Source organism: Canis lupus, chromosome 2, assembly GCF_048164855.1.
Source record: "Canis lupus baileyi chromosome 2, mCanLup2.hap1, whole genome shotgun sequence".
Taxonomy (NCBI): domain Eukaryota; kingdom Metazoa; phylum Chordata; class Mammalia; order Carnivora; family Canidae; genus Canis; species Canis lupus.
The window spans coordinates 75,034,964-75,092,699 of record NC_132839.1 but is presented as its reverse complement, the minus strand read 5'-3'; the positions used below and the strand labels follow the sequence as shown (position 1 = coordinate 75,092,699).

Below are 57,736 nucleotides of genomic sequence, written 5' to 3'. Positions count from 1 at the left end.
TCCTGTAATGTTTGTCCTTGAGTGACTGGCTTCTTTCATTTAGCGCATGTTTTCAAGGTTCTCCCATGTCATGTACATCACAATTTCCTTCCTTTTTTTCCCCCTCTCTTATAATAATGGAGCCACCTCAAAACTCACTGGTAAAGCTAAAAGCTAGAAGATGCTATGCTCATCTTCTCAGACCTCCCACCTCAAACGTGGCCACAGTTGTCTAATTACCTGGTGTAACTGTCACAGTCTTTAAAAGGTGATTCCCCAATTAAACTTATTTTTGACTCCTTTCTAACCTTTTAAGAGGGGACTTCTCAGGTCCCTGGGTAGCTCAGCAGATGGGTAGCTCAGCAGATTAAGCATCCAACTCTTGGTTTTGGCTCAGGTCATGATCTCAGAGTGTGAGATTGAGCCCTGTGTGAGGCTCCACACTCAACAAGGAAGTCTGCTTGAAATTCTCTCTCTCTTCCTCTGCCCCTCCCATTTGTGCTCTCTTTCTCTCTCTAAAGTAAATAAATAAATCTTTAAAAAAAAAAAAAAAGAGAAAGAAAGAAAAAAAAGGTGCTTCTCTAGAGCTTCCTGGGACATCATTCCCTTGTTGGGGTGGCAGGGCATAGATTATTCCAGTCTGATCTCTGAAATCTTACCTCCCTCCATGAGAGTTCTTTGGGGCCCAGTCACACTTTCTGGTCTAGTAATAACCAAAACAAATAAAAAAGGTTCTAATACCTTCCTTGAGAGCAGTTAGGTCCATGCATATCTCATTTCACCTTTCATATTGGACTAGTCTGGCCTCCATGGTGGAAATCTGTCTCTTGGGTTGCCTTGGTAGCTTAGTTGGGTAAGCATCCGACTCTTGATTTCAGGTCAGTTTATGATCTCAGGGTCATGAGATTTGAGCCCCATGTCACACTCTGCACTGGGCATTGACCCTGCTTAGAAAACAAAACAGAACAGAACCTGTTTCTCAAGGAAATCCTTCTCTCTACCAGTGGTGGTAAGGCCCAGTGCCATACCCTCCATTATTCTGGTTCCTTTATCTATCTTTCCATCTCTAACTGCTCCCATTCTAACTTCAAGGTCAAAGTTTTGTTAGAGAAAAAATTATTTATAACTCTTGTTAAAGAATGATAAGGCAGGGATCCCTGGGTGGCGCAGCGGTTTGGCGCCTGCCTTTGGCCCAGGGCGCGATCCTGGAGACCTGGGATCGAATCCCACATCGGGCTCCCGGTGCATGGAGCCTGCTTCTCCCTCTGCCTGTGTCTCTGCCTCTCTCTCTCTCTCTCTCTGTGTGACTATCATAAATAAATTTAAAAAAATTAAAGAATGATAAGGCAGGGACACTTGGATGGCTCAGTCAATTAAGCACCTAACTCTCAGGGTTGTGAAAAGAGCCCTGAATTAGGCTCTGCTTTCAGTACAGAGTCTGCCTCTCCCTCCCCCTCTTCCCCTCCTCCTTTACCGTTTCTCACAAATGCACATGCTCTGTCTCAAATAAATAAATAAAAATAAAATCTTTTTTTTTAAAAAAAGAATGGTAAAGCAGGACTTTATTCTTCCATGTTGTAGTGTGTATTAGAATTTCCTTCTTTTTTAAACCTCAATAATAATTTATTTTGTGTATATGCCGTATTTTGTTTATCCATTCATCCATCAATAGGTATTTGGGTTGTTTTCACCTTTTGGCTACTGTGAATATTGTTGCTATAAACCATGGTGTACAAATACCTTTTCAAGTCCCTGCTTTCCATTCTTTTGGGTTTATACCTCAAAGTGGAATTGCTGGATCATATGGCAATTTTATGTTTAATTTTTTGTAGAACTGCAATATTGTTTCCCAAAACATTTTAGAGCACTTCGTTGGTGCCTTCCTTCAAGGTTCAGATGAGTTATCCCACCCATCAAATTGGTGAGGTGGCTAAGTGGTGATAAGAAGGAACAGGAATGGTGACTCCATAATTTCAGCAATCTGACTAGAAAATAGTGGGAAGGGGGCTAGAGGCCTTGTTTTGTAGTAATGTGATAAAACAAGCATGGTACTATTTATATAGATTGCAGAGTGCACATCAATTTTTTCAAAGGAACAGTTTTGTTTTTGTTTGTTTTTTTTTAAGGAACAGTTTTTGAGATTTTATTTATACTCAAAATTCAAGTGACACTGCTGGACATCACTAGTGAAGATAATAACTTCCGAATGGATTGTCCACAGAAGGGAAGACCAATAAAAAAATGAATGCTTATAATAGGTTTACGTAAATGTGAAAATGGGAAGGGGGTACATTCTTAAAACAAGAAATTTTTTAACAATAATATTGGGGTTTTTAATAAAGATGTAATGCATGTATTTCTACACATAATTTAGGGGGGAATCATACAATAAAAACAGTATAAAGAAAAACAACAGAAAATGAACAGTCTACTGCACACCTAAGCATATGCAAACATGTCTATATATCCATACATGTAAAAATAGGCGCTAGATGCACACCCATCAGAAGTGTGGAGGAAGATACTCCTAGCTTGTTGGATGAACTAGGCTCTAAAATCTCTTTCATCTCAGAAATTCTCAGACTACTATGATCAGCACATTCACAATCTCCATTGTCTTCTCAAGAAAAAAAAATCACTTGGCTTTTTGGGTGTCCAAAAACGTATTATTCCTTTTCCCAGAGCCCAAAATGTTTGAACACTTCACCCTGTCAGTGAATGGAGAAGTTTTGTTTACTTACTTTTTAATTTACTTACGAAAAACAAGTCAAGCCCAGGTAAAGAGTAGTATTCTATGTCACCATCATCATCATCATCAATCATCATCACAACAGCTTATATTTACTTCCCAAATACAGGAAGTATTATAGGAAGTATAATATACAAGATAATGGCTAATCCTCACCAGAAACTCCACCAAAGTCATATATAATTCCCATGTGACACATGATGAAACTAGTTCAGAGAGAATAAGAAACGTGCCCAATGTCATCATCTAGTAAGAGTTGGAGTCAGGATTCAAAACTGAGCCTGTCTGGCTCCAAAGTCCACAGCATTTTCACTGTTCCAGGTGCCCAAAAGTTCATGTACTACTACTCTCTCTGCCTTCACCTGGAATTTCTACATATTTAAATCCTTATTTGCAATTAGCAATAGGAATAGAAAGCTTAGAACCATATGTGCTGATACTTTCAGGATGTAATTTTTTTTTATTCGCTTCAAAATCTTTCTCCTTTTTCTGTCCCTTTTTCTCCTCTCCCCTTACTGTGAGCTTCAGAGATATCTGCCATGGTAACTACTTACACATACACACAAACACACACCCACTCTCACATACTTTCCCCCTCTTATAACTTTCCTGATTTCAGAATTCTGCTTGTCGTATTTCTTCCTTAATATATAAATTGCAATGAACAAAGAACCTGTGTAACAGGTGAATGGAGGTTTATTTTAAAGATACTCGAGGAAGGAAGGAAGCACAGCCACACACTGTCAGACACCACAAAGAACTAGCCAAACGGCTCCCACAGTGGCCCTGATAGTGGGGCCATCTTACTGTACTCTCCAAAGTGGGCAAAGGCTGTTTTTTACTCTGGTAATGAGTCAGCTTCTCTTTGACTCTTCCTCTTTCTTAATCTCCTTCTCTTCCTACTGCCAGCTTCTCTTTATTACTGCCTTTGCTTCTGTGTCTTCTGAGATCCTTTTTTCAATGTCATAGCTTATGGGCAGGAAAGAGACTCATGCTGAGGGTACTTTCTGAAGAGAAGAAATCTGATTGGATCCTTGTATCCAGGGAGCTCCAAAATGGAGCATCTCTATTGAGCAGAGGACACAGGGACACATAGGTCTACTGGCCTATTTTACATCTTGCCTTTGAAGGGGCCTAGGCCCCTGATCTGGGCCAGGAGGAAAATCACACAACTCAAGTCTTTCCAGCGGTGGTAGGAAGGGGCTGGGCTGCTTTCCCTTGAAGCCATTGCGGGCTAGCTCATAGTCTAGTATGAAGCATGTGTTAATTGAGTAAAGCTCCTCTAGTTTACTTATAAATATCTGTAGGAGAAAAGAGTGACACAGTTTCTTTTTTCTGAATTATATTTCTGAAAGATAAAAGGTAACAAGATTCTCACATGGTTAGGAAATTCTGATAATTTATGCACTTACTAAACTTGAGAGCTTGCTTTGACAGCACAGATACTAAAATTTACTATACTTGACAAATATAAGGAGGGGAGAACATTTTAGTTTGAACAAATAAGCTGAATGATCCTAAATGTGTATTGGAAACCTAAAGAAAGACTTTGCAGAGATTTGGTAAATACTTCATTATCAAGGACTAGAGCAGCACTATCCAATAGTATATAAAAATAATGCAAGCCACACAAGTAACTTTAAGTTATCTAGTAACTATATTTAAAGATATAAAAAGAAACAGGTTAAATTAGTTTTAGTAATATATTAGTCACTATATCAAAATATAGGGATATACATATAAGAACATATATAAAATATTATATATGATCAGATTTCTTATCTTCAGAAAGTACCCCCACATGAGTCTCTGTCCAGCCCATAAACTATGACACTGAGAAAAGGCTGTCAGAAGACATAGAAACAAAGGCAGCGATCAAGAAAAGCTGGCAGTACAAAGAGAAGAAGATTAAGAAAGAGGAAGATAGTCATAAATTAGAGGTGGAATGGGGGAGAGAAGGGTGAAGATAAACAAATACTAAAGAAAGATTAAAGAAGAGAACAGAGAAAATGGAGGGTTTGAAAAAAGCAGAAGGCATAGCAGATCTAAAGGAGGAAGCAAAAAGATAGGGGAAAGAAGGGACAACAAAATGAGGAACATCAGGATGAAAAAGAAGAGATGGGATAGGAATGGAGACCCCCAAAAAAGGGGACAAAATTAAATTTATAGGCTAAACGGGAGAATGACAAAGGGAAAAGAGTAGGGAAGGAAAGGAGGAACGTCTGGATTTCTCATCCAGGTGCCAGTTATTATTATAGTTTTATTAATAAGTTGTTTCATGTTTGTTTTAGACCAAGTAATAGAAAAATGCAATCATGTAGCAAACATCTTGTAAGACACATCAGCATGAGGAATCTCCCTAGATTTCCTTGTATGCAACCAAATATGTGCAATGTTTTGACTGAATATGAAAAAATTATACACTGAATCATGCTAAGATATCTTCCAACATATCCAGTGGTGTGCTAGGACTGGGTTATACCCACTTATGAGGGCTAATTTTTAATTTTCAAGAATTTTGTGAGCCAGTTGTTAAAAACAACTATTATTTTTTTTTTCAATTTTTATTTTTATTTATGATAGTCACAGAGAGAGAGAGAGAGAGAGGCAGAGACACAGGCAGAGGGAGAAGCAGGCTCCATGCGGGGAGCCTGACGTGGGATTCGATTCCGGGTCTCCAGGATCGCGCCCTGGGCCAAAGGCAGGCGCCAAACCGCTGCGCCACCCAGGGATCCCAAAAACAACTATTATTAAAAATTAAACTGTATATGCTTGCAATTAAATAAAACTATATTAAAAACAAGAGTAATAGGTGCTCAATACTCATCTCTTCCTAATTATTTTACTAGATATTTATTGTTATGCTCTTACCCAAGTTACCCATGTGTTTTGTATCTATATGGCGGAAACACTATAAAGAATGCATAGCATTGTCTTTCCTGGTTTTTACCTCTCTAGGGGGACACATCCTCCAGTAATTTCCTAAGAACGTGTTTTTGAGGGTTAATTTAGAGCAGGAACTTAAATGTCCTGCTTCGTATTTGGTTGATTGCTTAGCTGTATCTAAATCCCTAAGTTCCAAATAATTTTCCCCACACAAGTTTCGTTTCTAGCTCCTGGTACTGAGAAGTGCAATGCCCTCTTGATATCTGATTGTACATGCTTTTCTCTTTCTCTCTGGAAACTTTTAGGATCCTTATCTAACATTATTCTAAAATCATTCAAACATTTCAAGAGGAGGTGCTTTGTACCATTTATTTTGCTGCACAGAGTAAAGAGATTCATGTCTTGCAGTGGAATTTCTTTGCTTTATTACTTTGACAATGTCTTCCCTTCCATTTTCTGTTGGGAACACTTATTAAATGCAGGTGGACCTCCCAGATTTAGGCTTTTGCTTCTTATTTTTTCCCCTTACATTGGCAATTAATCTTGCTGTTCTAAGTCCTTAAAACCCCCCTTAACAGGCAGCCCAGGTGGTTCAGCAGTTTAGTGCCACCTTCAGCCCAGGGTGTGATCCTGGAGATCTGGGATCGAGTCCCACATCGGGCTTCTTGCATGGAGCCTGCTTCTCCCTCTGCCTGTGTCTCTGTGCCTCTCTCTCTCTCTCTCTCTCTCTCTGTGTGTGTTTCTCATGAACAAATAAATAAAATCTTAAAAAAAAAACTTCCCTTAGCATATTTTCCAGTGCTTCAATTTTTTTGGGAGAGGGGCTATTTATTTGAATTCCAAGAAGTATCTTCAAGTTGTCTTGGAAGACAGGTTAACATCCTCATAGACCACATCATCAACGGGCAGCACTCCTTCCCCTGACTCTCAGAGACATAGTGCCCAGGACCTAGTTAGTTAACTTTGATAATGGATTTTTATTAAGGGTGGGCATCCACTTGTGTGGGTATTTATTTGTGGAATTCAAGAGTTGGCTGTGTCCTAGAAAGAGGATGAAGTCCATCAGAGTTCTGGAAAAATGAAGGAAGGCAGGGATGTGTTGGCTCCCCAACATTTCGGACCAGATATAGTCCAGAAAGAGAGAACATGAAAGGTAGCCAGAAATTCAGCATGCCTCTGAAATCCTCAGGAGGGACTGCTTTCCTACAACCATGCAGGTTGGGGATTTGAGTGGTTTTACTTGAAAATAAAAGGAAAAACTAGAAACTTCGGTGATATTTGGGTTGCATGAGTGAGGTTGAAGTTTCCATGTGTTTGTTTTCTGACTGAAACCTGTTTCGAGCTCTCTACCTCGTTGCCAATATACCAATTGGGATTTAGCGCTTTTCTATTTTATTCTGCTAGTTCTTTATATTAAAAAAGTCAGTTTTATCTGTGATATTTACTACTGGTTTACTTCCCAATTTATCATTTTTCTATTGGCTGTGTTTAGCTGTTTGTGTTTGTTTGCTGATTCATTTGCTTGTTTGTCTAACAGGCAGTTGTTTCTAGTTTTTATGTAGTCAAATTCTGTATCTTTTCTGATTTTATTTAATCTTAGAGACAGCCTAGGACTGTCTGGACTGCACACGATTAGCAGCTCAGCTCCAGTTCCACGTAGTGGCATGAGATAACAAAGATACCAATAATAATAATCACAGCATCATTATAAGAGTGAACATTTACAGAGCTTCTGCTCTGCACCAGGTGCTATTTTATGCATATTACATGTTTTAACTCATTTAAGGCGCCTTACAATAGTATGAGACAAGTATGATTATTCTCATTTACATTCATGGTAATAAAGCGGAGAGGAAATGCATAACTACTCAGGTCACTAGAAGAAGGTGGGAGGGGCAGCAGAATTCAGGCACGGGTGGTCTGTCTCTGGAGTGTCTTCTGGCTAACTTCATCCTGCCAGCTTTAGAGCGAATAGCCACACCCTGGTTTTCCATACATTATACCACCAATTTCTTATAACAGTCATATGGGGGAAGGACCATTCTTATGCTAATTTTATAGATGTGAAACAGGGGGTTGGAAGAGGTTAAAGAATTCATCCAAGGGCACAGAGCTACAGAGAAAATGAGCCAGGACTTAATTCCAGAATGTTTGTGTATAGAAGCCAGCTTTATAACCTCTATTTTCTACTACTCCTAGCTTTTTTGTTTTTAATTTTACTACTCCTAGCTTTGATGAAAACTTAGTTGTTTTGTGGGGTTTTTAAAAGTTTATGTTTACTTTTTTTTTTTTTTGCAGCCCCAGAATAAATCCCACCTGTTCATGGTGAATAATTCTTTTAATATTTTAATAATTCTTTAAAAGTACTGTTGGATACTACTGGCTAGTATTTTGGTAAGAATTTTGGCATCTGTGTTCATCAGGGATATTGGTCTGTAATTCTCCTTTGTCTGGTTTGGAGATCAAGGTAATGCTGACCTCATAGAAAGAGCTTGTAGATTTTCCTTCCATTTCTATTTTTTGAAACAGCTTCAGAAGAATAGGTATTAATTCTTCTTTAAATGATTGGTAGGATTCCCCTAGGAAGCCATCTGGCCCTGGACTCTATTTGTTGGGAGATTTTTTATTACTGCTTCAACTTCTTTGCTGGTTGTGGGTCTGTTCAGATTTTTTTATTTCTTCTGGTTTCAGTTTTGGTAGTTAATATGTCTCTGGGAATACATCTATTTCTTCCAGATTGCCTAAATTGTTGGCATATAGTTGCTCATAACATGTTCTTATAATTGTTTGTATTTCTTTGGTGTTGGTTGTGATCGCTTCTCTTAATAAATAAATCATAATAAATAATAAATAATAAAATAAAATAATTTTATTTGGGTTCTTCCTCATTTCTTTTCTTTTTTGAAAGATTTATTTATTTATTCATGAGAGACACAGAGAGAGGGAGGCAGAGACATAGGCAGAGGGAGATGCAGGCTCCTCACAGGAGCCCAATGTAAGACTTGATCCTGGATCCCAGATCCCGGATCCTGAGATCAAGCCCTGAGGTGAAGGCAGATGCTCAACTGCTGAGCCACCCAGGCGTCCCTTCTTCCTCTTTTCTTTTTGATAAGTCTGGCCAGGGGTTTATCAATCTTGTTAATTCTTTCTAAGAACCAGCTCTTAGTTTCATTGATCTGTACTACTATTCTTTTGGTTTCTATTTCATTGATTTCTGCTCTAATCTTTATTATTTCTTTTCTCCTGCTGGGTTTAGGCCTTATTTGCTATTCTTTCTCCAGCTCCTTTAGGTGTAAAGTTAGGCTGTGTATTTGAAATCTTTCTTATTTTTTGAGAAAGTTTTGTATTGCTATGTACTTCCTTCTTAGGACCACCTTTGCTACATCCCAAAGGTTTTTGAACAGTTGTGCTTTCATTTCCATTTGTTTCCATAAATTTTTTAATTCCTGGGCTGCAAGGGTGGTTCAACATCCACAAACCAATCAATGTGATACACTACATTAATAAAAAGAAAGTTCAAAAACCATGTAATCCTCTCAATAGATACAGACAAAGCATTTGACAAAGTACAGCATCCTTTCTTGATTAAAACTCTTCACAGTGTAGGGATAAAAGGAACATACCTCGATATCATAAAAAGCCATATATGAAAAGCCCACAAAGAATATCATTATCAATGGGGGAAAAACTAAAAGCTTTTCCCCTAAGGTCATGAACATGGCAGGGATGTCCATTATCACCACCACTGTTCAACATAGTACATATTTGTGGTCTTTCCAGATTTTCTTCTTTTGATTGATCTCTAGTGGTCAGGAAAGATGCATAGTGTGCATATTATGACTTCAATCTTCCTTTATTAGTGGAGACCTGTTTTGAGGCCTAATATGTGACCTATTCTGGAGAATGTTTCATGTGCACTTGAAATAATGTGTATTCTGCTGTTTTAGGATGGAATGTTCTGCATATATCTGTTAGGTCCATCTGATCCAGCGTGCTGTTTAAAGCCATTGTTTCTTTGTTGGTTTTCTGTACAGAGGATCTGTCTATTGATGTAAGTAGGATGTTAAATTCCCCTACAATTATTATGTTATTATTAATTAGTTCCTTTATGTTTGCTCTTGTTTTATATATTTGGGTGCTCCCATGTTGGGTGCTCAAATATCTACGATTGTTATATCTTCTTGTCGGTTTGTCCCCTTTATTATATAGTGCCCTTCTTTGTCTCTTATTACAGTCTTTGTTTTAAAGTATAGTTTGTCCAATATAAGTATTGCTACTCTGGCTTTCTTTTGACATCCATTCAAGTGATAAATATTTCTCCATCCCCTACCCGCCCACTTTCAATATGTAGATGTCCTTAGGTATAAAATGAGTCTCTTGTAGGTGGCATATAGATGGGGCTTGTTTTGTTTTGTTTTGTTTTTATCCATTCTGACACTGTGTCTTTTGATTGGAGCAGTTAGTCCATTTATGTTCAAAGTAATTATTGATAGATATGTATTTATTGTGATTTTATTGCTTGATTTGTAGTTGTTTTTGGAGGTTTTCCTCTGATCTTTTTTTGTCTTTGTCACTTTTGGTCTCTCCTTTGCATTCAAAGGCCCTTTTAGTATTTCTTGCAAGGCTGGTGTTTAGTGGTCACAAACCTTTCAGTTTTCCTTTGGGAAACTATCTCTCCTTCTATTTTGAATGCTAGCCTTGCTGGATAGAGTATTCTTGTCTGCAGACTTTTCCCATTCAGTACATTGAATATATCATGGCTTTCTCGGCTGGCTTGCCAGTTTCTGTTGAGAAATATCCAGGTAGCCTTATAGGTTTTCCCTTTTAAGTTATGGGCTTCTTTTGTCTTGCTGCTTTTAAAATTGTTTATCACTATATTTTGCAAATTTAATTACAATATATCTTGGTGTAGGCGTGCTTTTATTGATTTTGGTAGGAGTTCTCTGTGCCTCCTGGATCTAGATGACTGCTTCCTTCCCAGATTAGAGAAGTTTTCAGCTATTATTTTCCCCAGTAAATTTTCTGCCCTCTTTTCTCTCTATTTTTCTTTTGGTACTCCTATAATATAAATATTATTTCCTTTGATGGAGTCACTGAGTTCCCCAAATCTATTCTCATGTTGCACAATTCTTCTCTCTCTCTTTTGTTCAGCTTCACTGTTTTCCATTATTTTGTCTTCTATGTCACTAATTCATTCCTCTCTTCCTCTAGCCTGCTGTTTATTGCATCAAGCCGGTTTCCGATCTTGCTTATTGCACTCTTCATCTCTGATTCATTCCTTTTTAACTGCTTTATCTCTGTGATAAAGGTCTCATTGATGTCTTCTATTCTTCTCTCAAGCCCAGTGAGTAGCCTTATGATTATTGCTTTAAATTCTCCATCAAGTGTGTTACTTATTCCTGTTTCACTTAGATCTCTGGCCATGGCCTTATCTTGTTTTTATTTGGGATAAATTTCTGTCTTGGCATTATGTCTAAGTCTCTGCCTTCTTCTCTTGTTGTCTCCTGCTTCTGAAAGTAATGGCCTCAGGAAGAAGACATCATGTGGTGCCCAGGGCCTGGTGCTTCAGGGAATCTCTCTGGTGTGTGCTGAATGTGCTCTGCTGTTGTGATTTGACTGCTCTATCCTTCAGGCTACTTGTCTGCAGAGGCTCTCCTTGCCTGCTATGGGCCGTTTTTGATCCTTGGCCTGAATGTGACAAATTTTAACTTGATGTGCTCTGGTCTGCTTGTGAAGTGAGATCTGTACAGAACTCTGGTCAGGAGACATGGTGGGGGAAAGGTTTGTGCGGTTTTCTGGAGAGAGGCCAGTGCACTGGGACTGAGAAGGTTAGTACCACCAGAGCACAGGAGAGTGGGGCTTGTTGTAAGTAAACAGCCAGTGTCTTCTCTAAGCTGCTTCCCCCAGGTGGCTCTGTCCTTATGTTGGGGGGTGGAGGGAGGAGGGGTGCAGAATAGGGGATGGGGAATGACGCCAGTCAGCTCCTTTATTCTCCAAGAGGTGCTCACCCAATGCTGCCTTTCAGGGAAGCACTCTTAGAATAGCCAATAACCTCCTCTTTGTGTGCCCCAGGCATTTTTCAGATTCCTGTTTCCACACTGTCTGCCCCCAGGGTGTTTGCTTGCCTTCTCACCAGGAGCTGATGAAAACTTAGTTTTGATATCATTTCCTTTTGTTGGTTGTAAATTTTTTAAGTACAGAAAAGTATAAAAGCAAAAGCTAGCACCAGCCACAGGCAAAGCAGTGGTAATCTTTTTGTATATTTTCATCTAGACCTTTTATTCTGCATAGTTTTAACATATGAAACCACCCTGTACATAAACTTTTGTATCCTATGTTTTTCATCTATATTGTAATACAAGCATTCTCTTATGTTAATAAAAAAGACTTCCTGTACTTTTTTTTAAAGATTGTGATAAAAAACACATAACACAAAATTTATTATCTTAATCCTATTCACTATTTTTAATGATTATGATTACAAAATATTTTATTAAACAAGCACAGCACATTCCTCCATTATTGGAAATTTGGAATGCTTCAAATTTTTCACTGTTAACAATGACTGTGCAACTAACGTACTTGTAAGAAATATTTGTCCGTATTTCAACTTATTTTCTCAGGCTGGATTTCTGGAAGTAGAATTATAGGTCAAAGAATATTATTATTTTAAAGCCCTTAGTATATACTGCCAAATTACTCTGACCTTCTATTATCACTATTAAAATGCCCATTTCACTGCAGTCTTACTAGTATAACAGGCTGATAAAAATGAGACTTTAAAAAAATTTTTTTTTAACGAGACTGTTTTAATCTCAATTTGATTAAGGTCTCTGGAATGAAGTGTGAGACTAGATAACTGGTTTTGCAACCATTTGCTGACTTCCAGCCAATAAGTGAGGTTAGAGAGTCTGAGAGGAGTTAAAGATTAGAAGAGGATTTTGGAGAGTTTTTGGTATATTATGATTTCCATTTACCCTCAAGATGGAAGCATCAGATGTGTTCCCTCTTACCTAAATCCTAGGAAAAAGGGCTTCAGCAGAACCATTTGGAAACCTCACCATGTGAACTCTGCATTTGGGAGGACATATTATAACCAGTCTTTAATTCATTCCTGGAAACCTAAAGTTCTTGGCTACAGGTACTCTAAGGGTATGTTTTACAAATAAAGGAATTTAGGCCTAGAAATTTGAGTAAATTCTTCAAGGTCATTTGTAAGTAAGCAATAGAAGTAATGGAGCTAGAATTGAAACCCAGATGTTCTGAATCAGGGCTTGCATATTTACCCATTCTGCAATATTTCTTCTCATTTACCTGTGAAATCTTTTTTTATTTTCATTACTATATATTTGTCCATACTTTGACCTGAATTCTTCATCTTCCACTTGGATTTCTTTGGATTCTACTAGTAGAATTTCAACCTTCTAGTAGCCCCCTTAAAAACATTTATGAGATTCAGGGATAAACTTTAACTGACTCTATTACTCCCTTTAAGAATTTTTTTAGACTTGCAAGATGCAATGGATTGAATTGTGTTCCCCAAAATTCATTTGTTGAAATCCTAAACCACCCCTCTCACTCCATACCTCAAAATGTGACTTTATTTGGATGTAGGGTTATTGTAGATATTATTAGTTAAGATGAGGTCACTAGGATGACCCCTAATCCAATATTATTGGCATCCTTATTTAAAACAAGGGAAATTTGGAGCACCTGGCTGGCTCAGTCAGTAGAGGATGCAACTCTTGATCTTGGGGTGGTAAGTTTGAGCCCCACATTGGGTGTAGAGATAATTTAAAAATAAAATCTTTTAAAAGGGGGGTGGTTGGATTTGGACACAGACAGGCATAGAGGGAAGACAATGTACAGAGACAAATAAGTGATCATCTATAAGCCAAGGAGAAGAGGCCTAAAACAGATCCTTCCTTTCTACCCTTTAAAAGGCACCAACCCTTCCAACACCTTAATATTGGACTTTAAGCCTCCAGAACTATGAGTCAATACATTTCCGGTGGTTAGGCCACTCAGTTTGTACTACTTTTTTACATTAACCCTAGCAAACTAATACACAATTAGTGCTGAACATTGAAGCCTGGTTATGAAATCTTGAAGTTCAGTATAAGAAGTACAATCATCCTAGAGAAAACAGGAAAATCCAGTCCTAACAACTACTGTTCATTTACAGAACAAGAACTTTTAAAAAAAGATTGCATTTATTTATTTATTTATTCATTCATTTATGCATTTAGATGTGAGAAGCAGGAGGGGCAGAGAGAGAGAGGGAGAAAGAATCTCAAGCAGATTCCACACTAAGTCTGATGCAGAGCTCAATCTCATGACCCTGAGATCATGACATGAGCCAAAATCAAGAGTTGGATGCTCAACTGACTGAGCCACCCAGGAGCCCCAAAACAAGAACTTTTATATTTTTTTAGCATATATTTCATGGTTTTAGTTTCCTCTCCAGTATAATACCTCATAAAAGTTTAAATGATGATTTACCTATATCCCTAAATTCTAATTACATAGCTTAACTTTTCCAGATCCCTGACAATATGATCTTAATCTAACTTTCATTCTTATATCTCACTGTCATTTTTCATAAATTACATGGCTCAGTCAAACTGGGACACCAATACCAAAATAGGCCTGGATATTCCTGTCTTTGTTCTCTTCATCTCTCTACTTAGAATGGCCTTTCCATTCCTCATCATCACACATTGAAAAATCCAAAGTTAATATTTTCCTTCTGTGCCCAGTAGAAAACCCAACACTTTTAAGACTATTTTTCATTCAGTCTAGATGGTTCTGAACTTCCATTGCATATTTTTATTTCATTGATTTTTATTTTAGTTACCTGGATTCATGTAATATCCTCTGATTGACTTTAAGTTTCTTAGGGCAAGAAGCAACTAATACATGTAAACATTATTTGGGTTTCCTCTTCCAAAAGTGGAACCTGAGACAAAATCTTTGTGTGCAGGTTGTTTGGAGAAGTTATCTCAGGGGTCGAGAGCAAGGGGACTAGGAAGAATGAATGAGGAAGAAGGAAAAGCCAATCTCAGAGTGTGAGTAAAGCTAAGTCTTACTGGGGATTCATTGAGGAATGATATAGAACATAACTCATTTGTTAACCCAAGAATTAAAAAGAGCAATATTTATCTGATGGATCCCTTCCCTTAAGTGGTCAAGGATCTCCTTAGGGGTTATCTCTGGCAATTCCAGGTTTGTGCATATACCAAAATGGTTGAACAGGCTTCTATGAACATGATGTGAAGTGGTATTAATAAAGCCACAGGGCATAAAGTGAGACATACATGGTGCAGCTACGACGAGAAGCTATCTAATGGCATCTTTCCAGAGCTGGCAGTTAGACTAAAAGGATAAACTGAATGAATGAGGATTATTTTAAAAATCTGATAAAATAACACTAGGAAAAAATAATATAGCCCATTCCTTACACTATTCCAAACTGCTTGTGCCCTGCTCGTGCCCTAGTCATGTTGAATAGTTCCCAAAGACAAGAATACTATGTGTAGAAACAGTACACAATGAACTATATTCTTCCTTCTGATCAAAAGAGCAAAGTCGGGCCGCCTGGGTGGCTCAGCGGTTTAGCGCCGCCTTCAGCCCAGGATGTGATCCTGGAGACCTGAAATCCAGTCCCAAGTCAGGCTCCTTGCACGGAGTCTGCTTCTCCCTCTGCCTGTGTCTGCCTCTCTCTCTCTCTCTTTCCTTCTCTCCCCCTCTCCCCCCGTGTCTCTCACAAATAAATAAATAAAATCTTAAAAAAAAAAAAAAGAGCAAAGTCTCTCATGCATGCTGGATCAGGCAACTAGAATTTCAGCAAGATTTCCAGCCACAGAAAACCAGACTCAGAATTTTCATTTGGCCTGAGATTTAACTCACTCTTGGTTTGGGGTCCCCCAGATACAGACCCTGAGATAATTATTCAACTACAAGTAGTTTATTGCAGAAGTGATCCCAGGAGACACCCTTAGAAGAATGAAGGTAGAAGATAAGGATAGAAAGGAAGACAATAAAAAAAATATTTACCAAGCTGTTTCCACCATAGAGAATTAAAATCCATTCTACTGGGCAACTCAGGGATAATGTAAAGCACACTCCAGATTTATCTCCAAAATGAGAAATTTGGGTCATTTATCAACCAATTCTCTTCCTGATATTTGTTGAGAGCTCCTTCCAAGAAAAATCTCTAACACTTTTTGGGGCACCTGGGTGGTGCAGTCAGTTTAGAATCCAACTCTTGATTTAGGCTCAGGCTGTGATCTCACAGTCATGAGATCAAGCCCCAAATTGGGCTCTTCACTCAGCATAGAATCTGTTTGAGTTTCTCTCTCCCTCTGCCCCTCCTGTTCATACTCTCTCTCTCTCTCTCAAATAAAAAAATCTTAAAAAAAAAAATTCTCCAGCACTTTTAAGTTGCCCTTTGTGTGAGCCCTGTAAGTTCTCACGTGCGGAGAAAACCCTCCAGGCAGAGTCTGCAACATTAGCAATAGGTGGCCTTCAACATGCAGAAACAAATGCTGAGTAGAAACGAGAAGGGCACCAATAGCTATAGATATCTGCTATAGGAACTGAAGTTGTTTAACAGGTTCTTCTCTTGATTACATGAAAAATTCAATGAATTCAGCCCTAGGCCTCCCTCCCCACAAAAATTCTCATGTGTTAGAAATTAACTATTTTTTTTTAAATTTTTTATTTATTTATGATAGTCACACAGAGAGAGAGACAGAGAGAGGCAGAGACATAGGCAGAGGGAGAAGCAGGCTCCATGCACCCGGAGCCCGACGTGGGATTCAATCCCGGGTCTCCAGGATCGAGCCCTGGGCCAAAGGCAGGCACTAAACCGCTGCGCCACCCAGGGTTCCCGAAATTAACTATTTAAATCCAAATTATATCATTTCATTAATTTTTATTACCACATATAAATGGTGAACTGGAGAGCCTGAAAGTATGCATTTTTATCTACATCATAGATTCAAAATTGCATTTATATTTGTGCTGATACAAAATAATCAATTACAATAGAGCTTCCAAAAACAGGAACATTTTTCCAAAAGCAGCAAGAGAATATTTTTAGACCTATGTGTGATCTATTTTTTTGCTTGCTCCCTCAATTTAATATTAATAGACGCTCTTAGGTTAGCCCAAAAAAGTCCATGTTTGCTCTTCTCCTTGGGCCATTCCAAATAAGTCCTTTGTGCCATGAGATTTTTGAGCTTGTGATAGCTGCTAGGAATGGAATACTGTGGAATAGGTTCCAGCAAGATCAAGATTAAGTTATTAGATCCTTCATGAAAGAGATTGTGGTGGGCAAAGTACAGTTCATAATGGCACCACTCACTCTGAACAAAGTTGGGAGACAGAACAAAGATGGACTTGTAACTTTTCTCAATGCAGTTTATGATATTTTCCACAATGCTCTTGCCAGGAATAAAGTTTCTCTCATGGAGACAAATCCTTAGTTCTTCTTTTTCTAGGTTTGGTAGTAATTCACTCTTCACCCAGGCAGAATCATGCCCGCTATATGAAATAAAAGCATGGAACTGGATGGTTCTTTGGAGATTTTCTAAGGGTGTGTTTCTTGCCCTGCGCCGGGTCTGGGTCCACTGAAACACCATCCTAAGATACCAGGGCAGATCAAAGTAGATACAGAGCGCAGTCACAGTAACAGTGAACACTAGCACAGCGACCCCAATGGTGACAAGCAGCAGAGTTGTGTTGCAGGATAACGGAGACACGTGAAAGTCCTTCAGTAGGGTTCCCTTATAGTTTTCTGGAGAGTCACACTTATAAGAATCAGGCCAACCCTCTACTACTTTGCTTGCTACCTGGCCTAGACTTTGGACAAATTCTCTCAGCTCACATGTACACTGGAATGGATTATTCCCTGCGCTTATGGACCTAATGTTATGGCAGCTCTGGAGGAAATCAGCTGATGGATTGGAAATTGAATTAGAGTCAATGATCAGTACAGAAAGCCTATTAAAAGTACCACAGTCAGGAAAGTGGGCTAAAGAATTGGAAGCAACATTGAGTTCTTGCAAATCTTCTAGCTTCATGATTGGTTTAGGAATGCTCCTTATTCTGTTATCGTGAAGATCAAGCACCTTGACCTTGGGAGGTAAACATCTGAAAACAGAGTCAGTAAGTATATTTGAAGACATATTTAAACTTAATAAACTTCTAGTCCAAGAGCAGTTTCCTTCATTTTCATCATACCTTAGAGAATTCTGGCTAATATCCAATTGTTGTAGAGACTTCATCTCGTTGGTCATTTGAGCTATACTTGCAAGTTCTTTTAATTGATTCATTTGTAAACTAAGTGTCTCCAGTTTAATCAAGTTTCTACAATTTTTAAAAACAATGTCTGTTAAGAGATTATTAGAAAAATCCAAATGCAGAAATGGACTAATTTGAGATGGGCAAACCATGTGGACCATGTGCGTACCAGACACTGTGAAATTTTGGATGTTCATATTTGAAAAGATTTTATAGATATAACTTTGTGGCAAATTGAATGCATTACTAACGACTTGGTGTATAGATAAGGCCTTCAGTGAAGTGTCAGAATAATCAAAATCTCTGAAGTCAGGGTAACCTTGTAGTTTTACATTTGAAATTGAGAAATACTCTATGCTTGTATGCCAAACCAACTGAAGGAGCATAATGAAAAAATTCCAAGTTGTTTCAATGTTGTTTAAAGTAAGACTTGATAACCTTGAATTCTTTTGAAGTTTTGACAGAACATTTTGGAAATAAGACCATCCATGACCATCTGGCACACATTTGATATTAGACAATTCGAGACTTACTGCAGTGCTGACTGATACATCCAGAGTAAAACTGAATTCCTTTCTTATAGGGAAAACAATGTGAAGACTTTCTGTGTTAAGCTTTTGAAGGCTCTCAGGGTCTTCTTTTTTCCCATAAGTGTCTCCTAAGACCAGTAAAACCTTTCTGATATGCAAAGAAGCAATTGGTAGCATGCTAGATTTCTGTAACTGTGTGGCACTCAACCCCAGAAACTCTAGTTGAGACATGTTGCCAAACTCTTTGCATATGGGTAGATCATCAAATGCATTAAATGAAAGGTCTAAGTGCTTGAGGTTCACGGTAGGATGGCAAGAAATCCTCCCCAACTCATTGTGGGACAGATCCAAGTATTCCAATTCCTGGTTGAATTTGAAAACACTGATATCAAGATATTGAATTCTATTATAAGAAACAATCAAAATCCTCAGCTTTGATAGTGATAGGATGTCAGAAGTCTGAAGCTCAGATATATAGTTTTGTGATATATCTAAGATTGTTGTTTTCAGGGATAGGTCTTTGGGAATGTGAAAGAGACCTGCTTTTGATCTGTTAACTAGAAAATCACTTTCTTCAGACAATTGTATTCTGATCTCAAGTATTAATATGAAGATGATGGCAAATTGGAAGATGCTAGGATTAGTTTTCATCATTTTGTAACACTAGACATCCCTAAGTGTAGTTGCTGTTCCTCAGAATATCGCAATTCGGGTAAAGATCCTTAAAAAAAGAAAGAAAAGAAAACCACTTTAAATGATATTATTAAACTAGGCATGGCTGACATTAAACATTTTTTTCTAGAGATTTATAAAATAAAGACTGTGTTCTTTAGAGTCACATAACCTGAAACGAGGGAAATATATACATTGTAGACAATTATACTACCTCTAATTAAATAACTTTTAATATGGAAGGTGTAACAGGCTGAATAGTGACTTCATCCAAAAGATATATCCAACCTTCTAACCCTATCCTAATCACCAGAAACTGTGAACATTACCTAATTCCAAAAAAGGGTCTTTGTAGAGATCATTAGGTTAAGGATCTTTAGGTAAGGGGATCATCTTGGATTATCCAATTGGATAATCCAGTGATACGTGTTTTTATAAGAAAAAGACAGAGGGATATTTGATGGAGACAACAGAGACACAGAGAAGGCCATCTGAAGACGGAGGCAGAGATTGAAGTGGATATAGCCACAAACCAAGGAGTACTGATAGTTACTGGAAGCTGGAAGAGGTTTTAAGGAAAGTTTAGTGCTACCAACACCTTGGTTTTAGACTTCTGGTCTCCAGAACCATGAGAGAATAAATTTTTGTTGTTTTTAGCTACCAAGTTCCAAGTTTATGGTAACTTGCTACAGCAGCCACAGGAAACTAGTACAGATGGTTTTACATATTTATGGAAAGCCCACTAACCTCAACCCTCCAAAGATCATATAGAACTCAAACTAGAATTCACAGCTGGTGTATTTTCTACCTTTGACATATATCACCTCATGGCTTTCTTAAGAGTTCTTTTCCCATGGGGAATGAATTTGGACTCTTCTTGCTTTACTTTCTATTACCTACACATGATTTCCTGCCTAACCTTGATCTTACTCAAAGGGTAACTAGATCATGATAAAAGGTGTCTCAGAAAATCCATTTACTCATCCATTTATCTATTCAACCACTATTTATTAATAACCTACTGGCCATATTTTAGGAACTAGAGATAAAGCAGTGAACAAAATAAAATCCTAACTCTCAAAGAGCTTATTATCTATTGGGAAGACAGAAAATACATGACTAAATGTAATTTCATGTAGTATTAAATGTTATACAGAAAAATTAAGTAGAGTCAGGTGGTTCAGTCAGTTGAGCACCCAGCTCTTGGTTTTGACTCAGGTCATGATCTCATAGTTGTGGGATCAAGCCACCTGTCAGGTCCTGTGTGGGAAGTGAGCCTACTTAAGATTCTCTCTCTCCTCTTGGGATCCCTGGGTGGTGCAGTGGTTTAGCGCCTGCCTTTGGCCCAGGGCACGATCCTGGAGACCCGGGATCGAATCCCACATCGGGCTCCCGGTGCATGGAGCCTGCTTCTCCCTCTGCCTATGTCTCTGCCTCTCTCTCTCTCTCTATGTGACTATCATAAAAAAAAAAAAAAAAAAAAAAGATTCGCTTTCTCCTCTCCATCTGCATCCAACCTCTATTTGCACATGCTATCTCTCTTTCTCCCTCAAAAGAAAAAAAAAACAAAGAAAAATTAAGCAGAGTAAATGAATCAAAAATAATGGTAGGTATGTAACAGTGGCTAATGACTTTTTAAGATTAGGTCAGAGAGGACTTTTCTGAGAAGATGCCATTATAGTGTAAACCAGAATGGAGTGAATGAGTAATCTATGGGAAGATCTGGGGGGAAAGCATTTCTGACAAAGAAAAAGGCAAGTGCAAAGGTCCTGAGATGGGACTGACGTTGGTTTATCTGAGGAATAGTAAGGTGGTAAATGTTAGTATAGAATGAGTGAGGATGAAAGGTAGTAGAGCCAATATTGTACAAGGTGCAGATCATTACAAGAAGTTGGGATTCTAGTCTGAAAGTCATGAGGGAGTGGTGAGCACTGAAAGGTTTCAAGGATAGGATTAGTTTCCTCTTCTTCAGAAAGATTTTTTTCATTCATCAAATATGTATTTATTCCCTATGAAGTACTAGATTATGCTTATTGCTTTAGTTATCAACCCACTATAGCCCAGACACTATTTTGTTACCAAGATTCCAATGACATAGGAGACCGGAGGGAGTTGGATGAACCCTAGAGTATGATCTGCATACTCCTACCCCTGAGACCCTTTCATCTGGGGCTACATAGCTACACAGATCTTTCAGGGAACTTATTCAATCTTTTGGAGCTGAATTAGACAGGCAAGCCATCTGTATCAGCAAAGAGTCAAATTCTTTACATATCTCTTCACACCTCTCAATGGACACAAAAAGACCTAAATAATAAAATCCCAGAAAAAACCCTGTCATAAAACTTCCTTAAGGTACACATGCAAACTTGTCTAGTATTTGGAGCACTGTTTGAACTTACCCTTTTGTAGAGGTATCCAAATGATGCCTTGGTTATCTTGATTTCTTTAAACATGTAAGAGGGCCCAATATACCCCTTTCATCACCATTCATATAAACTCTGTGTAAAGAAAGGAACCCAGCCATTAAAATGCATGTTAAAAGGAAAGGTGGCACCCAAAAGACACACAAAAAGATGCTTAACATCACTAATCATCAGGGAACTACAAATCAAAACCATGAGATATCACTTTCCACATGTCAGAATGGCTAATACCAGAAAGACAAGAAATAAGAAGTGTTGGCAAAGATGTGGAGAAAAGATAGCCTTTGTGCATTGTTGATGGGAATGCACACTGGTGCAGCCACTGTGGAAAACAGTATGGAGGTTTCTCAAAGAATTAAAGATAGAAATACCATATGACCAAGGAGCGCCTGGGTGGCTCAGTCAGTTAAGTGTCTGACTTTGGTTCAGGTCATGATCTCAGGGTCCTGGGATCAAGCCCCACAATGGGTTCCATGCTCAGTGGGGAGTCTGCTTCTCCCTCTGTCCCTTCCCCTGCTCGTGCTCTTTTTCTCTCCCTGTCCCTCAAATAAATAAATAAAATATTTTTTAAAAAAGGAAGAAATACCAAATGATCAAGTAATCCACTATTGGGTATTTACCCAAAGGAAATGAAAATATTATTCCAAAACAATAAACACAGCCCTTTATTTATTGCAGCATTATTTATAATTGCCAAGATATAGAACCAACTTAAGTGTCCAGTGATAGATGAATGGATAAAGAAGATACACACACACATAAACAAACACACGCACACACACACACACGGAATAATATATACATACAATGGAATATTACTCAGCCATTAAACAGAAGGAGATCTTGCCATTTGCAACAACATGGATGAACCTAAAGGATATTATGCTAATTAAAATAAGTGAGAAAAAAAACAAATACCATATGATTTCACTTACTGTGAATCTAAAAACAAAACAAAGAAAAAAACAAAAACAATCATAAATACAGAGAGAAAACTGGTAGTTGCCAAAGGGAAGGGGATAGGAGGATGGGCAAAATAGCTGAAGGGGAATAAGAGAGACCAAATTCTAGTTATAAAATAAATAAGTCACTGGGATGAAAAGTACAGCATTAGAACTACAGTCACTAATAGTATAGCATTATATGGTGACAGATGGTAACTATACTTATTGTGAACACAGCTTATTGTATAGAATTGCTGAATCACTAGATCGTATATCTGAAATTAATATAACATTGTATGTCAACTAAAAGAATGTCTAAATTTAAAAAAAAATTAAAGATGGCATTTTTATGGCATTGATTGTATTTGGCTGAAAGACCCAGAAATTTCGCAATTTTTCCTCTCCAGCTTCCTGAAAGAGTTACTCATACAAGTAAAAATAGTTAAGTGAGAATCAAAATTATACCCAATTACTATCTGGGTCAGTGCCTAATCTCTCAAAATAGAACCACCTAGTAAAAGCCAGGTCAAAGTAAAAGGATCTTGGGTTTAAGATTCAAGTGGGGGCAGGCCCGGTGGCCCGGTGGTACAGCGGTTTAGTGCTGCCTGTGGCCCAGGGTGTGATCCTGGGGACCCGGGATCGAGTCCCACATCCAGTTCCCTGCATAGAGCCTGCTTCTCCCTCTGCCTGTGACTCTGCTCCTCTCTCTCTCTCTCTCTGAATAAATAAATAAAATATTAAAAAAAAAAAAAGATTGAGGTGGAATTCCTTAACTTGTTCCTTAGCCTGAATCCAAATCTGGGGATCTTTCTAACTTCTGGCCAACTCCAGAGGTCAAGGTAGCAGTGGTCAGCATGATCAAGTATGGTACACGAGTGACAGGAGAGACAAGGAAGAGCAGAGACAGGGCTCCATGTACAGATGTGAGTGCTTTGCACACAGTGAACCCACCACAAACAAATTTAAAAAGTTGTCCTTGTTTTCTTAGAAACAGCAACTACCACAAGGGATATAAATTTATAAAACTGCCTATCTCCAGCATTTAATGAGAGCATGGCTTCAGTTTTATGTCTCGCTCAATTGATTGACTTAAATATCCTCTATTTTTCCAGCCTCCATTTTGTCCTTCCTTGCCTTTATAATCATCAGTTTAAAGTGCTCAGTTGATGAAACCACTTTTATTTCTGTGATTAAGAAGTCAAAGTATTGGAAACAAGAGAGACTGTTTTTTAGGTACTTACAGGACCTTTACATTTCATTTACCAAACTTGCTAAATCAGCAAAAATCAAAAAAATTTTTAATCAAAGTCCTGATGGCCAGCACTGAATCTTCAAACTATTTTACTACCAAATAAGATGATTATTTGCTAACTTGATCAGTAAAAGGAATTTTTAATTAAAAGATAAAAGTATCTCTTGTGTCAATTTTAATGATTATGATTTGGCCTCACTTTATATGATATAATACATCAATACATTTGAGTTGTCTTTAGAGTAATTAAATCAGGACTTTGACTTGACTTCATGGATAAAATCCATACATCAACCTGGCCTATTAAGTTCTGTAGCACAAATAGTAATTGAGAACCTTCCCTACACAAGGCCAACTAGCTATTAGTTTAAAAGGATAGGAACCAGTTCAAGAGCATTTTGGTTTTATTTTCCATGTGGATCTGTAAACTTTTGCTTTTTATTGTAAAGATGTACTTACTTTCAATTCTTTTGATCAAATTGGGTGTAGCCTGCGAAACATTTTCAAAATCTACAATTCCACCTGACTAGTAGCACTCAGAATAGTTTCAGTGGCTTGAGAAAATAGAAAAGAATATCTAGTGGGAACAGCACAGAGAAAAAAAATTAAAATAAACCTGCCCATAAAAACAGAGGGGTTGGGATGCCTGGGTGGCTCAGGGGTTGAGCATCTGCCTTCAGCCCAGGGCATGATCCAGGGGTCTTGGGATCGAGTCCCTGATCCCCTGGGATCAGGGTTTCCTCAGGAAGCCTGCTTCTCCCTCACCTTCTGCCTATGTCTCTGCCCCTCTGTGTCTCTCACAAATAAATAAATGAAATCTTAAAAAAAAAATAGAGGGGTTGTAATTTACAGCCTCCACAAGTAATTTACCTACATCCCCTTCTTCCTCAGCATTCTCACTGCAAAGGGTGAAATAGGAATGATGGGATGAAGAGCAGTGTCTGAAACCAGTATTAGCAGCTCTGTAGAAAACCTTGAGATTTTGCGACCCAAATATTCATCTCCCGACTCAAAGACAGCTCCTGAAAGCGAGCCATGCATGAGATGAGGTGCCATCCAAAGAAAAACAAATACACACAGAGAAAAACCAACAAATACACACACACACACCCCAAAAAATCCTTTCACTGACGTGGGATGAGAAGCTGATAAACAAATTCTAGTTCATACTCGGTAAGCATATATCAGAATTAACCCACTTCTCTTAGTCATAGAGACTTTTGAGACTAACTAGTTAAACCATTATTTTCTTTGTAGAATTCAAAAAAAATGTTGCTTACCAACACAACCTGCCCTTCTGTCGCGTTGGCAGTCTGTAGGAAACTGTAAGTACTTCCTCAAGCATTTATTTCAGTGGTAACTGCATTTAAATGTTGGGGGATGGAGAGAAAAGCTCTTTTATGCCATCTACTGAATCCCACTGAAATTACATAGTAAATATAGACGTATTTTCTTCTAGTCACATATTAGAATAAGGTCTGGTGTGTTAATCGACAGACTTATATTTACATAGAATTTGGGGGGGCTCTGTATTTCACTATAGTCAGCTCACTATTGTCCACTAAGGAAGCGAGGGAGGTGATGTTAACAAACCACAGATGACTATTGGCTGAATTCAAAATGCATATGGTTGCAGCTGTGCTGATGGAGGTAGAAGTACAGGTCCAGACGTATCCCAAGTGCTTTACCTTTACTTTTCTTCTTGCCTCTTGATCAGTCCACTATTAAGAGTGACCAAGAGAGGAAAGAGGGTGGGGTTCAAGATCAAAGTTCTGCTAAGACTCATAAAGAGGGAAGCTTATTCATGTGTTGATATAGAATGGATGCTAATCATGTCTCCTTTTTTAGACAAGTTGGTTTTCAGAGAAAATATGGTGCTCAAAGTTTTTTCCATTGATATTTTCAAACTTTCTTCAAAAAGTGATTTTTCAAGATTCCATTTGAAAAAACATGCTATCGAACAATCTCTTTTGTGCGATAAGGTCTGTAACATCTCCTTTGGGTTAGTTAGCTGCACACTCAAGAAATACATTCTGACAGCTCCACTCTTAAAATAACAAAAAGCAACAACAAACAGGCAAACAAAGCTAAGCAATGCCAACTGTGCCAAAAATTTGTCCCTAGCCTAGTATTACATGATGTGCAGTAATAGATTGGATACATTTTTTTTTTCTGTAATCAGCTTTTTCTTCCACAGTCAGCAAGGCCAGCTTCCCTCTCTGTTGCTCTCTCTGTTTCCCCCCATCCCCTCATAATTTGTTTAATAGGGGAAATGTGTCTATAAATATATTTCTGAAACTGAAAGCATGAACTTCCTTCTCCTCCATGTCAACCATTCCTTCCCTCAGACCCCTAATGAGGGTCATCTTTTTTTTTCTTCAAAGATTTTTTTATTTACTTATTCATGAGAGACACACAGAGAGGCAGAGACATAGGCAGATGGAGAAGCAGGCTCTCCACAAGGAGCTTGATGTGGGACTCAATCCCAACCCAGGGATCATGCCCTGAGCCAAAGGCAGACGCTCAACCACTGAGCCACCCAGGTGTCCCAAGGTCATCTTTGACTAAGAAATTCAGCTCCTGGCTTCCAAAGGTATTTGACTTTGTGAACCAGGTCTAGAGAGGGAAGCCCACAGGGCAGTAAATAAAGCATTTGAGAGCTCAGAAGTTCTGTGCTTCCCTTTAGACTCCTCCCCACCACTCTGAGTTACACACCTGCCTCTTTCTTCTCTATTGTCATTGGATGAACACACACTTGTAATCCTGTATACTTGTAATCATACTTTGATCTACATGTCCTAAAAAAACTTTAATTCTCAGAGAATATGGTTTCCTTGCAAAATTTTAAATATTTTATTTAACTTAATAGGTCCAAGATATTATTTCAACATGCAATCAATGTAAAAATTACTAATGAGGTATTTTGTATGTGCTTTATCCTAAGTCTTCAAAATCCAGTGTGTGTTTTACACCTACAGCACATTTCATTTGGAATACCCACATTTCAGGTAGCCAATGGTCACACTGGTTTGGTGGCTACCATATGAGAGAGCCCAGTTCTAGATGGAGTCATGCAAATGAGGACACGCCTAAGTCTAGTTAATATCAGCCCAGAGAACTAACTCCAAATAGAGCTTCCATGTCTTAGACTCTAGGCACTCCTCACCTACTCTCAATAGCAGTTCTTGCCCACCCCACACCCAGGCATTTCTTTTTGGACCTAGGGCATTATAAATATCCTGCCAATTAGATATGACCTATAGTTGTTTTCTTCTTTTCTTAAACAAAAGCTTTATTGAGATATAATTCACATACCACAAAAAAGTTCACCTACTGAAAGTATATAATTCAATGGCTTTAGGTATATTCGCAGAATTGTGCAACCATTAATGCAATCAATTGAGAAACTTCATCACCCTAAAGAGGTAGACCGTACTCCCTCACTGTCACTCTCTACTGCATATGCCTCAGCCTTAGAAAACCACAATACATTCTACTAATCCCTGTAGATTTGTAGGACATTTCATGTAAATGGAATCCAAATGTGCTTCTTTGTAATTGGTTTCTTTCACTTAGTTTGATGTTTTCAAGGCTTATCCATGTTAGGCTGGTATCAGTGTTTCATTTTTTTATTGCTAACTAATTTCCCATTGTATGGATACACTACATTTTATTATCTGTTAGTTGATGGACAATTGGGTTGCCTACACTAAATGACTTTTATGAATAATGCTGTGAACATTTGTGTACAGGTTTTCCTATAGATGTATTTTCTCTCGGGTATATACTTAGGGGTAGAATTGCTGCATCATATGGCAACTATGTTTAGTCTTTTGGAAAGTTCTAGGCTGTTGCCAAAGAAGCTGTACCATATCACATACCCACCAGTGGTATGTAAGTCTTCTAATTTCTCCACATCCTTGCTAACACTTGTTATTATCTGACTTTTATTATAGCTTCTTAGTGGGAATGAAATGGTATCTCATTACAGTTTTATTTTGCATTTCCCTAATGCCTAATGATGTGGAGCATCCTTTTATGTGTAGATATTGGCCTTTTGTATATCTTCTCTGCAACCTTGCTGAACTTGTTTCTTAGTTCTAATTAGTTTTTTAGCAGATTCCTAAATATTTTCTACAAGCAAGATCATATCATCTGCAAAGTATCTTTCTTTCCAATATAGCTGCCTTGTATAGCGTGTTCTTGCTTAATTGTCATGGCTAGCATATTCCCAGGACAATGTTGAATAGAAGTGGTGAGACCAGACATCCTCATCTTGTTCCTGATGTTTGGGGAAAGCTTTGAGTATTTCACCATTAAGTATGATGTTAACTATGAATACTTAATTGATGCTTTTTACCAGGTTGAAGAAGTCCCCCCCCGCCCAGTCCTTGTTTGTTGAGTGCTTTTATCAAGAAGGGGTAGAGAGTATGGTTTCTTAATCAATAAGGAAGAGGACAGTGCTATGACCACAGTGCCCTGCTTTAGAAGGGGTGCCTCTTCTTCCTTCCTGCCCTTCCTACTTTTCTCATACCACCATTCTTCCTACCCATCTGACCCTAGAGCTCAAATCATGTCCCATCAAGCCAGCTGGGAATGAAAAATGGCATCATTTGGACATTTGCCTTATAATTAATTCTGCCTTAATTGCTTAAAGTTTTCCAGCCAAAGTTTTGAAACTGCCACCTGAGAAAATTATAGGCCAAGGCCAGCCTTGCCTTTAGCTATTTACCTGATGGGAGGTTCCCTCTTTCAGTTTCATAAAATATCAACAAGACCTTTGTACACTGTCTTGGTTGGAGTTTTTTTTACTGTTGTCTTAGGATAAACTTTTGAAAGGAATGAATAGGTTAAAGGGCATAGAACTTTATGTTCTTGATGCATAACTGCTCTCCAGTCAGTTTGTGCCAATCTGCCTGCCTCCACGGATATCAGAGTACTCACATTCTCCACAAAAGTGGCATTTTGGAGACAATTTCATACATGAAGAGTGATATCTCATTATTGTTTCATTTTTATTTTCTTTTATTATAAGTGTCTCCGATGGTGTTTCATGTTTATTTGCAATCTGTATCTTTTAGTGAATTACCTGTTCACATTATTTGCCCATTTCTCATCAGGGTTATGTTTTTACTTTTTAATTATACATTCTCTTTTATGTTACTGACACCAACCCTCTGTTAAACTTTTTGGAAACATCTTCCCCCATTGTTTATTTTTCATTTCATGATCTTTTGTACCAATAAATGCGTACATATTTCTATAAACAAGTAAGTTGACTTTTTCTTTGCTATCATGATCATTCAGTTGTGCGCTGGTAAACGAGATTACTCACCACCACCACCACCACTCAAAAAAAGCCTGATTTCTAGCACTTGCCAGTATCTGCCCTGTAAATATTTCCATGATGACTTCTAGCTGCCAATTGACCTGCTTGCAAAATTCCTGAATATTTAACAATTAGCTCTCACAATCTATACAAACTCCAGTGGACCACTGCTACATTGCTTTTTGGATTAAAAATTCTTCTCTATAACAAGGTCAAACAAATATATGTGAATGCATTCTTCTCAAGCATAACTTTTCAATTACTTTAATTTTTATTATCCAAGTAATTAATGTTTACTGAGAAGAAATCAGAAAATATAAATCAATAAAAAGAAAAAAATTTAAATCAACAATAATGTACCATATAGAGATACACCAGGGTCATTTTTATAGCAACCATGCATTCTTTTTTTTATGTAAATGAACATGATTTAGTCTCTTGATGCCTGCTGCCAAATTGTTGTTCAGAAAGTTTGTACCAATTTACACACACACACACTCAGAAGTCATAAGACTATGAATGCTGTTTTGTTATCAGCTCTTCTTAATTTATAACACATCATAAACACATCATAAATATCATGTCAGTAAATATCTCTCTACTGATGTGATGTGGGCCAGGAGCAAATGGTCAAGAAAGAATTCTTGAGACACTTTTGGTGCAGAAGGTGTTTTTATTAAAGCACAGGGGCAAGACACCCTGGGCAGGAAGAGCTGTACTGGGATTGTAAGGAAAGATTGATTTTATCCTTTTAATTGGGGGGTAAAGAAACAGGAAGTTTCCAAAAGGATTTTCCTATGTTAAAGGAGACTCCCTAGGATCCCGGAAATCTGCCTATTGTCAAGGTAAGGTTGTATTTTGCCTCTAGCAAAGCGTTAATATTAAGGCAGTTGTGAGTTCCTTGAAGAATGTCATACTCTGCCTGTATCAGGTATTTATCAGTGGGCTGCAAGTTGTAAGAAAATTCAACTTTATCTACATTTCTCTTGACTTTGTTCTCCTTACCATCATACATGCCTGCAATATCTGTAGATTTAGGTGAATCCCTCTTCTTGAGGTCCTCCAAATATTCTGACATTCCTGCACCTGCCAGGAGGTGACATTCTTTACTAACTTGGTAAGACTTCTGAGAACTCTGTAAGGTGTCAAGCCAACATTTCCAAGGGACTCTGTTGGCTTCAAGCTTTATAAAGTCAACCTTACTTCCTTAAAGCTGTATGATCATATCTGATCTATGCACACCTCTCTCAAATATGACATTCCAGTTAAAGTCTTAGTAAAATAACAAATGTTTCCAGTGGTGCCCTGTTACTTGATGAACAGATTCTACTAATGCAAATAATTGTAATTGCCATGAAAGAAAAAACAGTCACTGAGAGTTTTGCATTTCAGGGTTCAGGTAGAGAGAAAAGTTAAATGCTTCACATTTAACTCTCAGGTAGAGAAAAAAGTTAAATTTGTTTACAAAGGAATATTTTATCATATTTCTGTATATCAGGGATATTTTAGAGAAAATTTCCTTAATCTAGCAAACCAGCAATGTTTCAAACGAGAGTCGCAAAAACTATATCTTCCTCAATTTATTTAGTTTCCTGTTACTCATTCTCATTCAGTTTGCAGTTTTTTTTAGTTAGTTTTGGAAATTCTTACCCATTTTAGTTTTATGATTTTAAAGATGTAAAAAAACCTGTATTTGTCAAAGTCCTTTTAATGAATCTCCTGGAAGATGAAACATGTTTTACAAGAGAATAAGAACAATAACTATATATGACAAAGGCTTAAATATGGACACGGTTAAAAAATCTGATAGGATAGTTCATTATAATAAAGCTGATAAGGAAATTCCGTTATTTCCATGACACATAACACTTCAAGAATCAGAATATCAAGTACTGGCCTTATACCAAAACATATGAAAACTTCAGGAATTTCAGATAATCTCTAGAATAGCTGTAGCATTTACCCAAGCAATATAACCTAAGGTTTGTCATTATTTGTTTAACACTGCTTCTAAAGTAACTTAACATACGAAATAAAAAAGGCCTAATTAGTCACAAAGATTTCATTTACAATTCAAATCTTGGGGAAGTTTGTTTAAAACCTCAGAAAGTTACAAAGCAGATGCCTAAATAGGATTACAGATCATTATAAACTTAATTATTTATTTAACCAAGGTGGCAATAAAAGATTCCAAAGGCAAATATGTAGTTATATAGTTGTTAGCAAAACTTACCTCCCTTAATATTGAGAAGTTTTAACCATCTTAAGTAATCAAAGGTCTAATAAAGACAAAATATAAAAGTTTTGGTTTTCCAGGCAGACAAAAGAGGGGGAAAAAACTTTGTTTACATTTTCTTATCAAAAGCAGACCAAGAAAAAACAAAAACAAAAGCAGACCAAAAATACAAGAAAACCTTTCCTTTTTAAAAGAGTGTCAATTATACCAGTGTACTTTTTAAAAAATTTTATTTATTTATTTATTTATTTATTTATTTATTTATTTAGAAGGAGAGCGCACCCACAAGCAGGGGTAGAGGCAGAGGGAGAGAGAGAACTCCACCAGACCCCACACTGATCACAGAGCCCAACGGGAGGCTCAGTTCCACAACCCTGAGATCATGACCAGAGCTGAAATCAAGAGTCAGACACTTAACCAACTGAGTTACCCAGGCACCCCAATATACCAGTGTACTGGAAGTTTTAGAATATAGTTGAGGTTCGGAGTTGATAACCAACAAAGAATTCTTGAGATGTCTTTGGTGCAAAATGGTGGTTTTATTAAAGCATGGGGACAGAACCCGTGGGCAGGAAGAGCGGCTGTCCCCACCTGTGAGGGGTGACTGATTATATGCCTGGGAGTTGGGAGGGGTTTAAGGATAGTGTACTCTCTAAGGAATTTTGGAAGCAAGGTTTCTAGGACCTTGAGGGGGTTAGCTAATGTTGGGAAAGGTCATTTATTACTGTCTAATAAAACCTGAGTCATGAGACCCTTCGGATGGATATTGGTGGGACATGTGCTTGGAGGATGATTGCCAACATGTATCTTGGGGGCTTAGAGATAAAAGAAATTTCTAAAGGAAATTTTATATGTTAAAGTAGGCTTACAGGCTCCTGGGGGTTGGGCTAAGATTGCCTTCTGCCCTTAGCAAAGTATGAACATTGAGGCAGTTAAGTCCGTAGAGGAATGTCCCTTTGCCTGTTTCAAGGACTTGTCAATGTGTTGCCCCTGGCTCATGCTTGTCCTCAGCTAGCCCTGTGTTCCCCCAACAAGTAGATTTCATGATTTTTAAAAAACATGTTTTTCCATAGTACAATCTTTTAATAAAGCACAAAGCCTTTTACCAACAGATGCAAATATCCTCAGCTTCTTTGCAATACAAAGCCAAAAGCATACACCTACATTCCATCATCAATGCTTTAGTGTTTTATCCTATTTGGAAAAGACTTCAATGTCCAACAAATTCAATCCAATTCACCATCCAAGCAAAACTTTAAGGTTTCAGGTTACCAAAGACTTTGATAGCTATCTTGACAATTACCCATGAAAACTATGACACAGACAAAATTAAGTATCATTTTAAGTCACTTTTTGCTGACAAATTGTAAAAGAAATAACAGGAGCTTATTTGACTTTAGTAAACCTTGGTAGAATTAAAGTTTCATACATAATGCTGGTAACTCTAAAGATAGGTCTATCTTAATTAAACTTAACAAACTTAAATTAATTTAAATACCAAATACCTTCCACTTGGCTCCACTTAAAAGTCAGTCAATGTGTTCCCCATTGTCAATTTTTACTTGGGACACCAGTGGGGTAATCTGAAGTGGGTGGTTTAAGTCCAAGGGGGTGCTCTCTGCTCCTTGATAGCAATGGTAGAAGGAGGAGCCAAAGGCATTGGAGGCACCCAGGATGATACTGGAGCCAGTTGTGCAAGTCATAACCAAGCTAGAGCAGAATCAGGAAGGGGAGGAAAGGGGAGAACAGAAGAGGTGAGGTGCTGCCAGCAAGGTTGGAGGTAGATAAAAGCCCAGAGGGCAGAGGAAGTAGACTCCCTATCTTAAAGCTTATCAGCTTGGACAGGTGAAAGACATGTTTTCTTTCTACCAAGTGAAAATAGGAGTCCACAACAGGACAGAGGGACTTCCCTGAAACAAAAGGAGTTTGGCAGCTGCTTGGGAATATTCATTAAACTTCCCATCCTGAGGTAGACTAGCCAGAGACAAATGGCTCCAATCATAGCCTTTTACCCAGAAAATGAATGAGAGAGAAGCTCCCACACGCAACAAGAGTAACCAGGGTGTATTAGGAGGAGGAACAGTGAGAGAGTCATGTCCTCTTTGTGAGGGATCACCTGTGATTCCTCCAACAGCTTGGGTTTATTAGGAGGAGGGAGGCCTGTTTAGGACTAAGGAGTACTGGGGCCATACAGTGTTAGGGAAGGACCATTACTAAGAAAATCCCCCCAAACTCCCAGGTGGTGTCCCATGCAGGATACGTCAGAGGTTCCTAGTGTCAAAGCAACTGGGGGCATCTTTTGAACTAAATCACTATGAACACTGCCTTGTCCTGTAGGAAAGATGCTGGCCTTTGCCCCTGCTTCCCCATCGCATGCTAGGTTACAAATGGCACTGGTGAATGGGCCAAAGAAAAACCCACCATTTTATCCCATGGAAATCACTAGAAAAACTTTACAAGGGTAAATAGCCCAATATTGTGATTTAAGTAGTTAGTAGAGACAGAAAACATTGACAGAAAACAGTTAAAATAGAAATCCATCATGGGGGAACCTGGGTGGCTTAGTCAGTTAAGTGGCTGCCTTCAGCTCAGGTCATGATCCCAAGGTTCTGGGATCAAGCCCCACATTGGACTCCTTTTTCATCGGGGAGCCTGCCTTCTCTGTCTCCCTCTGCCTGCTGCTCCCCCTGTTTGTGTTACTCTCTCTTTATCTCTATCTCTGTGTGTCAAATAAATAAATAAAATCTTTTAAAAAATTAAGAAATAAAGAAAAAAATCTTCATGGTCTAAGTGACATTCCAACACTTGTAGTCTTTCCAGCCGACTTCCCTAGGAAGAGGTTCCCCAGTTGGGTTTTAATTCATCTGATACAGTTTTTGGCCAGCTCCTACTGGAGGTCTCATAGTCAAAAGTGGCTAGACCAGAGATGTGAAGGGGATCACCTTAGACCAGTGAGGAGGAAACCACACACAGGAGTCAAGGTCAGCAGCCATCCTAGTAACTTAGACAGCTGCCCTGTGCTCAAGAAAGACAACTTTGTAAAACAGTAAGAATAAAGGGAGGGCATCAAGTTTCTGGGTCTTATTACCATTCTGGCCAGAGTATTAGCCTCCAGGTGAAAGGCAGTCTTTTGCTCCCTCCCATAGAGTAGCCACAGGATAGAGGATTGCAGCCTGAGTGATCAACATGAAAGTGCTCCAATAAGACCACACTCCTTAAAAAGCTCCTGAAATGAAAGTAAAAGAAGAGAAGAGGAACTACTTACTAAATTTGTATCCAGGCTTAGAATCCAGATGAGAAGACTCAGGTTACATACTGGGCACCAAGATGATGTGATGTGGGCCAGCAGCAAAAGTTCAAGAAAGCATTGTTGAGATGTTTTTGGTACAGAAAGGTGTTTTTCTTAAAGCTCAGAGACCGGACCTTTGGGCAGGAAAAGCTGCACTGGAATTGTGAGGAAGGATTGATTATATACTTTCAAGTTGAGGGGGTGGTAAAGACAAAAGAAATTCCCAAAAGGATTTTCACATGCTAAAGAAGACTTACTAGGATCCTGGAGTTCTGGCTAACGTCAAGCTAAGGCTGCATTTTGCCTGTGGCAAAGTATTAACATTAAGGCAGTAGTGAGTTCCTCGAGGAGTGCCTTACTCTGCCTATTTCAAGTATTTGTCAATAGGCTGCAAGTGGTAAGGAAATTTAATTTTATCTACCTTTTTTGCCTTTATTCTTCTCATCATCTACAACTTTATTATTGGCTAAATAATATTCTATTTTATTTACAATGCATATTTTAATTAACAATGTATTTAACCAATCTATTGTTGAGTATTCAAGTTACTTTCAATTTTTGCTATTATAAACAACACTGCAATAAACTGCATATTCATGCATATTCATACATTTCCTTAGGATGTGTATGAACAATTATTTCTTTAGTATATACTCCAGTGGGTGGGGGACACCTGGGTGGCTCAGTTGGTTGAGTGTCTGACTCTTGATTTCAGATTAGGTCATGATCTCATGGGTCATGGGATTGAACCCCACCTTGGGCTCCACACCCAGTGGGGAGTCTGCTTGATATTCTGTTGCCTTCCCTCTGCCTCTTCCCCGACCTGCACATACATGCACTCTCCCTCTCTGTCTCTCTCTCAAATAAATAAATAAAACCTTAAAAAAAAAAAAGGATATACTCCATGAAGTGGACTTTCTTAACCAATGGATGTAAATCTGTGTCATTATTCTCTGCATCTTCTATTACTATGAATAATATATCATTTCTATGATTATTTAATCCAAATTTAGAATAGAATTTTAAGTTGCTCATCCTACAGAAGTGGGAATCAGTGTGGAGCTTTGGGGAAGAGCCAGAGGCAGCTGTAGCTGGAGTGTGGTGGGCAGGGAGAGAGAGGAAAGAGATGCACAGGTGAGTTCAGAGCAGGAGGAGAGCAGACCATGATAACAGGTCATGAGGAGCTCAGCTTTTGTTCTAATTGTAAGAGGAGCTCATTGGAAAGTTTTAAAAAGGGGAGAGCTTGATATAACTTACACTTTAAAAACAATCTCTCCAATTGCTTTTTGGAGAATATGTGAGGAAAAAGTAAAAGTAAGGTAAGTTAGGAGGCCAGCGGTTGTACAAGGGACAAGTATTGGTGGCTTAGTCGAGATGTCAGGGACTCTGCTGCAGGTTTCAGGATGGACTATACACACTCTTCTCTCATAATATGTTTACATAGGGAGGAAAATGTCATGGGCTGTACCACTGCCTGTGGGGCATTAATGTCTATTTATGAGGGTGCAGGTGAAGATGCTCTGTTAAAAGATCCCAAACATATTCTGGTTTAAATAAGGTGCAGGTTTACTTCTGTCTCACATAACAGAGGTGAGCATTCCAGGACTGGGTGAGAGGCTGGCCTGAAAAGCTCAAAATGGTACAATGAGGAGCATATCCTCCACATGTGGCTATCATCTCCAGGTTCTGGATGGATCCTCCAGTTCGTATCTCCTATCCAGTAGAAAGGTAGAAGGGGCAAAGGAATCCATGCTCATTTTTCTTAGAGATATGACCCAGAGTGGCACACAGTTTCCAGCTACATCCCACACTCAGAATTCAGTCACATGTCTACATCAAGCTGCAAGGGAGGCTGAGAAATGTACTCTCTAGCTGAGTTGTCCAGTGCTCCGAGAAAATTCACACATTAATTAAATTAAAGGTGAAGGAATATTGGTGACAACTAATAACCTCTCTCACAATGTTTTTTAATTTATCTGCATAGTCATCTGTTATGGACTAAATTGTGTCCCCTCCAAAATATACATGTCGAAGTCCTCACCCCCAGTACCTTAGAATATGGCTATGTTTGGAGATACAAATTTTGAGGTTGAGGTTAAATGAGGTCATAAGGGTGGGACCCTAATCCAGTGTGATTTTCCCTGTCAGAAGAGGAAAAGACACCGGAATGTGTGCACACAGAGGAAAGGCCATCTGAGGACACAGCAAGAAGGCAGCCATTTGCTAAAATTCTAAAACAACCAGAAAAGTCCTATTCAATAACGAGTTATAAATAAATTTGGCTCTGAGTTTCCTTTGCAAGCAAATAAATCCATATCTTTGCTCTCAACAATCTGTTACTGAAGGCTGTACAGCTGACCCTTGAACAATGTGGAAGTAAAGAGTACTCACCCCCTGTGCACTCAAAAATCCATGTATAACTTTTAACACCCCCAAATTTAATTACCAATAGCCTCCTGTTGACCAGAGCCCTTACTAATAACATAAACAGTCAATTAACACATATTTTATATGTGTTATATATTGTATCCTCACAATGAAATAAACTAGAAAAAAGAAAACATTAAGAAAATCACAAGGAAGACAAAATATATTTATTCTACTGTACTGTAAAAAGTTCACGTACAAGTGGATCCATGCAGTTCAAACCCATGTTGTTCAAGGGTCAACTGTGTTTCCCTTTATATATATAAATTATTAAATCATGAGTCCCCACTGGTTAACTACATATTTGTGTGCCAGGATCAAAAATTTAATAATATACTCAGAAAAAAATATTTATTTTTTATAACTGGTCTAATTTTTTCCCAAACTCCAAAGTTGAACAGGATGACAAAGTTCACCTAGAGGCCAATGAGGCTCCATAAGACACTCCAAGGGCCATTGTGTACATTTCTGAGGTTGAGCCTTTCCTTGTCACCATGAAGTCCCATAAACTCCTGCTCACACAGAATCCATTTGGGAAAGGAGAAGGGAGAGCAAAGGTCCTCTAACGAGCATTTACTCAAGGGTGTTTGCATTTGAAACAGAATGGTTGAACCAGAAGCCACTGAGCTACCTGTAATACACAGGTTTGAGCACCACCTCAGCCTCCAGCCTTGCTCCCCAGATGAGCTGAAACAGTTTTCATGAAGTCTTCACTGAATGTGTAGAGAGACTAGGGGCACCATCTAGACAGCAACTTAAAACCATCATGTTCGGGATCCCTGGGTGGCGCTGCGGTTTAGCGCCTGCCTTTGGCCCAGGGCGCGATCCTGGAGACCCGGGATCGAATCCCACGTCGGGCTCCCGGTGCATGGAGCCTGCTTCTCCCTCTGCCTGTGTCTCTGCCTCTCTCTCTCTCTCTCTCTGTGTGACTATCATAAATAAATTAAAAAAAAAAAAAAACCATCATGTTCATCAGAATCCAAGTTAATGATGGTTTCTTAAATGGGATTTCCTGATTTTTAAGAAGCTTCTGCGTTATTGTTTTCAGCAATTAGTGTTAACTTCATATTAAAAGCAGCTCTAATATTAGCCCAAAAAAGTCCATGTTTGCTCTTCTCCTTGGGCCATTCCAAGTAAGTCCGCTGCGTCATGAGAGCCCTCAGCTTGTGATACTTGCTGGGAATGCAGTTCTGTGGAATGGGTTCCAGCAAGATCAAGATTAAGTTATTAGATCCTTCATGAAAGAGATTGTGGTGGGCAAAGTACAGTTCATAATGGCACCACTCACTCTGAACAAAGTTGGGAGACAGAACAAAGATGGACTTGTAACTTTTCTCAATGCAGTTTATGATATTTTCCACAATGCTCTTGCCAGGAATAAAGTTTCTCTCATGGAGACAAATCCTTAGTTCTTCTTTTTCTAGGCAGGGTACCAGTTCATTCTTCACCCAGGCAGAATCATGTTCACTGTATGAAATAAAAGCATGGAACTGGATGGTTCTTTGGAGTTCTTCTAAGGGTGTGTTTCTTGCCCTGCGCCGGGTCTGGGTCCACTGAAACACCATCCTAAGATACCAGGGCAGATCAAAGTAGATACAGAGCGCAGTCACAGTAACAGTGAACACTAGCACAGCGACCCCAATGGTGACAAGCAGCAGAGTTGTGTTGCAGGATAACGGAGACACGTGAAAGTCCTTCAGTAGGGTTCCCTTATAGTTTTCTGGAGAGTCACACTTATAAGAATCAGGCCAACCCTCTACTACTTTGCTTGCTACCTGGCCTAGACTTTGGACAAATTCTCTCAGCTCACATGTACATTGGAATGGATTATTCCCTGCGCTCATGGACCTAATGTTATGGCAGCTCTGGAGGAAATTAGCTGATGGATTGGAAATTGAATTAGAGTCAATGATCAGTACAGAAAGCCTATTAAAAGTACCACAGTCAGGAAAGTGGGCTAAAGAATTGGAAGCAACATTGAGTTCTTGCAAATCTTCTAGCTTCATGATTGGTTTAGGAATGCTCCTTATTCTGTTATCGTGAAGATCAAGCACCTTGACCTTGGGAGGTAAACATCTGAAAACAGAGTCAGTAAGTATATTTGAAGACAAATTTAACACCACTATACTCCCAACCCAAGTGCAATTTCCATCATATCTATCATATTCCAAAGAATTCACACTAACATCCAATATTTCCAAAGATGTCATATGCTTCGTCATGAGACCTACTTTGTAAAGGTCTTTCAATTTATTCTTTCGTAAGATAAGTGTTTCCAATCTAACTAGGTGGGAACAACTTTGAAAAACACTATCTGTGAAAACATTCTGGGTAAAGTTCAAAAACTTAAATGTGTTTGATGGTGGAGGACAAAGCATGTGTATAAAAGGTGTGTCTGATATGGTTAACATCATAATGTTCATCTCAGAAAAAATTGTGTATAACGCTGTCTGTGAAAAAAGAAAAACTTCATTTTTAACATGCTCTATTGTCAATGCTTTCAGTGCTGTTTTAGGATAATGAATATATTCCTTATTAATGCTTTCAACTATTGTTAAATTATAAATATTGAGATATTGTACAGGTTTGGGCCAAAGAAATTTAAAAATTCTAACCAAGCATTTCCAAGTTGTTTTCACATGTTGGAGAGTAAAATTCAGTAAAGTTGGACCTCTGGTGAGTTCTGATAAAAATTGAATTAAAACTTGACAGTTGTCATTATTCAACTTAATATTAGTCAGTTGTAAGCACCCTAAATTATTAACTAACATGTTTGCTTGTACAGAGAATAACTGATTTGGATGAAAAACAAGATGAAGTGTTTTTGTATCTAGAATTTGAAGACTTCCTTTTTCACTTTCTTTTGCATAATAACCTTGTAAATCCAGAAGGATATAACTTAGATGCAAATGAGCAATTGGTAGCAGATCTAATTGCCGTAACTTTGTAGCACTTAAACCTAAGAATTGTAGTTGTGTCAAGTTGCCAAATTCCTTACAGATGGGCAGGACATGAAAGTCATTGAATGAGAGGTCTAAATGCTTGAGACTCCTGATAAGATGGCAGGACATGTTCCGTAACTGATTGTAAGATAAATCCAAATATTCCAAATCCTGGTTGAACTTGAAAATGCTAAAATCAAGCCACCAGATTCTATTATGAGAAATTCTCAATATTTTTAGTCCTGAGAGATAGCTCATGTCAGAGAGGTGAAGCTCAGATATATTGTTCTGAGACATATCTAAGATTTTGGTTTTTGGTGGCAGGTCTTCTGGGACATGAGTAAGGTTCATATTTGACATGTCTACTGTAAATTCACTTTCATCAGAGAATTGGATTATGGTTCCAACTATTAAGGTCACAATGTACACAAAATGGAAGCTTCCAGTGATAGAGTCTTTGTCTTTGATCATGATGTTGAAATGACTATTCCCCAAAGGGTTGTTGCTGTTCTTCAGAGCATCTTGATATGTATCCAAATTCTAAAAATATAACACACATTTAAAAAAAAATAATAAATAAATAAATAAAATATATAACACACATTAAGATGTATAAATTTTGAATGATTGCTCCTCAAACCTCCACTTTCTAAACACAAAATCTCAATGATCTTTTCATTCACTATCAGAGTCATTTCTGTCCACATAATTAGTGTGATATTTTTCCCAGTTATGCAGCTTGCTGGTTCCAGGGGAGGCAATACAGACCTTGTTACCGAATATTTATGGTTCTGGGTTTTATCCTGTCTGGGCACTCTCTGAGGGATCCACTCAGGGGCTTAGCTTTGTTTAACCCTCTTCAGAACTTTCTCAGGACTGGAACAGTCTCCTGGGTAATGTTTATTGAAAATCTTTAAAGGCAAACGTACCAGCCACAGGCACCTGGAACAAGGAATAACAAATGGGACAAACAGCACACACACCCAAAAGCCAGGGAAGGAAGAGGCTGGAAAAGAAACACAGGAGAGAAAAAAGTATTTGGAAAGCTCCACGTATACCAGGAAATCTAGAAAGCCACACATGTGTCCAGGGCTATCTGCATGCTCAAAAGACCTAAGAAAATCCTAAACTTTCACCCCTGGCTGACCTTTGGCTTTGTGAAAACAGAAAGTGAAGGCTAGGGCAAAGTTGCAAATAGCCTGGTTAAACATTGAGGCAATGCATCAACAGAGAGCTAATGGTATCCCATTGTTTTAATTAGCAATTCTCTTATGACGTATGATATTGAGTATCTTTTCATATGCTAATTTGCTATTTGGTGAAGTCTCTGTTCAGATCTTTTCTCCATTTTTATTTTATTGTTTTTGTTTTTGTTTTTTTTCTTTTCTCCATTTTTTTTTTTTTTTTTTATTTATGATAGGCACACAGTGAGAGAGAGAGAGGCAGAGACACAGGCAGAGGGAGAAGCAGGCTCCATGCACCGGGAGCCCGATGTGGGATTCGATCCCGGGTCTCCAGGATCGCGCCCTGGGCCAAAGGCAGGCGCCAAACCGCTGCGCCACCCAGGGATCCCCTCTTTTCTCCATTTTTAAACTGTGTTATTTTCTTATTGCTGAACTTAAGAGTTCATTATATATTTTGAACACAAGTCCTTTACCAGATTGTGTTGTGTAAATATTTTCTCCAAGCTAGTCTTATCTTTTCATGTCTTAATGGCATCTTTTAAAGTAGAAAGTTTTAATTTTAATGAAGTTCAACTTAACAATGTTTTCTTTCATGGATTATGCTTTTGATGTAGATCATCTCTATACCAAGGTCGCCTAGATTTTCTCCTATATTATCCACTAGAAATTTTCTAGTTTTATATTTTACATTTAGATTTATGATCCATGTGGGGCTATTTTTTGTGAAAAGTGTAAGGTCTGTGTCTAGATCCTTCCCTCTTTGTTGTTGTTGTTGTTGTTGTTGCATGTGGATGTCTAATAGTTCCAGCACCACTTATTGAAAAGACTATCTTCTTTACTGAATTGCTTTGCTTCTTTGTCAAAGACCAGTTGGCTATATTTGTGTCAGCCTGTTTCTGAGTTTTTCATTCTGGTTCATTGACTTCTCTGTCCATTCTTTCACCAATACCATACTGTCTTGTATACAGGAAGTCTTGAAGTTGGGTAGTGTTACTTCTCTTTCTTCTTTTCTTTTTTTCTTCCATAAATGGATAATAGTTTCTAATTTATTTGCATGCCTTCTATCCCAACTCTATGGCATTCATTTTTATAAAGGCAGAACTAAAGATAAAATACAAAGATCAATGGTTGCTAGTGTTTGGGAGAAGAGAGAGATGAATAACCAGGACAAAGAGGATTTTTTAGGACAGTAAAACTATTCTATATGATATTGCAATTGTGGATATATGAACTTCTGCATTTGTCAAAGCCCATAGAACTATACAGCACAAAGCCTGAATCTAAGTGTAAATCATAGACTTTAGTTAACAATAATATATCAATTATAATGTGCCTAACTGATGCAAAATTTTGTAATAGGAAAAGCTGTATACTGTGGAGAAGGGGTACATGGGAACTCTCCTGGACTATTTGCTCAATTTTTTTATAAAACTAAAACTTCTCTTTAAAAATGGAGTCCATTAAAAAGAGAAGTATATAGAAATGCAAGTTTTTTTGTATATTAATTTTTTATGCTGCAATTTTACTGACTTTATTTAATAACTCTAGTAGTTTTGGGGGGACTCTTTAGGGTTTTCTATATACAGTATCATGCCTTATGTAAATAGTGAAAATTGTACTTCTTCCTTGCCAATTTGGATGCCTTATATTTCTTTTTCTTATCTGATTACTATGGCTAGGATTTCCAGTACCATGTTGAATAAGAATGGTGAGAATGGACATCATGTCTTGTTTCTGATTTTACAGAAAAAGCTCTCAGTTTTTTACCATTGAGTATGATGCTAGCTGTGGGTTTTGCATATAAGGTCTTTATTATGTTGAGGTTTGTTCTCTGTAAACCTACTTTGACTGAGATTTTTATCATGAATGGATGTTATACTTTTCAAATGCTTTCTCTGAATCTATTGAGATGATCATATGGTTTTATCCTTTCTCTTGATGTGCTGTATCACGTTGATTACTTTGCAAATACTGAACCATCCTTACATCCTTGGAATAAATCCCACTTGATAGTGGTGAATGATTTTTAAAAAATGATTATTAGATTCAGCGTGCTTATATTTGATGAGGATTTTTGCATCTATATTCATCAGAGATATTGGCTTGTAGTTCTTTTTCTGTGTGTGGTGTCTTTTTTTGGTTTTGGTTTCAGGGTAATGCTGGCCTCACAGAAAGAACTTGGAAGCTTTTCTTCGTCTTTCATTTTTTGGAATAGTTTAAGAAGACCAGATATTAACGTTTCTTTAAAGTTTGGTAGAATTTGTCTGTGAACCCATCTGCTCTTGGACTTTTGTTTTTTGGGAGTTTTTTTTTAATTATTACTGATCCAATTTTATTGCTAGTAATCAGTCTGTTCAAATTTTCTATTTCTTTCTGATTTAGTTTTGGAAGGTTACAAATGGATTTTACCCATTTCTTCTATGTTGTCCAATTTGAATTTAAGAGATACAATCCCATTTACAATTGCACCAAAAATAATAAAATACCCAGGAATAAACTTAACGAAGGAGGTGAAAGATCTGTACTCCAAAAACTATAAAACATTGATGAAAGAAATTGAAGATGACACAAAAATTTTAAAATATTCCATGCTCAGGAATTGGAAGAATCAATATTATTAAAATGTCCATTTCACCCAAAGCAATCTATAGATTTAATGAGATCTCTATCAGTATACCAACATCATTTTTCACAGACCTAGAACAAATAAACTTTGTTTGGAACAACAAAAGACCCTGAATAGCCAAAGCAACCTTGAGAAAGAAGAACAAAGCAGAGGTATCACAGTCTCAGATTTCAAGATATACTACAAAGCTGTAGTAATAAAAAAAAAATGATCCTGGCACAAAAATGGACACATAGATCAATAGAACAGAATAGAGAGCCCAGAAATAAACCCACATTTATATGGTCCATTCATCTACAATAACAGAAGTAAGATTATACGATAGGGAAAAGGCAGTCTCTTCAACGAATGGTTTTAGGAAAACTGGGCCACTTATAATACCATACACAAAAATAAAATCAAAATGGATTTTAAAAAGTAGGGGGGAGAAGGAGAAGAAGAAGGTATTAATAGAAATGGTTTCTGAAAAAGCACAGGCGTTCACTTACTGGACAATGGTATTAAGTCAATTGTCTTAAAAGTTAACTACATGACTATGGTCTGTTTTCATTGGACTTAGAGGATATTTTATTCTCTTTTAAAGGGCACTCCTTTATCCCTCCAAAATGTTATATCACTCAGTGTGATAATTTAAAATTTTACAAAAGGGCAATCAAGGAGTTATTCCCAGAAACTATAAGACATTCTCAAGAGTTTACACCAGTATTCAATTTGGCACTAAACTCAACCATCTGTTGCAACCAGTGACTTCTCATGGGTAAAGGGTTAACAATCTATCTATCTATCTCTTGCTCCAGTGATTAATCTGACCTACGATTAACTTTCTAGCTCTTTTCTGATAATCTGACACATGTAAAATGTCCTCTATGTTACCAGAAAACACTACTTTTTGGTAAAAATGACTCTTGAATGGTAAATAGTATCCATGTTAAAAGGACTATATATGAACTGTAAGTACAAAGTAAGAAACCTATGCTATATTTCCTCTCCTACATCTTTCCAAGAAAGTGAACAGTGTGGCCTATTAGGGCTTGTTGGTGTGAATGATTAGATGAACCTGAGATAAACTCCTGGTGGTCATTGAGAAACCATGCACTCATTTGGCCAGACTTTCAGGTCCTCAGCTAAGATCAGTCAAGGCAACATGAGTTAAAAGGATTGGGGGAGGGGCACCTGGGTGGCTCAATTGATTGAGCATCCAGTTTCTGATTTTGGCTCAGGTCTTGATCTCAGGGTCCATGCTAAGGGGTTCCATACTCAGTAGGGAGTCTGCCTGAGGATTCTCTCTCTCCCTCTGCTCCTCCCCCAGCTCATGCTCACACACTTTCTCCCTCAAATAAAAACAAATCTTTTTAAAAAAGGAATGGTGAAGGATTGGAAGGTGCATCCACCTGTGGCTTGATGCCTAAATCTCTTTGGTACATGACAGGATAAATCCTTTTGTGAAGGTGAAGACTGGAATAAGGCCAAATTTGTGTCACAATGAAGAACCATCTCCACTTCCATGAATTGGACCTCACTAAAACCAGTTGTAGCTGGGCTAGCAGAGATGATACCACTGTTCATGGAGCCATCTGAGTAGGTATGATTAATATATGCCAAACTGGGCATTAATGACTGGCTGAGGGCACACCAGCCCATGGATCCCATGTTTGTGACTGAGACAAAACAGTGGGACTATAATTTTGCAAAAGGTCAAGCAGAAGCTAGTCCCGGGGGTACCTGGCTGGCTCAGTGGTTGAGTGTTTGCCTTTGGCTCAGTTGGTGATCCCAGGGTTCTGGGATTGAGTCCTACATCAGACTCCCTACAGGGAGCCTGCTTCTCCCTCTGCCTATGTCTCTGTCTCTCATGAATAAATAAGTAAAATCTTAAAAAAAAAAAAAGAAGAAGCTAATCCCAGAAACTAAGACATACACTCATGAGTCTATACCATTCCAGCTCTGATCTGCATGGAAAAGCACTTAAAAGCCCTTGTAGGGAACAAAAGCTAGCAGGACAGACAGGCCCCACAGCTGCCTTACTCCCTCCGCAGCATCCTAAGAGCAGCAATGGCAGCTGTGATGTTCACAGGGCAGCATCCTGCACCTACACCAGAGTCTTTACAGCCACACCTACCTAGAACCACCTACAGGTAGATATTAGAGGTACTCTTACAGAGTGGGAAGAGGCAGATGAGATCACATTTGTACTCCACCCTTTGTGGTCACAGGAAATCTTTTTAGTCACAGGATCTTTGACACAATTCCCATAAAAATGGATATGTGTTTTTTTCCAATTCACATTAGACCAAAAGCAACAAATTGAACGTGACAAGATCTGGCATTGGATAATCTGAAAACATCAAGTTCCTACAGTTGACATGCTGATAAAACAGGAAAAGAGTGAAATATTAAAAAGTACATTGAAGAAATCAGAAAGCATGTCAATTTGAAGCTGCCATGTGTAAGAGATAACAGTTTTCCCAGAGCCCAGAAAGTCTCACTGTACAACAGATTATAGGCATCGATGTTCATGATACTGATGCTTAGTGAATGAGAAAAGATTACCTGTCTGACGGGTGGAGGCAGGTGCAGGAACAGATGCCATACTTGGGACTGGTACAAAGGGTTGGAATATGAGGTTCATTCTACCCTATTCAGGGACTGATCTACACATGTAAACATCTAGAAGCTCCCAGGAGATAAGAGTAGACAACATTACTTAAGTAGGGCCTTGTGGAGCAGAAAAAATTGAAAGCAGATTTTGACTACTTGTTCAGTTTTATTAACAAAAGGATCCACTGTTCATTACCTGAGGGCACATTGGAAATAGTAAATAGTTAAGAGATAAATAGGGTCTCAATCAACCATTCTTTGGAAGAGTAAAACTCTTCTGTCTAGAGAATTTCATTACAAAATGGCATATGGGGGGATCCTGGGTGGCTCAGTGGTTTAGCACCTGCCTTTGGCCCAGGGCGTGATCCTGGAGTCCCGGAATCAAGTCCCGCGACAGGCTCCCAGCATGGAACCTGCTTCTCCCTTCTCCTGTGTCTCTGCCTCTCTCTCTCTCTGTCTATCATAAATAAATAAATAAATAAATAAATAAATAAATAAATAAACAAACAAATAAATAAATCTTTAAAAAATAATGGCATATGGCTAAAAGTCCCTAGGGGTGTCTGGGTGGTTCAGTTGATTAAGCATCGAACTCTTAGTTTCGACTTAGGTCATGATCTCAAGGTCATGAGATCAAGCCCCACCTCGGCTCAGTGCAGAGTCTGCTTTAGATTCTTTCCCCTTTCCTCTCCCTTACCCTCTTTCCTCCCCCTCCACCACTCACACACACAACACTCTCTCTCTCTAAAATAAATAAATAAATACATAAATAAATAAATAAATAAATAAATAAAATCTTTAAACATCCCTCACTACTCCTCTTCTAGAGCCTCTTCCAATTGCCACCAAAACGCCCATGAAAACACAGAAACTTTTAAAACCCACCTTGCAACCAAAAACAAAGAAGGATGGAAAATTAATGGTGGGATCCAAAAGCATCTACACGCATGAAAAGGTATCAGGAGCCAAATTTAAAAAACCCTGGCATACTCAAGCTTTGCCTCAGGAAAATAGACTCCCTGACAAAAGATGGGAAGGAATTTTGTCTCTCTCTCTCTCTGTTTGCATCTCTGTTTGCAGATCTATGATCTTATATGTAGAGAGTCTGAAAGACTTCATTAAAAAACTGTTAGAACTATTAAACTCAGTAAGTCTGCAGGATACAAAACCAACATAAAAATAGTTGCATATTTATGTATTAACAACAAACTCTCTGAAAAAGAAATGAAAGAAGAATCTCATTTACAAATGCATCAAAAAGATTAAATACCTGGGAATTATTTTAACCAAGGAGGTAAAAGACCTATATCCTGAAAACTTTAAGACATTGATGAAAGAAGTGGAAGAAGACACAAATAAATAGAAAGATATCCTGTATTCATGGATCAGAAGAATTATATTGTTAAATTTTTCACAGTATCCAAAGCCATGGATTTTGTGCAATTTCTATTAAAATTCCAATGGCATTTTTCAGAAAAGTGAAAAAAAATTCTAAAGTTCATATGAAATTACAAAAGACTCCAACTAGCCAAAGCAATCCTAAGACAGAACAAAGCTAGAGGAATCACACTTCCTGATTTCAAACTATACTACAAAATTGTAGTAATCAAAACAGTATGGTATTGGCATAAAAACAGACACACAGATGAATGCAACATAATCAAGAGCCCAAAAATAAACCCATGCATATATATAGTCAACTAATATTTGAAAGTGGAGTAAAAAATATTTGATAAGGCAAGTGTAGTCTCTTCAGTGAATGGTGTTGGGAAAACTGGATATACACATGTAAGATAGAACCCCTATCTTATTCTACTGTCAAAAAACTTATTCCAAATGGATTAAAAACTTAATTATAAGACCTGAAATCATAAAGTTCCTAGAAGAAAATATAGAGAGAAAGCTCCCAGACATTGGTCTTGGCAATAATTTTTTGGACCTGATACCAAAAACTTAGGCAATAAAACCAAAAATAAACAAATGAGACTTCATCAAACTAAAAGGCATCTGTACAACCAAAGAAACAAGCAGCAAAATGCAAAGTCAGCCTATAAAATTGGAGAAATTTTTTCAGTCATATTATCTGATAAAGGATTAATATCCAAAATATATAAGGAACTCAGACAACTCGATAGCAAATAATAATAATACATTAAAAATTTTTTTGACTTAAAAATGGACAGAAGACCTGAATAGACATTTTTTGAAAGAAGACATACAAATAGCCAACTAGTACATCAGAAGATGCTCAACATCACTGGTCATTAGGGAAATGCAAATCAAAGCCACAATGAGCTGTTACCTCATGTTTGTTAGAATGGATATCAAAAAGATAAAAGATAACTTGTATTGACAAGGATGTGGAGAAAAGGGAACCCTTGTGCACCATTGGTAGGAATGTAAATTGGTGCATCCATTGTGGAAAACAGTAGTTTCCTCAAAAAATTAAAAATAGAATTACCATATATCCAGCAATCCCACTTCTGGGCATATATCCAAAGGCAATGAAATCACTGTCTCAAAACCATACATCGCCATACTCATTGCAGCATTATTCACAATAGCCAAGACATGGAAACAACATAGGTGTCCAATGACAGATGAAAGGGTAAAGAAAATGTGAAAAAAAATACACACACACACACACATATATATATATATATATATATATATATATATATATATATATATATATGGCGAAGGAATATTACTTTGCCATAGACAGAAGGAAAGCCTGCCACTTGTGAAAACATGGATGAAACTTGAGAGCATTATGCTAAGTGAAATAATGTCAGGCTGAGAAAAATAAATACTATGAACTCACTTGTATGAAAATCTTAAAAAAGCCAAACCAATAGAGTAGAAAAGGGATCCCAAGGGCTCAAAGACAGGGAGAGATAAGGAGATGTTGGTTAAAGGTTAAAACTTCCAGATATAATATGAATGAGTTCTGGAAATTTAATATGCAGCCTGGTAACTATAGTTAACAGTAGCATATTATATACTCAAGAATTGCTAAGAGAGCAGATTCTCACAACCTAAAATAAAAGGTCATTATGTGAGGTCATGGATGTGTTAACTGTGGTAACCATTTTGTAATAAATATATATATATTTATAAATAAGATATATATATAATTATCACACTGTAGATCTTAAATTTACACAGTGTTATGTGTTAATTATATTTCAAATCCAGAGAGGGAAAAAGAACTAAACAAGAGGTAGGGAGGGACTTGAGAGTGGGTACCTATTGCATTCTGAGATGTGTAAGCCATACAATACTTGTAAAGAGTGCAAAGATAAGAACGCTAAGGGGCGCTATTCATCAAGAGTTGCAGTTTGTATATGTAATACTCCATTAGGTCAAAGTATCAAAGAATTGGGCAATGAGAATAAGAGAAGCTACTCCTTCATACTGGTTAAAACAAATAGCTAGCTCACAATGAAAATATAACAGATAAGGACACTTACACAATGAATAACTGCATCAAAATTTACAAAGTAAAAATGCTAAAAACACAAGGAGATATTGATAGTGAAGACGGTGCATTCCTCGGTCACAATTAGATCAAGCAGCATAAGATAAGCATAAGAGGATTTGAATAAAATAATAAAGGATTGAATAGAAATACTGAACCTATAGAAAAAGAATATTGTATATCTAAGTCCCCAGGTTTCATGGAGCACTTGTTAATATTTACTCTTTAGTCAAATAAATTTTTAAATAAATACCACAAAGCAGAAATTCATAAGTCATTTTTCAGACTATAGAATAAATGTTTTTATTTTTTTTTTTAAGATTTTACTTATTCATGAGAGATACAGAGAGAGAGAGGCAGAGACATAGGCAGAGGGAGAAGCAGGCTCCATGCAGGGAGCCCAATGTGGGACTTGATCCCAGGACTCCAGGATCATGTCCTGAGCTGAAGGCAGACACTTAACCACTGAGCCACCCAGACATCCCCAGAATAAATTCTTTAAACCACTGTTTTATATGTTCTAAACATTTTCTGGATCAAGAAAATCACGTTTTCAATTACAAACATTAAAATTTCTTAGTGTCAACAATGTGTTGTGCACATACTCTAGTCTCCTCTTCTCACCCTAAATCCCCTAAATGCTGGGGGAGAAAATACACACACACACACACACACACACACACACATTTAAAGTCAGGAAGAGAAGTCTTTACGGGAACTGACCCCAAGAGAAGTCTCTGAGAATCACAAATAGATTGGACTATGATGGAGTACTAGCTTCTAAAAGATGTCCACCTCCTAATCCCAGAACTTGTGAATATGCTATTACATGGAAAAGGAATTCAAGGTGAAAATGGAATAAAATTTCCCAATCCACTGACCTTAAATAAGAGGGTTGTCCTGGATTATTCAAATGGAATCAATGTAATCACAAGGGTCCTTAAAAACAAAAAAAGGGAGACAGAAGAGGAGGTCAGAGTGCTGTGATGTGAGAACTTGAGTTGTCATGAGGAAGAGATCATCTGCCAAGAAAGGCAGGTAGCATTTAGAAACTCAAAAAGGCAAGTAAATAGATTCTCCCCTTGAGCCTACAGAAGGAATGCAGCTTTGCCAACATCTTTATATAAGCCCAACAAGGCCTATGTTGGAATACTAATTTACAGAATTGTAAGATACCAGATGTGTTTTTTAAGCCACTAAATTTGTGGTAATTTGCTACAACAGCAATATAAAATTAATACAGACTAGTTTGTTCCATCTTTCTGATGAATAGGCTGTGAAAAGAGATCAACAAGCAGTTTGACATGGAGCTTCAACCACAATTTGGGTTGTACAATCAAAAAGTATGACACTTACAAAACAAGCACCAGAATAGAAAGGAACCAAACTCAAGATAGAAGTTAACACCCAAGGAAACAGAGGTAAAAGGATAGAATAGCCATTGGTAATAGATAGATATCCTTAGAGAGAGATAAGAATCTTAAAAGAGAATGGAGCAGGAATCATGGAAATTAAAAACCTAATAACTAAGATGGAAAACACTTTGTGTGAGTTGAATTGCAGAGTGGCAATGCTGATGATGTGAGAATTAGTGAGATAGACGACCAAAGCACAGCACATGAGCCCAAAGTGATGAAATACATAAAAGAAATCCTAAAAGATATGGAAGACAGATCCACTGTCTGAATTACCAGAGGATAGACTATCCTCTGAAAAATAAACTGACTCCCTAACAAAAAAAAGCAATAAAGAGAATGCAAGAAGCAATACTTTGCAAAAAAAGGTAGGAAAATTCAGTGCTAAATTCCAATAAATATTGATGACAAAAATTTTAATAACAACGTGGAATTAAAATTGCCAACAATCACAAGGGAAATTAGTAGACAGTGGGGGAGATGGACAGAGTGAACAAAAAGCATGCTATGATCCTTGCCTGACTGGGGAGAATCTACAGATAGATACCAACTAATTGAAGATATTAGAAAAATGCAACTTTAAGTACGTATATTATAAAATTAAGAATAGTTACTTGAAAATACAAATAAAAGAGATAAATTCCAATCATTTGGTGGTGGGGAAAAGCTCAGAATGAAGAAATCCATCTAGCTCTTTACTGAAGGGATAACATGTAATGATTGATTAGGATTTTTTATATTGTAAGAATGGCTTGTTATTATTAGCAAATCTATGATGATAATACATCAATAGATAAACTAAGAAAAACAGATGAGCATCTCCACAGATGCTAAAAATTCACTCGCTAGATTCCAGCATTCACCTTTGACTAAAAATACGACTTTAAATAAAGTAGATATTGAAAAGATACTTTGAAAGCTTCATATAAAATATATAAAGTGTCTAACTTAAATATCACACTCCCAAGGCATTTCTGTTAAATTCAATGTCAAGAATGTCCACTATTATTTAACATTGTTCTAGAAGTTCTAGCCATTATAATTAAGATGTAGGAGGGGAATGAGAGACAGAAATATTGGAATGCAGAAAATAAAATTATCACTATTTTTAGATTATATGATTGTTAGTGTGGGAGATCCAAGAGAAGTAAGGGAAAAACTGTTAGGACCAGTAAAAGAGTACAATAAAGTGGTCAGCACAAAATTTTTGAAAAAGAAATCTAATCATCGAAAATTACTGGGTTGTCAAGCAAATTATAATTATCTCCATATAAGTAAATATTACAGTGTGGCCTTTAAAAATAGTGAAAACCTAATTCCATGGGAAACTGTACACTATGTGTAAGTGACAAAAAGTTTATTTTTTGAATGTACAGCAATAAATATGTATAGATATACGTGGGAAAATTAAGATACATATCAAGATACTAAGTAATTATCTCTACCTGGTAAGATTATAAGGGAGTTTTATTTTCCTCTTAGCTGTTATCTGTATTCTTCAAATTTCTAGATTCAAAATTAAGAAGATCACATTATTGGGGTGCCTGGGTGCTCAATCACTTAAACATCTGACTCTTGATTTCAGCTCAGGTCCTGATTTCAGAGTCATGAGACAGAGCCCTCCCATTGGGCTCTACACTAGATGTGAAGCCTGCTTAAGATTCTCTCTTTTTCCCTCTGCCCCTCCCCCTACTCGTGCTTGCTGTCTATAAAAAAGCAATTAATTAATTAAAAAATAACAATAAATATTTAAACGAAGAGCACATTATGAGCTTAAAAAATAAAAATCAATAGTTAATAATATGAATTATGTCCAATATCACATAAAATAAAAATGCTCCCTATGTTTACTGCAGCATTATTTACAAAAGTCAAGATTATAGAAGCAACTCAAGTGTCTATCCATAGGTGAATGGAGAAAGAAGATGTGGTATAGCTATACAATAGAATGTTACTCAACCATAATTATTACTTGCCATTTGCAACAACAGGCACAGACCTATAATGCTAAGTGAAGTTAAGTCAGAGAACGACAAATACCATATGATTTCACTTATATGTGGAATTCAAAAAGCAAAATAAATCAATAAACAAAAAAAAGTAGAAAACAGACCCATAAATACAGAGAACAACCTGGAGGTTGCCGAAGGGAGAAGGGTTGAGAAGATGGGCAAAATGGGTAAAGGGGAGTGGGAGGTACAGGCTTCCAGTTATGGAATGAATAGGTCAAGGTGATAAAAGGTATATCAAAGGGAATATAGTCAATGTTATTGTAATAGTGTCATATGGTGACAGATGGTAACAACACTTGTGGTGAGCACAGCATAACATTTAGACTTGTTGAATCATTATGTTGTGAACTGATACTAACGTATTAAAACTAATGTAACATTGCATGTCAACCATACTTGAATTTTTAAAAATGCATATTAAAATAAAACAGGACATAGCATCTAGATAAATCATGTTTTTGGATTGGATCTCAGTTTAGACAGACCCAGCAAAGAAGTTACTTGAATAATAAGGGGAGAAGGAATTTTAAGATGGACCCACCAGGGGGCTCTGGGTAGCTCAGTAGTTGACTGTCTGCCTTTGGCTCAGGTGGTGATCCCAGATCCTGGGATCAAGTCCTGTATCAGTCTCCCTCTGCCTATGTCTCTGCCTCTCTCTGTGTGTCTCTCATGAATTAAAAAAAAAAAAAAAAAGATGGATTAGCATTAGGTTCTATTAAAAAATTATAAATGTTAATTTTTGATAATGTTCTTTGGCCATGTAGGAAAACATATTTCTTTTGGAGATATAGGATGAAGCATTTACAAAGGGAATATTAGGATGGCTATAATTTAATATATTTAAGCATAAAAGAAAGTGAATCAAATGGGAATTGTTTCTTAAAGATAAAAAAAGTATGATTTTTTTAAATTTTTATTTATTTATGATAGTCACACACACACACAGAGAGAGAGAGAGAGAGAGGCAGAGACATAGGCAGAGGGAGAAGCAGGCTCCATGCACCGGGAGCCTGACGTGGGATTCGATCCCAGGTATCCAGGATCACGCCCTGGGCCAAAGGCAGGCGCTAAACCACTGCGCCACCCAGGGATCCCAAAGTATGATTATTTTTACCTACTAAGTTGGAAGAATTAAAAAATATAGTATTGGTAGGTGTGAGTAAAATAAGAACTCTTGTTTACTACTAGCAGAAATGAAAAATTAGTACAAAATGTAAATTCCTTAAAAAACATGCTTATCCTTATTTTAACAATTCCATTTCTCAGGATTCTATCCAAAAGGAATTATCAGAAATACACATAAAAATATTACTATGAAAAATGCTTGTGACATGAAGAAAAATTGAAAAAAATGATAATATCTAGTGTAGAAAATGGTTTAGTCAGCTATTATATACCTATAACAAGGGATAGCATGCAGCCTCAAATATTGTACTTTTGAAGTAATATAATGTTATGTAAATATAATTTATATTTATATTAATTTATATTTGTAATTTATAACTAATATAATGAGTAAAAGAACACAAAATCGTATATGTAGTTGAACTGTAATTTTGTAAAATATGATTAAAACCTGACAAAAGGGGATCCCTGGGTGGCGCAGTGGTTTGGCGCCTGCCTTTGGCCCAGGGTGTGATCCTGGAGACCCGGGATTGAATCCCACATCGGGCTCCTGGTGCATGGAGCCTGCTTCTCCCTCTGCCTATGTCTCTGCCTCTCTCTCTCTCACTGTGTGCCTATCATAAATAAATAAAATAAATTAAAAAAAAAATAAATAAAACCTGACAAAATACACAAGCCTCGGGAAAAAGAGAACGGGAAGAAATAAATACACCAAATGCCAATCGTGGTTATCTCTGAATCATAAATAAATTTCATTTTCTTTCTTATATTTTTATATGTATTTGCAAAATTTCTAATTTTGAACCTTTTTAAAAAAGATTTTATTTATTTCTTCATGAGAGACACAGAGAGGCAGAGACGCAGAGGGAGGAGAAGTGGGCTCCATGCAGGAGCCCGATGCGGGACTCGATCCCAGGACCAGGATCACGACCTGAGCCCAAGGCAGGCGCCCAACCGCTGAGCCACCCAGGCGTCCCTTGAACATTTTTTTAACTCGAAAGATTTGTCTCAAAATATAGCTAATGCAAAAATATTTTATATTTAAAGAAACATGTCTATATCATTTGGAATATTGATAACTCCGGAGCACTGCTTCCCCGGGGTACTAGGTAGTTGACACTCGTGGATGAGAAGCCCCACGAGGTCCCTCCACGGTGCGGTGATGGGGGACTGAAACGTAGCCACCGTGTAGGAAGGTTGACCAGGTGCCTGAGAACAGCCTGCCCCCCCAACACATGCACACACACGCACACACGTGCACACACATGCACACACACACACAGACACACACACACACAATACTCCTCCAAGGGCTTTTATATCCTCAAGCAGTCCCTAGTGTCTCCTCTTAACAAGCCGGCCAGGAGCTTTTCTATTTAAGCAAAAGAAAGTAGCAGGGGAAAAAAGGGGGGTGGGGGGGGGGAAGCAGTCGGCCAGAGAGTTCATAATTTGTTTTCAAAGGAAGTAAGCAGAGATAAAAGGTAAAAGGTGTTTTTGTTTTTTTTTTTTTCCTTTATTGCATCAAAGAAAGGGAGGGAGAAAAAGACAGAAGAGGCTCTACTTCAAGGGGGAGGAGAAAAAAAAAAAAAAAAAAAACCTTGGGTGGATAGGATCTATGAAAATTAAAAACCACCAAAAAGACACGATGGACAAAACACTGAGGTGAGGGAGCGCGAGGGCACAGTCAGGTCACCCGCTGTGCAAGAAAGGCTCTGCCGTGTTGGTCCGAGGCCAGCGGCCAGACCTGGAAGCAGGCGGTTCGAGACCCTTCCCGGCCACTCCCTCGGCTTAGGACGGGCTTGTCCCCGCGTGGGGAGCCGGGCACAGCGAGAGGAACAGCGCCCACAGCATCTCCAGGATGCTTCTGCATTAGCGACAGCTATCCAAGGACAACTTAGGGTCCCCTGAGACGGGGGCGATCTCCCGCTCGCGTCTGCTGGGACCCCCACGCCGGGTGCTGGCTGCCCCGGGGCGGCCGCCCTGCCGCGGCGCTGCAGGGGGCTGGGGAGCGCAGCCCCAAACCCAGGCAGGAACACCGCTCGGGGTTTCCGCGGAGCTGCGCAAGGGCTCCGTCTCTTTACCGTCTTCTCAAGACAGCCCCGAGCCACCTGCTTTTTTGTCCTTGTAATTGCAAAGGACATCCACGGCCCCTCTAAAAGGGCACTTAAACTCATCCGGCAAAAATGTCAAAGAAGCGTTACCTGCCTCCGGTGTCGCCTTTGGCATTTTCTCGCATAGTTGAAGTGTGGGAGCCGTAATCTGGAAGGGCCACAAAAGCCAGTTTACTTACCTAGACGTCTCCTGCTTAGAAGAAAGAGAAAGTAAGCCACAGGCCCCCGGGGAAGTAAGTGCATGACAAAAGGCCAAGTCCTGGGTTTCGGGGAAGTGACACCACAGAGATGGTTTTGTGCCATCTGTTGAGCCTTCCTGGAATTACCCCTGCGTAGGGATTTCCTTTTCAAAGGTCCCCTGAAACGCAGGTGGGTCAGCAAGGTTTGAGCGGCTGCGGACCAGTTTTTAAACTCGTAGGAGCGCACAGGTTAGGACCAGGTGAAGAAAAATGGTTTTTCTAAGGTGAGACTGATCTGTAAGAGTTTGCAGCAGGAATGTTACATTGTCACCAGGGTAGTTATTGAATGAACATTGCCTGTTTTCTATTGGCAGCGGATTTAACATTTCCAAAAGAATTGCAACCACCCCTATCAAGCAATTTTGGAGCATGCTTTTAGCTGGATGAGGTGCCATGCCTCCAAGTAAAATAAGCTTAGGTCCAGGATTTGTTTTTTGGAAAAATCAACTTTCAAGGAGATTTTAGTAGTTGATATGTGTGTACATAGCCACACCTGGGGGAAGTTGCATCCTCTTTCCCCATGTTCTTCCCCCCGCCCCCATGTTCTGACCAACGTTTGGTATTATTAGATCCATTAATTCTTTTTTTTTTAAAAAAGATTTTATTTATTTATTCATGAGAGACACAGAGACAGAGGCAGAGACACAAGCAGGGGGAGAAGCAGGCTGCCTGCAGGGAGCCCAATGCAGGACTCGATCCCTGGACCCCAGGATCATGCCCTGAGCCAAAGGCAGACACTCAACCGCTGAGCCACTTCAGCAGCCCAGATCCACTAATTATTATTATTATTATTATTATTATTATTATTTACTATTAATCACGTTGATTGGGCTTTCATTGTGTGTCACACACTGTGTTATTGGCTTTATATGCCATTATTGCATTTGATGGTGATAACGAGTCTTCGAAGTAGATATTATGATTGTGCCCATTTTGTAGATGAGGAAACAAAGCCTTAAAGGCTGCAGAATTTGCCCAAAG

General features: G+C 38.1%; 2 protein-coding genes across 14 annotated transcripts; both read right to left on the bottom strand.

The window, feature by feature from the left end:
- Positions 1-15,562: 15,562 nt before the first annotated feature.
- On the bottom strand, positions 15,563-56,808 carry LOC140622056 (toll-like receptor 1). 8 transcript variants are annotated; one of them, XM_072807541.1, is made up of 5 exons: positions 56,696-56,771; positions 50,735-50,792; positions 34,575-34,753; positions 21,525-21,623; positions 15,563-19,171 (listed from the first exon to the last, which is right to left on the bottom strand). In XM_072807541.1, exon 5 carries the CDS (start codon positions 19,102-19,104, stop codon positions 16,732-16,734), a length of 2,373 nt encoding a protein of 790 aa, XP_072663642.1. In that variant the 5' UTR covers positions 19,105-19,171; positions 21,525-21,623; positions 34,575-34,753; positions 50,735-50,792; positions 56,696-56,771; the 3' UTR covers positions 15,563-16,731. The 8 variants fall into 8 exon arrangements, with proteins under 8 accessions (XP_072663642.1, XP_072663632.1, XP_072663636.1 ...); XM_072807531.1 differs by lacking the exon at positions 56,696-56,771 and adding an exon at positions 56,607-56,660; XM_072807535.1 differs by lacking the exon at positions 34,575-34,753 and having other exon boundaries at positions 56,696-56,776.
- On the bottom strand, positions 37,178-56,780 carry TLR6 (toll like receptor 6). 6 transcript variants are annotated; one of them, XM_072807481.1, is made up of 3 exons: positions 56,696-56,778; positions 50,735-50,792; positions 37,178-40,507 (listed from the first exon to the last, which is right to left on the bottom strand). In XM_072807481.1, the coding sequence occupies exon 3, from the start codon at positions 40,436-40,438 to the stop codon at positions 38,045-38,047; it is 2,394 nt and encodes a 797-aa protein (XP_072663582.1). In that variant the 5' UTR covers positions 40,439-40,507; positions 50,735-50,792; positions 56,696-56,778; the 3' UTR covers positions 37,178-38,044. The 6 variants fall into 6 exon arrangements, with proteins under 6 accessions (XP_072663582.1, XP_072663608.1, XP_072663572.1 ...); XM_072807507.1 differs by having other exon boundaries at positions 37,178-39,101; XM_072807471.1 differs by lacking the exon at positions 56,696-56,778 and adding an exon at positions 56,607-56,686.
- Positions 56,809-57,736: the final 928 nt, after the last annotated feature.

Coding starts and splice junctions, on each gene's coding strand:
- TLR6 (XM_072807496.1), bottom strand. CDS start 40,438: ATGATCAAAGACAAAGACTCTATCACTGGAAGCTTCCATTTTGTGTAC.
- LOC140622056 (XM_072807536.1), bottom strand. CDS start 19,104: ATGATGAAAACTAATCCTAGCATCTTCCAATTTGCCATCATCTTCATA.